The sequence below is a fragment of the Triticum aestivum genome, chromosome 6B (genome assembly GCF_018294505.1).
Source record: "Triticum aestivum cultivar Chinese Spring chromosome 6B, IWGSC CS RefSeq v2.1, whole genome shotgun sequence".
In the NCBI taxonomy this organism is placed as follows: domain Eukaryota; kingdom Viridiplantae; phylum Streptophyta; class Magnoliopsida; order Poales; family Poaceae; genus Triticum; species Triticum aestivum.
The window spans coordinates 397970185-398042273 of NC_057810.1; positions in this window are offsets into that span (position 1 = coordinate 397970185).

The following is a 72089-nucleotide window of genomic DNA, read 5'->3' on the forward strand; positions in this document are numbered from 1 at the left end:
ATACCTTACTCGCCTCCTGTCCATACAGGTGGTTTGAGAGGTAATCATCAGTGAACTGTTTTGGAAAGGCCTGAAAACAAGGATGTGCACAAATATCTTCTCTATATTGGAAATGGGGCAAAGGAATAAAAAAGACAAGGTATGATAGTTAGTACCATCCTGTAGTGAACTGATGTCTTCTTCATTGTGCAGACAAAGATCTTGTTGTTTTTTGTCGCCAATTTCTTTATCCTAACAATCTTTCTGAGTTTCTTGACTTGATTGATATTCATGGACAACTCATTTCCCCATGTGCAAAAAGGGTCGAACAGTGGGTCAAAACCTCTGACAGCAGGACCTACATGTGCAAGACCAAATTGTTAAAAACCTAAGTATTAGAATGGTTCCTGCAATTGCACAATAATGTGCTATTAGACAACATACCATGCACGTGCTAACCTTGATTGTAAACCTCAGTGCTTCCCATTATATTGTTTCCCTACAACACATGTAAGGTAGTTAGTCATCAGGTTAAGTAAGGGTTCACATGCTATAAGTAAAATATGTTGATGAAAAATAAGCACATTGCATACTCATCAGATTAATTCAAGCCACATGGGAAACCCATTTATCCAAACCAAGCATCATTAAGAACTAGGAAATATGGCAATTGTATATGTTTCCCATGTATTAAGTGCAGCCAAATTCGATTGTTCCTCACATGCACAACAATACAAAATTATACCCACGACAATTGGACATTGCATTGCAGAATTGAACCAAGTAGTTATCTAAACACCACAACAAATGAACCAAACATTAACTGAGCACCACATTGCACAACATAACATACTCCTAATAGAAGATCAGACAGTTAACCAAACCAAGCATGCTTAATAACTTAGAAATATAGAAATTGTATTTGTTTCTCATGTATTTAGTATAGCCAAATTCAATTTATTTCTCACATGGTATACAATAACAGAATGCACCCACAACAATTGAACATTGCATTGCAGAATGGAACCAAAAAGTTAACTAAACACCACAACAATGAACTAAATGTTAACTGAGCACCACATTGCACAATGTATAGCATACTAGAAGATCAAACAGTTAACCAAAACCAAGCATGCTTGACAACTTGGAAATATAGCAATTAGATTTGTTTCTCATGTATTTTGTAAAGAAAAAATTGATTTATTTCTCACATGGAAGACAATACAAAATTGCCCCCAGAAGAATTGAACATCACATTTGCAGAATTGAATCAAACAGTTAACTGAACACGACAACTAATTAACCAAATAGTTAATAAGTGAGCACCACATTGCACGACATATAGAACATATACACTAGAGCAATTTGTTAACGAAAGGCAGGAGCGGCACATGCAATGGGTAAACCGAGCATGCTCAACCGGCATAGCTAGCAAATGGCAAGGTGCTCCTCCAAGATCTGGGGATCGACACGAATGACAGCCATCGTGACCTCATCCGCGTGTGCAGCCGCGATTTGCTGCTCCGTTGCCAAATGCTCCTTGAGATCCTGGCTATACTGTGTGCACCATGGCTTAGGGCGGCACTTATTTGGTGGAGGGTCGGTGATTTGTGTGGAAGGTGTCGCGCTCGCGCCGGCGGTCGGGGCATGTGGAATGTGGAAGGAGGAGGATGGGGGTCGGGTGTGTATTACCTGCCTGGATAGGCGAGGCCGAGCAGCCTGAAGGAGGGTCGCCGGCGAGTGGGGCGGCGCTGCAAGCGAGTGAAGGTTTCAACTTGGAAAGGAAGGTAGAAACATGGAAAATGTGGCTTTTGGTAAGCGGAGGGGGCGGGAGGGGGTAGATATTTCCGCGAAAGCGAAAACTTTGGAATCGCTTCAGTGAAAAAACTGGCGCACAAAGTGTCATTAGACATTGCCCTCGGGACGCGAGTCCACGTCCCCATCTTTCACCGACGATGATTGAACTGTGAAATTATATTTTGGAAGCGAGCTAGTGTGCTTGACGCGCCGGTTGTGGACTGTAGCCGAAGAACCTTCTCGTGTAAGCCATAGGTGTACTATACACCGAGGGTGCTCCAGGATATTTTGTACTGTGTCTCATACGGTTGGTGATAATAAACTGTGTGGGATCTACTTGATTTTTCATCTTGATTTGAATTACATAATGGGGTCATAGCTGCAAAGGATGGTGTTTTAATTGCTACAATTTCTATCTGTAGTGAACATGCAACTATAGGTGTGTCGTCAAAAAATTTGGAATTATTCAGGGTTCGTTTGGACATTTTTATACGGTAACTTGGTTTTCTAGGGATTTCAGGTGCACAATTCAAAATCAAACCACATGCACATGCTCCGGTGCACCAAAATGGGTTGTAAAATGATATATGTGTCCATGGGTTGATGCTTACATCCCATTCAAGAAATGGGGATGAATTTCAAACACCATGGCACCGTGGCTCTCCGACAAACGTTGAGGTGTTTGCTTTTGTAATTCTAGTAAATACAAAACTCGTCTAAAATTCATGAACCTTGGCATGCTATCATGGAATGGAATCAAGATGCTAGGGTAAAAAAATATTGTCCCATTTGGGCCAGGTTATGGTATAATCTTCTCGCAAACCAGAGCTTCTCTCACAACAAGCATGATGGTTTCGGTAGGGAATGTGCCACCTTGGGGGATGAAACGATATTTGTTGCATCTTCTTACTTTCAATTTTTTTCTTGTGTCACCATGGAACAACATCAGTGTTTGCTTTTTTGGGGATATTTCGGGGTTCGCGTGGACATTTTTATACATTAATTGAGTTTTCTATGCATTCATGTGCATAATTAAAATTTGAACTAAATGCACATGCTCCAATGCATATAAACGAGTTGAAGAACCAAATGTGTGTCTTTGGTTGCAACCTTAGGTCCCATGCAAGACATGGGAATGAATGTCAAACACCTTTGCCATTGTCGTTCGGCCTCTAACATTGAGATACATGGTTTTAAAATTCTAGCAAATCGAAAACTCGTCTAAAATTCATGAAACTTGACATGCTATCATGGAACGGCAGCAACATGCAGTGGTAAAAATATTGTCCCATTTGGGGCAAGTTGGGGTATAAGCTTCTCACAAACTAGAGATTCTCGCAACAAGCCTCATGGTTATGGTAGGGACCGTTTCTCCTTTCTGGACGAAACGATATCCGTTGCCTCTTCTTGATTTCAATTTTTGCTCTAGTGTCAACATATAGAACAACAAGAGTGTTGCGTTAAATTTTGAAATTTTTTGGGGTTCGTTAGGACATTTTTATGCATTAATTGACCTTTCAAAGCATTTATGTGCATAATTCAAATTTGAACTACATGTGCATGCTCTAATGGATATAAATTGGTTGAAAATTCAAATTTGTCTCCTTGGTTGCATGCTTAGGTCCCATGCAAGAAATGGGAATGAATGTCAAACACCCTGCCACCGTTTCTCGGCCACAAACATTGAGATACCTGATTTTTTAAATTCTAGTAAATCCAAAACTCATCTATAATTCATGAAACATGGCATGCTATCATGGAGCACCATCAACATGCCGTCGTAAATTTTTTATCTGATTTGGGGCAGGTTTGGGTATAAGCTTCTCACAAACCAAAGCTTCTCACAACAAGCCTGAGGATTTCAGTAGGGAACATTTCACCTTTCTGGACGAAATGATAGCCATTGCCTCTTCTTGATTTAATTTCTTTTTCTCTAGTGTCAACATAGAACAACATGAGTGTTGTGTTAAATTTTGGAATTTTTGGGGTTCGTTAGCACATTTCTTATGCATTAATTGAGTTTTCAATGCATTTATGTGCATAATTCTAATTTGAACTACATGCACAAGCTCCATTGCATATAAATTGGTTGAGAAATCAACTATGCGTCCTTGGGTGCATGCTTAGGTCCCATGCAAGAAATGGGACTGAATTTCAAACACCAGCACTATTGACTGCTTGCAAAACATTGAGATACTTTGTTTTTAAATTCTAGTAAATCCAAAACTCGTATGAAATTCATGAAACTTGGCATGCTATCATGGAATGGTACCCGACATGCTGCGGTAATTTTCATGTCCATTTTGAGAGAAGGCACACTCGAATAACAGTCAACAAAGTCATTTTGAAACAACTAGTTGCCACTCTAACATCACAAACGTTTTAGATAGAACACCCATATGTACACTCACAGCTTCCCCAGTAATCCAAGGGAAAATGTGCCGAGCAGGATTTGTTTAGCTCTTCATCGCAAACATTTTAGATAGAACATCTATATGCAAAGTGAGAGCTATGATCTTCCATAGCAAGCCAAGGGAAAATTCGTTGCGCAGGATTTGTGCATCTCTTCAACACAAATGGTTCAGATTGAATAAGGTATGCAAAGCGAGACTTCGGCCCTAAGCCAAGAGAAAATTTGGCAAGCAGGATTTCTACCTCCCTTCAACGCAAGCGGTTTTTTTGGATGACCCGTGTGCAACCACGTACAGACAATTTGGTAAGATTTGCATCTATCATATTGGGTATATTGCCATTTGTTAAACTGGAAAGATTGAAATTTGTTGATCTAGTAACATTGCCATTTGTCAATCCTTGTAACACTGCGATTTGTCAAAATATGCAGCTGAAAATCACTAGCACTATCTAATTTTTGCAACTAAAATCCAGTAATTAAGCATAGATTTCATTCATAGATTGAGCAGTCGTGCTTAATTTATACAAATAGTTCAACTTTACAGATGAACCAGCCAAACTTTCCCCCAATTGTTGCCAACCACATACTGAAATAGCTAGTTCGACTATATATACTAGCTAATTTTAAGCACATTGTACAGTTTCACTACATCTATAGCCAGATGAACTGAACAAAATAGCCCCTAAACTACTGCGGAGGGGCTTTGTACTACTTCCGACAGCCTCTCCTCTGCCGAGCGCGCTCAGTAAGAGGAAGAGGAGGAGGAGGAGGCTACCGACAAACTGGCCAACTGCAATATGGTGCATGCCGCTGCTGCACCTTCAGCGACGCTCACCTCAAACGCCGTCTGCCGCTCTAGACGACCCCTCTGGAAGCGGTGGTTCTCCTCGTAGATCTCTGCGTTGGAGTGTGCCGCAGCCACGACGGCGGAAGGCTCTTTGCGTGCTCGACGAGGCGCTCCTCCTCCTCCCATAGGAACTCGATGTAGCGCGCAAGGTTGCTGCCACACGTGCAGGCCACCACCACCTCCGCCTCCCTCCTGCGGGTGGTGGTGGAGGAGCGGGTGATGATCCCGGCGGTCGATGGTGGGCTAGCAGCCACGGCGGACGATGATGGGGTGCCGGTCACGACGACCACCTCCCACCTTCTGGCTGTGGTGGCCAGCAGTGGGGTGATGGCCACGGTGGCAGAGTGGGTGATGGCCACGGTGGCAGAGTGGGTGATGGCCACGGTGGCAGAGCGGGTGATGGCCCTGTCTTTCGACGGAGGGGAGGCGGCAACGGGGGCCGGCAACAACTACCGATGGGCACCGGCGACCGAGCGTGTGGTGCGTGTTCCGCGCACACCCAACTTGGATGCCGCGTGCACTATACTACGTCGGGGACTGTGCCGCCACCACGGTGTAGCCTCCTAGCTAGAGTTGTGCTCTGATGATGGCGAAGTGGCTGAGCAACGACGATGGTCCGGTGCCATTGCCGATTTTGGGAGAAGCAGACGAGATAAGCTACAGGGAGGGAGGGGAATATGTGACGCAGGACTCGTCGGCCGTGAGGGTTTATATAGTAGGCTGATAAGCATTGGGATTTTGGGGGATTTCACGGAATCAAGCGGGAAGCTTGCGCGGGAACAGGCTCAGCACCGTTTGGCCAAAAGAACTACCCCGCACGCTGCTCAAGCTTATGCTTGAACGTCTGCGGCAGCGGGGTGACAAGATGTGCGAGAGAAGGACGAAAGGACACATACACATGATGAGACGAACAGGGACCACATTAGGGAACCTGTCGGTGATGAATTCATCAATCGCAAATGGTTGTACACTAGCAAGCGTTTTCCCACAACACACACGGCTTATTCCATCACAAACAGGTCGGGTGGATCATTTGTATGCCATGAATGCACATTGTAAAAAAGTAATGCGGTAGACCTTCTTTAACATATGTTAAAAAATAAAATACAAATAAAAAACAAGGACATCGAGGTTAAATTAGCTGAGGGAAATGACCAAAATGACCCATCCTATCAGCTAATTTAACATCAACACAACTTTCCATCCAGTCACCCATCCCATGGCTGCTCCAGCCTGAGCACACTTAACTTGAGAGTTCTCTTAGATGAGCTACTGGTGGAATAGCTAGTCCTTGCTGATGTAGGATGCCTCTTCACATCCTTATGGCATATCCGGATGACCGCCCGTCCCCCAATGGCCAATATATGTTGTGTAGACAGAGCATATCACATACGTCTTATTAGAAGCAATCATCTATGTTATTATCAGTCTTCGCACACATTTCTGATTACAGACCTGTATGTCGCGTATCACACACATCTTGTTATATTGAACCGTTTATGTTCGCTTGTCTCAATACAAACAGTTCATCCGAGTGAGCCGCATGTTGTATATCGCGCACACCTCGTTCTGGCTGACCGTTTCTTTTGTGTTGCCTAATCACAAACAGTTCATCCTAGTGAACCGTATGCTGTGTATCGCACATGCCTTCATCTGGCTGCCCATTTCGTTTGTTACTCCTCATGGCAAACAGGTAATTGAACTGAACCGTATGCCCTACATCGCACATGCAACTAAAATCTGAACTATGTTTGATGCATCCGTCATTGCAAACGTTTTGGACATTTTGGAAGGTTGTCTGAAACCACCGTTTGCGATTATTGCATTGCACACAGTTTCTTGAAGGGTGTCTGATTATAGTGTCGTGTAAGCAGCATCCTGCACTACTGCTTGCATACCACCATAGGGTTTGCTAACCAAGTTGGATGCAGTACTCCTCTGACCATACCGGTTGCCTCAAGTTTCTTAATCTCCTCGACATTGAATTGCTTCCGCTCCAAAGCTTGCTTCTGGACCTTCTGCTTGACCGGTCAGGCATGCAGGCATATAGCAAGGTGGTGGTCGATTACCTCCCTGGGAACACTAGGGATATCAGGTGGTTGCCAGGCAAACACATTGATATTCGCCCACAGGAAGGCAACAAGCACGCTTTCCTATTTGTCATGGAGGGTGGCACTGATAGTGAAGGTACCATCAGCGCCAGCCAGCCCTGCCGGGACCTGTTTCACAGTGGGTGCATCAGCCTTGGGTCTCTTGCTATTGGATCTCTCGGGGAAGTAATCAACAGGCGCAACGTACTCCAAAAGGGTACGCTTCCCGGATTTGTCGCTGACACTCTTGCTATTTCTCCCCTTCTTCTTGTTTTCCTTTGCGGGAATGCTGGCTTCCACGGCCTCGGTTGTGACTGCTTCCCGGTACATCTTGTCCACACAAATGATTGCGTCTTTGTCGTCTGACAGAATGGAAATGATGCCTATCGGCCCTGGCATCTTCTAGGTGTTGTAGGCATAGTGGGATGCTTCCATGAACTTGGCCAAGGCTGGGTGAACAAGGATTCCATTTTACGGCAAGGGGAGGTCAACCACATCAAATACGATCTTCTTAGTGCCATAGTTTAACTCCCCCCGAACGTTACCGGTAGAGTGATCTTCCCCTTAGGACGACTCCTGCCAGGGTTGATCCCTTGAAATGTGCCTGTAACCTCGAGCTCTTCCTCTGCTATCTAAAGTTTGTTGATGACCTTTGGAGATATCAGGTTCAAGCCGGCCCCACCGTCAACCAACATCTTTGTGACTTTGAGGTTGCGGATTGTTGATGAGACCAACAGCGGCAAGCACCCTACCACGGTGGTGCGGTCAGGGTGATCCTCTTTGTCAAAGATGATGGGCGTGCGGGACCACTTGAGTGGCTTCCGAGAATCTGCTGCTAGCTCCACGACATTGACTTCACGCGCCCAATGTTGAAGTTGGCGGTGAGAGGAGTGTAGAGATGCACCCCCCGTCAATGCACAGGGCGTCAGTGGCTTTCTGGAACTCCTGCTCGCTGGTTTCCCCTTGATCTCCCCCATCACTCTCATCATTGCAAACCTCCTCCTTAGGACCTATGGTGGGTTTCCCTTCATTCTGTGGGGCCTTGCTGGGGCGGCTTGCTCTGCTGCCTCGGACCTTCCGTCTAGTGCCAACTTGACCTTTCTCCTCATCACGCTTCTCGTATTCATCCCTATGCTTTTTGACGAGCCGTTCGACCTGATGACACTCGTGGATATCGTGGCCCTTGGTCCGATGAACCTTGCAGTATGGCCCATCACCTTTCCTAGCCTTCTTGGCAGCCACAACTTCCCGGCAATCAGCGCACACGGCAACTTCCTTGCCGGGAACTTTGGTCTTGGCCTTCTTGCCGATACTAGGTGTGCCCGATCCTTCAACAGTCATCACTATCTTATCCTTGCACCTTTTGTTGTGCTTTTTGTTCTTCTTCTTCTGTTTGGTAGCCTCATCGTCCTCGTCTGAGTCGACGTCGATGCCATCCTCGTCACTTGGGAGCCGCCTCCCCTCCTCCACCCAAGCACACTTATCCACTAGAGTGTAAAGCTCTTTGACAGTCTTGGGCAACTGAACGTTCATCTTAGAATGTATCCGACAATTGCGCATGTTGGACTGGAATGCTGCTATCATTGCTGCCGGGTGGATGTGTGGAATGTTTCTATGTACTCTGCTGAATGTCTGCATGTACTGCCGTAGAGTCGCTCCTTCCTTCAGCTGGAGAGCTGCAAGTCATTGGACCGCCCTGGTTCTTGAAGGCGGCCCGTGAAGGCGCCAACAAACTCATGGCATAGGTCAGCCCAGGTCAAAATGGAGTTCTCTAGCAGGTGCATTAGCCAAGACCTCACATTTGGCTTGAGTGCCAAAGGGAATACTACAAAAAATACACTTTTGTTTGTCACAGTAGGTCACGCTTTTTGTCATGCATGTACATCCATGATGATTTTATGACAGAATCAAGATAGTCATACCTACGCTATCGTATAAGTGTTCAATGGCATTACCAAAATTATCATCACGAAAGTGTCCACTTCCATGACGATAAATCGCGCATCATAGAAGTGCTTTCGTCAAGGGTGACCAACACGTGGCATCCACCGTAATGGGTCGCTGTTAAGCTATCAAGTTTCGGTTTGGATCCGATAACTCGTTAACACCCCGGACCAATGGCGATTTTCCACGTGTAAAATTCTCATTCGCCAATGATCCACGTGTCGGCTCAGGGTTGGGATAGATGTCAACCGTCCATTTGACAAGAATCGCTAATGAAATGTTGACACGTGGGATGGCCAAATAGAGGCCCATATAGGTTTAAAAGCCAGCCCAGGAACATGCCTACAAGATTTTGTCAGATCTAATGGGCCAGCCCGTTAACAGCCTAACATTTTGTGGACCAAATTATAGCCCACATCAGATACGAGCCGTTAAATCACTGGAATATTCTAGGCCAATTTACGGCCCATATCAAATCCGGCCCGTTAACAACCTGCAATAGTTTGGGCCAAATTACGTTCCATACCTGATCCAGCCCGTTAACTGACTTTCATTTCTTGGGCCAAATTACGGCCCATAACATATACGACCCTTTAACAACTAGTGTACCATTGTGCCCATTGGGGGCATTATTTGTTCTTCGGCCTCTTAATGGCCCGTTTAACAGTTCGACCCAATATTAGTTTCGGCCTGTCAGCGGCCTTATCTACAAATGGGCCTCTTTCGGCCTAGTTTCAATTTTGCCATTTAAAGGCCCGAGTTGCTCCTGGGCCTAATTATGGTCCGTAGTTACTTTCGGCCTCTTAACGGCCCATAGTCTTTGTGGATACATTCTAGCCCAAACTGCCTATCGACCCGTTAAAGGCCCTTGACAGTGTTGTGTCGGTGGGAAACGACACCTATGGGATCACTGGAATCCCTTCTACTGTTGTAGGGCGCGGGGATCGTGAGAAGAGCAGGACTAACAGGTGACACAAGGATGATTTACCTAGGTTTGGGCCACAAAGATGAGTAAAACCCTACGATCCTGCTTTGGTGGATGTATTAGTGCTCTCGAGCTCTCGAACTAGCTCTGGGTGCTAAGGGGTTCCAAAGAGCCGAATCCCCTCGCCATGCGCCATGGGCCTCCTTTTATAGGCGAAAGGGGCTGCCACAGTGGCACACAGGAGGTGGAAAGTGTTACAGTATTGTGAGTTTATCGCTAGCATTACAGGACAAGACGCATTTAATGCGGGGATTAGGTGTCCCTTCGTTTTATCAGGGACGGGGGCAAGGGTCGTCCCGTCCGTCGCCGCTCCTTCACGCTTCGACACGCGCCCTGGCCAGTGATGCGTGCGGCGCCATGTAGGCAGACAGGAAGCAGAGGTGGCGCGGTGGTGGAGCCTCCACGAAGGATTGCATGCTGCCACGCGGGTGCCTGCCTAGCTGGTTGAGTTGGCAGCTGCATGCGAATGGTGGCGAAGACTTGGTTGGCGTGGGCCTCGCGGTGGCCTTGCCGGTGCGCTTGGCGAGGGCTTCGTCGGGTGGCCCGGCAAGGGTCTTGCCGGGTAGCCCGGCAAGGGTCTTGCCGTGGCGCGCTGGTTTCCCTAGCAAGGGACCTTGCTGGGGGTCTCGTGGGTTTCTTCGGTGAGGATGGTTGCCTTCCTATCCTCATTTGGTCCTGTCTCTTCCTCGTCTTCACAAAGATCTGCATGCCACCACAGAGGTGCCTCCCGAGCCTCGTCCCAACGTGTTTGTTGAATGTTGGTCGGCTCAAGGGTGGCTCACTTAGGCAGGCGTGGGTGAGCTGCCCCGGCAAGGGTCTTGCCGGGGTTGCTGAGGCTGCCCCGGCAAGGGTCCTTGCCGGGGAACCTGCTACGCCCATCCGATCTTTGTGGCCTTGGTCCTTGTCGTTGCCTCGTTTGCTTTGTGGCCTCGGCTTCTCTCCGGCTTCCCCTTCCTGCCGTGTCTGTGCGTGGTCGTGGCGGGAGGCTCTAACTGCCCGTGCACAAGTAAAGGGGTTAAAAGGAGAACCCCTACTTTTGTATACCGATAGGAACCCCCTGGCCTGGGCCATACATAAGCGCAGCACGTTGTTGGGCCAGGCCCAGAACGGTGCGTGGGCAGTTGGGGTGGATTTTTACCGCGGCCACTGTCCCGTCCGCTGCGCTTCCCCACGATCCGCGTTGAACGCACGACGTGGGGGTCGTGCGCGTGCATGACGTGGGCATGCTGGCGTCACCTCGTGGTGGATAGTAAATAGGCAGCTTGCGTGTCTCTTTGAGACCGCAGGGCCGCCTCCCATTTACTGCCCTCGCCTGGGAACCATCGTTCCACGCGTCCTATTGCGCCCGCCCCTTGTTCCACGTTCGCTGCATGCGGAGCGAATGACAGGCGCAAGGGTCATGGGTAGTCGCACGCGGGCGGGTCGATTCCCACGCGCCTTCAGTGGAGTGGGGAGGGCGGTCGATGGCCCCGCTCGATGTCACTTCAAGAGGCCGGATTGGCCGAGAGGGGGCGGCCGAGCCTCGCCCCCGCCCCTTTATAAGGAGGGGAGCACGAGGGATGGCGCCTCTCAACCTTTCGCCATCTACCTCTTCCCATCCCTGCTTCCTTTCTTCTTCTATCATGGCGAGGGGGCGCGGCGATGCTTCATCGGTGGCGGCGAGGGTCTCGGCCCGACAGCGCATCACTCCTCCCCAAGAGCTCATAGCAGCGGAGCCGGCTGCTAGAGGAAGGGGAAGGGGACGAGGTCGAGGCTGTCGTGGTGCCCGAGGGAGAGGAGGACGGGGCGGCAGATCTGCCTTGCCCCCTCCAGCAGCCCTCCCTCCGATGGAGGGCTACGCTGGGGACAACCCCGGCGAATTCTTCGTTAGGCTGCGCCATCTGCCGCGTCGTCGCCTTTGCCTTCCGACACCTTTTGCGCGGGAGATAGAGCTGGATCCGTCGCAGGCGCTACAGCTGCACATGAGGGGCTGTGGGAACAGTGGCACGTGGGATGACGTCGAGTTCCCCGCCCCTCACGTCATGTACCTTCATCGAGGATGGAAGACCTTCGCTCGCCTCCACAGCTTGACGGATGGGCTCGCTCTCCATTTCAAACTAATGGAGGGTGGCCTCCTCTCCGTCAAGATCTTCGGACACTTCGAGACCCGTGTGAGGTGCTGCGTAGAGAGCTCCTCCTATGATGAAGACTCCTCCTCAAGAGAGAGTGGCGAGGAAGACAACGGCAGCGACGACGAGGGTAGGGGGCGGCAGGATGACGAGTCCGACTAGGTGTCGGGCGCCGCTCCGAGCGGCACCGTCGACCCCATCATCCGCGTCGCCAGCTCCTTGAACTTCTCGGGGTCGTCTCCTTGGGCGGCTGGCGTAGGGAGGCTGCGGAGGAGGAAGAGGATGAGCAGCAAGGCCGTCATGTCGGAGTATGCGGGCACCGATGCCTTCGTCGCGTGTTGGCATCCTGCCGCCTCGTCTTCGAGCTCTGCCTCCGGCGCCGCCATCACCATCCAGCCCTTGGACGGCCACTGGGATGTTCTCTTGGTGTCTTCTGCCACTCGTAGCTCGCCTAGGCGCCCCTTTTCCCCTTCTGCTTTCTTGTTCCATTTCCTGAGGAGAGGGACAAGAAAGGGATTATGGGCACTTTATATCTTTTTAGTCTTGTAAGCCTTCGGGCCTTTGTTAGCTTTAGAACTTGTAATCCCCTTGTTCATGTTTTTCATTTCGTATGAACGGTACCTGTACGGGTTGTTTTTTAATGAAAAAGGGATGTTTGCCAGGATTTTCGTTCGCGGGAGGAACCCACGGCAAGGGGCGAACCCTTGTCATCTTTAAGACAAACGTTTTTTCTCTCCTGGCAACAGGCCTTGCCATCTCCCCACCCTGCTCAACCTTTCTCACGCTCTTGGCGGAGGCAGGGATGAGGTGGGCTTAGGCCCCCCGTTCCCCTTCTTCGCTGCTGCGGCTGTGACCAGATCCAGACCCAGGAGACAATCCTGTGGTGCTGGAAAAAGGGGAGCACGGTAGCTTAGAGATAGAACGGGGTTTCACGTATCCCGGTCCATAACGAAATGCATGATAGAGGATGAAGGAATTATCTGGATTCGCAGCCTCCGGCGATTTTGGCTTGCCGCGGAGGGACCCTTGTTCTTGCAGCCCCCGGCAACTCTGGCTTGCCAGGGCCCGAGCGCCGGCCCGTTCCCCCTTTTTCTTCAAAATGGCTCGGAAAGAATACTTACGTGCCCTGTGAACCAAAGAAAGATAGAGAGGAACAGGGAGACGTGCACTCGACCTCTATGCTAGGGGTTAGCCGCAGCTAAGCATTATCAATCCTAACCAAGGAAGAGACTTAACCTAGCATGCATGCTATAACTTACTACGCCAGTGCTTCGTTTATTTATGCTCAGGGTCTGCGCCTGGCTTTGTACAAAGGGTTACACGCCTTGCCGGCAAGGCTTGTACAAAAGGGTGGCTTGCCGGGAGGCCCGGTAGCCGCGCCTTATGGGTAAAACTTGCGAAATGCTCGATGTTCCAGGAATTGCTCACTGGAATGGCGTCTTCGGTCTCCACCCGGACTACGCCGGGCCTGGTGACTCGTGTTACCCGATAAGGGCCTTCCCACTTTGGCGTCAACTTGTTGGAATTCTTGGCCGACCGAACGTGCCGAAGAACAAGGTCGCCTTCCTCAAGCCTCCGGGCATGAACCTTGCGGCTATGGTAGCGGCGCAAGGCTTGCTGGTAGCATGCTGCTCTCACAGCCGCCCGGAGATGATCTTCCTCAAGGAGTGTCGCGTCATCTTGCCGCAATCGCTCTTGCTCAAGCTCATCATAAGCGAGCCCTCGAGGTGACCCGTATATGAGTTATGTGGGGAGAACTGCTTCTGCCCCGTAAACCAGGGCAAAGGGTGTCTGGCCGGTGGCTCGATTTGCCGTCGTTCTGATCGACCAAAGAACCGCCGGCAACTCACCAATCCAGCGCCTTCCACTCTTGCGCAGCCTGTCAAAAGTGTTCGTCCTTAAGCCTCACAAGACTTCAGCATTTGCCCTCTCTACTTGGCCATTGCTCCGTGGGTGTGCCACGGAAGCAAAACATACCCTGTTGCCGAGATCTTCAATGTGTGCCATTGTCGGTGATAATCTTGTTGGGCACCCCGAAGCGGCACACTAGCCCTTTGAAGAACTTGATGGCTGACTGCGCTGTCACCTTCCTCACTGCTTCCACCTCTGGCCACTTTGTGAACTTGTCGATTGCGACGTACAAGTACTCAAAGCTCCCGACGGCACGGGGGAAGGGCCCAGTATGTTGAGCCCCCAGACCGAGAAGGGCCAGGAGAGAGGGATAGTTTGAAGGCTTGAGCTGGTTGATGAAGCTTTTTTTAATGGAACTGGCACGCTTCACACTTGGTGACTACTGTCGTTGCATCCTGGAGGGCGGTGGGCCAGAAGAAGCCTTGACGGAAGGCCTTGCCAGCAAGGGCCCTTGACCCTATGTGGGAGCCACATATGCCTCCATGTATCACTGCCAACAGCTTTAGTCCTTCCTCCCGTGGGATGCACATCAATTTCACCCTATTCGGCCTTCTCTTGTACAATACGTTATCCACGAACTGGTACAGGGCAGACCGGCGGGCTACTCTTTCTGCCTCTTCCTGCTCCTCAGGAAGCTCTCCCTTTTGAAGGAAACTGACGGTGTGCTGCGCCCATGCCGGGGCCTAGGGCTCGACAGCGAGGACCAAGGGCATGTCTTTTGCTGCGGGAGCGGTCGCCTCCACGGCCATGACCTGAGGTCCTGCCGGAGTTGATCGCCCCGCGGCAGGATCGGCATCCACGACAACATCTTCACCAGCGGCTCCTGGGAGCTCGGTGGGCAAGTACTTGCTGGGGCCTAGCTTCCTGCGCTTGTTTTGCCCAGCTGACGGCTCAACGGATGGTTGGGTTAACTGAAGCACAAAGGTACCTGGTTCCACATGTAGCTTGAGGGCAGCACGCTTCGACACGTAGTCGGCAATGTCGTTCTCCACCCGAGGGACATGCTCTGTTTGTATACCGTCAAAGCGCTCCTCCAGTTTCCTCACGTCATCTATGTAAGCTTCCATCAACGAGCTTTGATAATCTTTGTTGACCTGCCTGACGACGAGCTGTGAGTCGCCCCTGACAATGAGCTTCTTAACTCCGAGGTCTGCCACAATCCTGAGACCGGCAAGCAAACCCTCGTACTCGGCGGTATTGTTGGTTGACATCTCCCGGGGAAAGTGCATCTGGATGACATACTTGAGGTGCTCTCCGGGGGGTGCGACAAGCAGCACACCAGCACCGGCACCTTGCAGCGAGAAGGCACCATCAAAGTACATGATCCAGTCGTAGCTCGTTTCCTTGCTGGGGAGAGTGGTCTCCTGTACATCTTCATTGGGCGTCGAGGTCCATTCCGCAACAATCTCCGCCAAGACCCTGCTCTGAATTGTCGAGGTACTTTCAAACTTTAAACCGAAGCTTGACAGCTCCAGGTCCCATTCCACGATCCTCCCTGTTGCATCTGGGTTGTGTAGTATTCGTTGCAACGGGAGGTGGGTAACCACCGTGATCTCGTGTGCTTGGAAGTAGTGGCGCAGCTTCCTCGAGACCATAAGGAGGCCGAAGAGCAGCTTTTGCACGCCTGAGTACCTCGACCTGGCCCCCTGCAAGAGGGAGCTGACGAAGTACAATGGGTGCTGCACCATTTTCTTCTTCTGCGCCTCTTCGCCCGGTTGCGTGGGTCCTGTTGTGCTGCTGTCAGCCCCTGACGGGGACTCGATCTTGCCGGGATTGAGCCCTACCGGAGAGGGTTTCAGCCCGCCATCTATTGGCCCTGCTGCTGTCGCTGCCTTTTCATCGGCCTCTCTCCGTGCCACTAGTGCAGCGCTAACCACCTGGTTCGTTGCCGCTAGATAGAGCAGCAACGGTTCTTGTGGTTTAGGCGCAACCAGCACTGGAGTAGAGGAGAGGTATTTCTTCAAATCCTATAGCGCTGCCTCGGCTTCTGGTGTCCACTCCACTGGCCCTGCTTTCTTCAAGATCTTGAAGAAAGGAAGGGCATGCTCCGCGGACTTGGAGATGAACTGGCTCATGGCAGCAACGCAGCCAGTGAGCCGACACATGTCCTTGACCCTCTTGGGTGCCTCAATCTGCTTGATGGCCTTGATCTTATCTGGGTTTGCTTCAATCCCGCGCTGGGACACAAAAACCCGAGAAGCTTGCCGGATGGGACGCCAAAGACACACTTCTCAGGGTTCAATTTGAGGTTGATCTTGCGCAGGTTCCCGAACGTTTCCTCCAGATCTTGCACAAGGGTTGCCTTGTCCTTGGTTTTGACTACTATGTCATCCATATAAGCTTCCATATTTCTATGGAGCTGGGGCTCAAAACCAATTTGGACTGCTCTTGCAAAGGTCGAGCCAGCACTCTTCAAACCGAAAGGCATCCGTAAAAAAGCAATACATACCACATGGTGTGATGAATGTTGTCTTTTCCTTGTCTTACTTTGTCATGAAGATCTAGTGGTATCCTGAGTAGGCGTCGAGGAACGATAAGAGGTCATACCCAGTCGTGGAGTCAACAATCTGGTCAATGCGTGGCAACGGGAAAGGGTCCTTTGGACAGGCCTTATTGATGTCTGTGTAGTCAATACACAGCCTCCATTTCCCATTTCCCTTGCGCACCACTACCGGATTGGCCAACCACGTCGGATGGAGTACTCCCCTCACCAAGCCTGCTGCCTCTAGCTTTCTGATTTCCTCCGTGATGAACTCTTGCCTCTCTAGAGCTTGCTTCCTGACTTTCTGCTTGACGGGCCGCGCGTGAGGACAGACAGCAAGGTGGTGCTCAATCACCTCCCTGGGAACGTCCAGGATGTCAGAGGCTTGCCATGAAAACACATCGACATTCGCCCGCAGAAAGGTGACAAGCTCGCTTTCTTATTTGCTATCGAGGGTGGAGCTTATGGTAAAAGCTCCTCCCATGCCGTCCTCCTTGACGGGCACCTTCTTGGTCTCTGGTGGTGTAGCCCTGGACTTCTTGCTCTTGCCGGCGGAGCTCTCTGCCATGTTCTCAACGGAAGCGCAACACCCCGAAGAGGTGCGCTTGCCGGAGTGGGTGCGAGGGGTCTCGCCGGTCTTCTTCTGCTCCGTGGCTCCGTCGGCAAGAGCAGGTGCCTTAGCGGTAGCTACTACCATTGCCTCCCGGTAGAGTTGGTCGATGCAGATCAACGCATCATTCTTGTCAGAGGGGACGGTGACGATGTTCATCGGCCCGGGCATCTTCAGCATGTTGTAGGCATAGTGCGAAGCCGCCATGAACTTGGCTAGCGCCGGGCGGCCGAGGATCCCGTTGTAAGGTAAGGGGATCTCGGCTACATTGAAAACAATCCTCTGTGTCCTATGGTTCAGCTCACCTCCGAATGTCACGGGCAGCGTAATCTTTCCCTTTGGGTGACTCCTCCTCGGGTTGACCCATTGGAATGTACCCGTCTCCTCGAGGTCTCCATCAGGGATCTGCAGCCTTCTGACCACAACGGGCGAGATCAAGTTCAGGCCGGCCCCGCCGTCTACCAACATCTTTGTCACCCTGAGGTTGCGGATTGTTGGTGAAACCAACAAAGGCAAGCACCCGACCGCAGTGGTGCGGTCAGGGTGGTCCTCGGTGTCAAAGATGATGGGCGTGCTGGACCATTTTAGCGGCTTCCGCGCGTCAAACGATGGTTCCACCGCTTTGACCTCGCGCGCCCGCTGCTTGAGTTGGTGGTGAGATGTATGTAGTGAGGCGCCACCATCGACGCACATGGCCTCTGTGGCTTTCTGAAACTGATGGTCGCCGAACTCGTCGTCCTCGTCACGATCATCGTCTTCTTGCTTCTTGTTGCGGCCCCGACAGGCCTCTCTTGCTGATTATCCTTGCCGCGGCGGCCTCCTTGGCCGCCACGTTTCTTGTCGGATCCTTCGGCACCATCTCGGCCTTTCCCCTTGTCCCGCTGCTCATACTCAGCTTTCTGCTTCTCGGCGAGCAGCTCTACTTGCTAGCAGTTTTGGAGATCGTGGCCCTTGGTGCAGTGGATCTTGCAGTACTGCTTGTCGGAGCTTATGGCTTGTCGGCAGCCGCCAAGGCCCGGCAAGCGTCACACCCGGCAACCTCCTTGCCAGGGTCGCTCGCCTTGGTCTTCTTGGTGGTACCGGTGTCGTCGGATCCCTCAACGGCAAGCACGGCCTTGCCCTTGCGTTCCTATTACGGAGTCGGCCCTTCTTTGCTAGGGTGGCGGTATCGCCAGTAGAGTTGGTTTCCGCACCGGCATCTTCGTCGGGGTACTTCCTTCCCTCCTCGGCATGAGCGCACCGGTCAGCCAGAACATAGAGCTCGGCCACATCCTTAACCTTGTTCATCGCCAGTTCTTCACGCATCTTGCAATTGCGCACATTCTGATGGAACGCACTGATCACGGCGGCGGATGAACATCGGGGATGTTGTACTGCACCCGGCTGAATCTTCGGATGTACTTGCGTAGGTTTTCTCCTTCCTTCTGGGGGATGATGTGCAAATCACTCTCCTGGCCATGCGCTTGGTGACCTCCGGTAAAGGCGCCAACAAACTCATGGCACAGATCCGCCCAAGAAGAGATGGAGTCTAGCGGCAAGTGCATCAACCATGACATAACATTACACTTAAGTGCCAACGGGAAGTAGTTGGCAAGCACCTTATCATCGCGGGCCCCAGCAGCTTGCATCGCGATGGTGTAGATGCTGAGGAACTCTGACGGGCGAGTCTTGCCGTTGTACTTCTCGCCAACGTCGGGTTTGAACATACGGTGGGAGGGCCACTGGAACTGCCGCAGCTCATGGGTAAAAGTCAGACAACCCACCTCGTAAGGTAGGCTGCCGTAGCCTCCCGACCCTGGGTGGTCCGTGGCAGGCTCTGCCCGCCTGTCTGACTGGTGGCGCGCATCACGTCGGCACTCGATCGTAGTTCGAGCATCCTCATGAGCCCGCTCCCGAAGGACTTGGCGCTGATCGCGGTTGGTCGACGGGTCAGACGATGTGATGGAGATATCATCACGAGCATCGCCATGACGGGTCGACTCTCGGGGCGGTCGGGATGGAGGTGGGGAGTACACCATCGCCGCATCGCCTCCGGTGTGGCCTCAGCTTGCACGTGGCAGCCCGGCGGAGTGATGGCCAACGGGTTCCGCCAGCCACAGCCCGTCATTGTTGGCGATGCTGACGAGGCTCCGGACGGTGGCCCTCCATTCATCGAGCTTCTCCGCAGCGGGAGGAAAATCGAGGAGCAGCTGCGCGTGCGCCAGGGCTTCCGCCGACGTGGGTGGCGGTGAAACCTGGGTGGACCGCGATGCGCCTCGACTCCTAACCACATTAGAAGGAGTTGCATCGCGGCTCCGTGGCTGTTCACCACCTCCATCAGTACCTCGGTGCGCATGCTGGCCCTCTTCTTCATTTGATGGACACACGGGACTCTTCCCAGGGCGACGTGTAGGGTCATCGACAAGGTGACGCTGCTCGTCGCGCACAACCTGAGAGGAGCGCGCAGTGGGCGCTGGTGTTGGTGTCTCGGAGACCGCCCTGCCACCGCCTGGTGGGACGGCGGCACCCCTGGAGGGCCCGCGCCGCCTATGGGTGGCCCGACTCGATCTCTGGAGCCTGCGACTGGTGGCTCTTCGCCCGGCGCACGAACAACGCCGCTCGCCAAGCCCGGACCATCAGGGCGATGTGGATGTTCGTGGGCCGCGCCACGGGTCCTCTCCTTGACCGGCCCGCTGCCGGTCCGCGCCGGTACCAACCCGGTTCCGGACGAATCGATCGCTGTGGTCGCCTTCTTCTTAGGAGTCATGGCGAACCGGACCAGATTCTCACAATAGCGCCCCCTACCTGGCGCGCCAAAGATGTCGGTGGGAAACGACACCTATGGGATCACTGGAATCCCTTCTATGGTTGCAGGGCGCGGGGACTGTGAGAAGAGCAGGACTAACAGGTGACACAAGGAGGATTTACCCAGGTTCGGGCCGCAAAGATGCGTAAAACCCTACGATCCTGCTTTGGTGGATGTATTAGTACTCTCGAGCTCTCGAACTAGCTCTGGGTTCTGAGGGGTTCCAAAGAGCCGAATCCCCTCTCCGTGCACCATGGGCCTCCTTTTATAGGTGAAAGGGGCTGCCACAGTGGCACACAGGAGGTGGAAAGTGCTATAGTATTGTCAGTTTATCGCTAGCATTACAGGACAAGATGCATTTAATGCGGGGCTTAGGTGTCCGTTTGCTTTATCGGGGACGGGGGCGAGGCCCGTCCCGTCCGTCGCCGGTCCTTCACGCTTCGACACACGCCCTGGCCAGCGATGCATGCGGCGCCATGTAGGCAGGCAGGCAGCTGAGGTGGAGCCTCCACGAAGGATTGCATGCTGCCACGCAGGTGCCTGCCCAGCTGGTTGAGTTGGCAGCTGCATGCGAACGGTGGCGAAGACTTGGTTTGCGCGGGCCTGGCGGTGGCCCTGCCGGTGCGCTTGGCGAGGGCTTCATCGGGTGGCCCGGCAAGGGTCTTGCCGGGTAGCTCGGCAAGGGTCTTTCCGTGGCGCGCTGGTTTCCCCGGCAAGGGACCTTGCCGGGGGTCTCGTGGGTTTCTTCGGTGAGGATGGTTGCCTTCCTATCCTCATTTGGTCCTGTCTCTTTCTCGTCTTCACAAAGATCTGCATGCCACCATAGAGGTGCCTCCCGAGCCTCGTCCCAATGTGTTTGTTGAACATTGGTGGGCTCAAGGGTGGCTCACTTCGACAGGCGTGGGTGACCTGCCCCGGCAAGGGTCTTGCCGGGGTTGCTGAGGCTGCCCCGGCAAGGGTCCTTCCGGGGGAACCTGCTACGCCCATCCGATATTTTTGTCCTTGGTCCTTGTCGTTGCCTCGTTTGCTTTGTGGCCTCGGCTTCTCTCCGGCTTCCCCTTCCTGCCGGGTCTGTGCATGGTTGTGTCGGGAGGCTCTGACTGCCCGTGCACAAGTAAAGGGGTCAAAAGGAGAACCCCTACTTTTGTACACCGACATGTTGGCCCTAATTTTAGCCCATTATACATCTGGCCTGCTTCCCGCCTGTCATGTAATTGGGTCAGCCAAGGCCCAAAAACATTTCAGCCTGTTAATAGCCCCTCAGCCGAATGGGCCAATAATGGGCTGATTTATATTACAGCATGTTGTCGTCCCGTGTTTGTTGGCCACAATTAAGGTTGAATCTAGGTTTCAACCTGTTAAAAGCCTATTTAATTTCTGGCCCAATTAAGGCAAGCGGTTTACTTGGCCTTTTAAAGGCCCAAAACTAATAGTGGCCAGATTAAGACTAGACCTAACTAATGGCCCAAGATGATTGTAGGCCCACGGTTCGGCCCTTACTAGCGATTGGCGACCGACCAGTTTTAGTACAGAAATTATTACTTTATAAACCTATATTGGCTCACTGCGCACCGATCGAAGATTATGACCTTTTCTCAAAGCGACGACAACATAAACAACAAATAAATTACAACATCGTGACGAAGAATAAACCTAGACTATACAACAAAGAAATTACAACATATTACATCCCCTGGGCATCAAATTTCGCCGCCAACGATAATAAAGGGCAACTAGACAGTAGATTCCATTATCTGGGCAGGGCGCCACCAGTGGAAGTAAACAGGCCGATAAAATAATAGACATAACCGACAACACGTCAACACAGTTCAAGAAAGGTAGCCAGGCCCAAGAGCTGCAGCGCAAGAAACTTAGCAACCTGATGAGACTGCGATTCTTTGACGCTTATATCCACCAACGTAAGCTGCATAGCATCAATAGATGTCCTGTACTTATGGTTAATCTTGCATAGAAATTGGAGTTCCCGTCGGATTTGAGCGGAAGCATGTCTTGTTGCTTGAATTTCAGACTGAAGAAGTCCAACAGATTCAGGCGGCGACTTTATTGAGATTGTGTCACTGAGTAAGTTTGACACTACATCAAGATATGACTTTGTGGTTGTATCCCTAACCTCAAGATGTGTTGCCTTCTTCACTGTAATATATGTTAGAGGGCCAAACAATGGGTTCGTCTCACTATCATTGCGGCAGTTCTTCCTAGCAGCACTGCTGTCACCCTATAAGAGAAACAAGTAGGTAAATATCAGGTTTTGCATGTATAAGCATCAGCGCTGTCAATTCATCTCATTTCTTTGTCAGAAGTAAAGAGACACGGTTTAAAATAGCATTAACATAATAGGCATTGTCCATAGTTAAGATGGCAGGGAATGGCATTGTGCAGGAGAGGCCAGCTTCACCACACCACTGGATTACAGATCAAGAACACAAGCATACATGTGGTTCTAAACAACGTATAAGCATGTATGGTGAGTGTACTGTCAATTTATACCATTTCAGATTGGTAAATAAAGAGATACTATTTAGATAACATTAATATAATATGGCATTGTTCATAGTTGAGACATAGCAGGATACGAATTTGTGTTGTTGTTGGTAGTTTCACCACACCACTGTCTCACAGATCAAGAACACAAGCATACACATAGTGCTAAACAAGACAACTTGCTATGTTTAGTTTAATTTACATGGTACGAATAAGGAACTAGGTTGTACAACTAAAGACTAAAATTGAGAAGGACAAACTTATGTTTATGTACTTCTTCTTTATAAACTTTGAACAAGCAATTTGATGTAGATGGCAAAAATAAACAGCATTTGCATTCATAGCTATCCAAATATACACAACAAAGTTTGAAGGCTCAAGGAGGACAAACTTACATTAGTAGTGAAGATAGGCTCTATAAAGCCCTTGTCCATATTAATGGGGGGGGGCAATTCAAGAAGTTTACCGCACACTCTTCTTCAAGAGCATTGCGTTTATTCTACATTTTGTTAAGAGTAAATATAGATGTGAAAATATAGGAACAAATGGCGATTATTTAACTTAAGATGCAGAGTAAAAATGTAAATACAGCATACATGCAAAAGGCACTAACAAGAGCAATGCGGAGCAAAACTTCTTCAGTAACATTGGTTTTATTCAATATTTTGGCAAGAGTAAATGTAGATCTGATGTGTAGAAAATGGAGGGAAGGGAAAATAAGCTGCAAAGTGTACATGAAGAACTAGCTAACAAATATAAGTATAGTTATGAAGGACAGCAGATACTTACAAGAACAATGCAGAGCTAAATTTTTCATAAGCATTGGGTTTATTCTACATTAATTTAAGCATTAATATAGATCTGATAATTTGGAGCACATAGTGGATAAGCAAGCTATAATGCACAATGATGTCACATAATCCACCAGGTATGAATGTAAGGACAATTATAGGACAATAGGTACTCACAAGAGCAAAGCAGTGATCAGCATAGTTGCGATATCCTAAGTTTTGCGGCGCTGGTTCTATTGCTAATATATGTCAGGTGCTATGTGATTTCTCCGGTAGCACCACCTTTTCAAGGACTTTGCTTGTACTTCTTCAGGTTCTGCAATCACCCTCTTCCTTCTGGATGTTTGAACCACAAGAACAACATTTCAATGGAAAAACATGGTATGACGACAAACGGAATAGGTGTTGATAATGGACGGGCATGGCATCTTCACATATATCATGAGTAAACTAAGCATATGGCGGTGCAACGACGCAAAATAAATGCAAGACACCTTATGCAAGATATGTGCAACCAATGGAACCTTGCCAAATTAGAACATGCACCTTATTGGGTGAACATGATAGGCCATTGCCTTTGACTCCTTGAGCTTAGAATAGTCATTAGAATCATGTTCTGAATATGAATCTATAGGTCGGGAGCATGTGGGTTTCATTGCATCCACAACGGACCTCAATCCCTTGATGGCAAGTTTGTTACCCATTTAACTGTTCGCAATATTCTTCTAATGTGCGCATTCTTATATTCATTGTGATTACGTACAATATCTGAAAAGCATGAAACCATTAATAATAGTGAGATTATCTTTGTAATGCAGAGGATATTGTAATATAATAGGGGCTCCCTGTAAACCCTTGTGTGCTATCATTGGATTCTGATGAGAGAGCCCATGTGTGCTGTAATATGGTGAGTAGATTAATATAATCTAGCACAACTACAGAAAAAATAGGATCCCTGTTGGGAACTCTAGGTGTAAGGATAGTTGGCAGATGATAGGTTCATAATATACTGTATAGAAAGTTTATTACCAAACCATGATAACGAGAGCACAGAGCCAGTAAGCAGATCGTAGTGTAGATAATAGGGGTACACCATAAGCACCATAAATAAATCGGGAAAGCGGAACTGGCTGGAAAATACAGGTTTTGCATCTATTAATATGCAGCCTATCGATCACCTACGGGCCAACTCTATTCATCTGAAGGCGCACAACTGTTACTATCAGTCTAGTCAATCGAAGACCGCGCGACTCCCATCATTTCCGGGATATTATGGCAGATCAACTCGAAGTGTGAAATCATGTAGAAGAACCGGCCCAATAGAGCTGTCGACTGCAGATGTCCCTTCTCCACTTCCTGACAAGGAACATACTGTACTTAGTAAAGAAGAACAAAAGAGGAACATGTTAAAGAATAGAAGAGGAAGCATATTATTGAGATTCCCCTTCTTTCTATACAATCTTGGTTGCCCACCCATGATGAATCAGAGCGCCCAAAGAAATGCAATTCCATGGAGTCTCTCTATATGTGGCCACATTCATTTGGAAACTCAAGTGGGAGCATTAGCTAAACAATTAAATGTGTGTCTGTTAGCTATTGTCAGGATCATATCACATTCGTATTTGAAGAACCTTAGGATGTATGATTGGTGTGTCCTTTAGCTTCAGAGGGTGGACAACTGTTAGTAGGACACAAAGAACCTATGCAGATCGTAGTGTAGATATAATGGGAAAACCCTAAGCATCAGGAGTAAAATCAGGAAAGTGGAACTTGTTGGAATATATGTGCTAGTATTGACGGTACGGCTAGAAAGGCTTCCAATACCAGCTCTCTACAACTGAAGGCGCAGTACTGTTACTATCAGTCTAACTCTCAAAGGCGACAGGTATGATCGAATACGAAGAGTTGAAAGCATCCATGCCAATTGACATGAAGACCAACACGAAGAGTTGAAAGCGTCCATGATAAGCGACCGAATAGACCTGTACACTGCAAATGTGACTGCTCCTCTTCACTACAAAGAACATACCATACAACTATTATGCTCCCTCTATTCCTAAATACAAATCTTTGTACAGATTCCATTATGGATCACATACGGATGTATATAGATACATTTTAGAGTGTAGATTCACTCATTTTGCTCCGTATGTAGTCCATGGAGGAATCTCTACAAAGACCTATATTTAGGTACGGAGAGAGTACTTACAAAGGAAGAACAGAAGAGGAGCATGCTAAAGAAAAGCAAGCAGATTTTGGAAAATAAAATGTTGGTTGGCCACACATGATGAACCAGAGCGCAAAAAGAAAGCAACTCCCTGCTGTCCTTCGATATGTGGCGCATGTGCTTTTCGAAAGTAAAGTAGGAACATTAACTGACCAATTAACATTCCTTGTTTTAGTACATGTCAGCATCATATCAGATTCGTATTTGAGCAACTAAGTTTGCAATTATGAGTGGCATGTTGTTTAGCTTGATGAGTTGAGGAACACTGATTGCACGTACGTCTCGAAGCACCTACGATAATAGTAATGAATATATGGCAATGTCTACATCCAAGTCGCCTGACTTTCGTCATTTGGGTTAGTCGACCATTTCAGGCGGTTCGATGAAGATCCTATGTCCCTAACCCATCTTCTTCCTCGCCTCTTATCCTTCCCCTAAAGACCACCACACGGGTCGTCGGCCGAACCACCGGCCCCCGCCCTCCCCTGAACCGGCCACCACCTCCGATCTTCCACCGCCCCCGGCCATCCCTGTAGCTAACCCCACCACCACCCGCGTCGAGTTTTGCCTCCGGCGAGGCCCCACCATAGCCCGACGATAGCCCCCCACAACCACTGTCCCCCCCGAAACCCTACGAGAGATATTTTGGCAGCCTTCCGGCGAGCCCCTTCCTTCCCTCCGGCGAACTCCCAAAAATGGACTGACCCCAATTTTAAATTCAGTCGACTGTCATTTAACCTAATGTGGAATATAAAAGGGGAAAACCATAAGCATTGCGAGTATAGTGGTGCGCGTGCCACGGCAGATCTGAAGGTGCAAACCAGAATAATGCAACGTAGCAACCAATGTTTGGTTTCAACTAACAAGTAAGATTCTAAGTGATGGACAAGAAATCACAGTAAGGCAATGGCGATCTATTTTCTTGCTGAGATAAATAACTTGAGCAGATACGAAAGAGTACCGCCTCTGGTGTGGCACCGTGTAAGCATTTGCTGAGGCGTTGAGGGTGATGCGGTAGCGATGGCTATTGGCGGTATGGAAGCAGATCTAGGAGGGAAGATGGTGGCATCGAGGGAAATATCCTAGTGCGATGGACAAGACGGTCGTACGAGCGGCCTCGGCAAGGAGGACGACGACGCGGATGAAGCGAGAGGACGCGAATCAAGGATCCTGGTCCAAATACGTGGATGAGAGAGGTCAATCTCTTGTAATGGACGACGGCGTTGGGTTATCAGCTCTGGCATGGTGGAGGAGGACGGCGGTGGATTGGGTGGCGGATGGAGGAGACTGCGGTGGAAAGGGTTTTTTGGCGCCTGCGGGGTACGAATGGGGAAATGGAGGAAGAGAGGAAGGGGGTGTCGGTGTCAAAACAGGCAGATCTCGGGTAGGGGGTCCCTAACTGTGCGTCTAAGGCTAATGGTAACAGGAGGCGGGGGACACAATGTTTACCCAGGTTCAGGCCCTCTTAATGGAGGCAATACCCTACTTCCTACTTGATTTATCTTGATGATATGAGTATTACAAGAGTTGATCTGCCACGAGATCGTAGAGGCTAAACCCTAGAAGCTAGCCTATTATTATGATTGTTGTTGTCCTACGGACCAAACCCTCCGGTTTATATAGACATCGGAGGGGGATAGGGTTACACAGAGTCAGTTACACAAAAAGGAATCTTCATATCCTAACTGCCAAGCTTGCCTTCCACACAAAGGAGAGTCCCATCCGAACACGGGACGAAGTCTTCTATCTTGTATCTTCATAGCCCAATAGTCCGGCATACGCATATAGTCCGGCTGTCCGAGGACCCCTTAATCCAGGACTCCCTCAGTAGCCCCCGAACCAGGATTCAATGACGCTGAGTCCGGCGCACAGATTGTGTTCGACATTGCAAGGCGGGTTCCTTCTCCGAATTCTTCAAAGTACTTGTTGTAAATAGCAGTGCCCGGTTCCCCATTTAATGTTATGCTCATGGGCTTATGCACCTTAACAATCTCAGCCTCCATGTGTCGAGCGAATGCGAGAAGTCGGGGCATTTTTACATTTTCCACCCTAACCATGTAAATAAATTGTCTATTAAAGAGACGGGGATCCTCAGATCCAATCCACGCCATCTTTCCCAAGCGAGGAATCATCAGAGTGTGCCCGAAAAAACCAATCCAACATGGCCGGCGCTCGTAGCTCTTCCTCCCGCTCTCGCAACACCAAGCCGGGCAATTGGGAGAAGTGTACTGTATCCCACGACCGATTAGTGAAGTTGCAGACCCAAGGGTTTCTACCCCCTGCATATCTAGTCCCCGTTCAAGCCGGATTGGCTTCCTTCGATGGTGGGAAGCAAGCGGAGAACTTTCCCAACCCATCCAGGGGGGAGCGAGTATGCCTTGTTTCCTATTTACTGAGGGGTGTCGGATTTCCATTCCATCCGTTCCTCCGCGAGCTTCTGGAGTTCTACGGCCTCCAACAACACAACTTCACACCTGCCTCCATCCTGCACATCGTAGGTTACGCCGCTCTTTGCGAGCTATTTCTGGGCTGCGAAGCCCATTTTTAGCTATGGAAGAAGTTGTTCTACCTCGTCCCCCGTAATCAAGGGGGATCAATATTCCAAGTGGACAGAGCCGAGATATGGCGCATCGCCGGGACCGGATACTTATCCGGCACACCGAAGAAGGCACGCGAAGAGTGGACCTCCGAGTGGTTTTATATTGAGGACATCTCCCTTCCCGACCCAATGCAAATGGGTCTTCCTAAGTTTACAAACGCTCCGTTGAGAAAACGCCTCAACTAGCGTCGCCGGAGCCTCAGAGAGGAAGATAGCATGGAGGTCCTTCAGTTGATGAGCAAGATAAGAACTCTCGCTCAATCCGGATTATCAATAGTCGAAGTTATGGCGATATCCATAATGCGGGGGGTTCAGCCACTCCAATATCGAGGGCATCCCATGTGGCACTTCAATGGAGAAGACGACGCCACCCACTGCGGTCGGAAGGGTCCGGACTCCACCACCGCTCTGGTGGAAATACTGTCCGGTTTATACAAGGGGGAAAGAGAGGAGTTCATCTGCATCAAGCCACGGGATGGATTTTCCATGTACAACCCTCCCAGCTGGGGGAGCTGCCATCCATCACTCTACTCTATTCATTCCCCGAGTCTTTCGTTCATAAATATTTACTCTGCTCATTTATAACAAGTATGGCAGAAAATAACCAAGGAGTTCCATAGCCTGGCACCACAGCCAGAGGACCATAACTGGGCCCTTGACCCCGGATTAGGAGAGGATCCGGATATATTCGTGGAGCTCGTGGAAGGGGTGTTTCACCAGGCGAGCCGTGACAGCACCGAAGTGGCCATCATTGCTGACTATCCCGGCCTCCTCCCTACATCGCGTGTATGTAAACAAGAGACTTATCTTTTCGGAAAGGATTTACTCCCTCCGTCTTACCCACCGCATAATTCTTATGCTCTAAATGGAAAACGATCAGCGCGCCAAACCGAACCCGAGGAGATTCGCCAACAGGGGGCGCCCGTGCTAGGTAGGCCTTCAAAAAGAATAGCAAATAGAAACATGGCGGAGCCTTCATCAAGGAGGTATGGTTTTAAACACGCTCCATGGTTGTCATCTTAAAGTATGACACTATCCATTGTGTTTTAGCAGAAAGAACATCCGCCGGACTATGTTCGGGGATCCTGCCAACCGTGCCTCTACTTGCCGGATTTCGGACCCGGTATTGAGGACAGAGGCCAACCCGGAGGTGACACCGGACTGTCCTCATACAGAGGATTCGAACAGAATGTCCATTACAAATTGCAAAGTGGAGAGCGCCATGAATCATCGGCGCCAGCGGGCCGCACTCCGCGACCATGGATTTTCAGAAGAGGCTTTTATTGCCTTCAACTCGGGTGATGCATACATCCGAGCTGCTTAGGATGGGCTTGCTAGAGCCATGGACCAGTATTTGAAAGATATACGAGTAAGTGTAAAAATCTGATAATTATGTATATTAGTAGCCCCTGAGACTTGAAGCAGTTGGTACAACTGATTTAAGAATCATTGTACTAATAGGTCCTCTCGGAAAAGAACAACTTGTTGTCTCAAGAGCTGGAAGAGTGCCGAACCCAGCTAACAGCCGCTATGGCCAAGCTGTCAAGATCCAAAGAGGCATCCACTGGTGTGTATTCCCAAATTGAGAAAAAACAATATTGTGTGTATAAACCAGTAACGCTAACAATATCTGATGACCAAAATCCTCACATAATCCGGAACAGAGTCCGGGAATCCCACAAGAGGTTTAACAAGGGGCGCAAAGGCAAGTAGCCACTGGCGAGCGTGAACTTACACGGGTCATACAGAAGAAAAACAAGCTTTAAGATGCTAATACCCAGCTGGGTGAAGAATTAAAAGATGTTCGGGTCCAGCTGGCTGACTCTGTGAAGGAAAATAAGAGGCTTCAACACGGCATTTTTAGTATGTTCTCAAACGAACAGTTATATAGTTCGACAAAGATAGGAATTAATAGAGTTATGTCTGTAGGTATGCTGACTGGCCGTCCCGAAGAGGAGATGCCCGGATCCTCAGGCGATCTTCTACAAGAGCTTTCGCAACTACACAAGCAAGTTTGGCAGGTCATGCAGAGTGTCGCCAAGGCCTCATGGCCATCCGCCTCCCTGCCAGGAAGTATGGGGGAGCTTGCACAGCTTTTCAAGGGAGCGCGACAGCATTTCCGACTATGGCAGATATCTGCCTGTTGAGAAGGTGCGAGGGATGCTTGGGCCATGGTGAAAACACGGTATACCAAGCTTGATCCGAATCATATGGCCCGGGTCGGAACTGTAGGGTCAGATGGGAAAGAAATTCCCGTTAGACTGTGATACGTCTCCAACGTATCTACTTTTCCAAACACTTTTGCCCTTGTTTTGGACTCTAACTTGCATGATTTGAATGAAACTAACCCAGACAGACACTATTTTCAGCAGAACTGCCATGATGTTGTTTTATCTGTAGAAAAGAAAAGTTCTCGGCATGTCCTGAAAATCCACGGAGGTACTTTTGGAAAATATACAAAATATTGGCAAAATATTCAAGACCAGGGGGCCCACACCCTGTCCACGAGATAGGGGGGCATGCCCCCTATCTCGTGGGCCCCCTGGACCTCCACCGACCTCAACTCCAACTCCATATATTCACGTTCGGGGAGAAAAAACTCAAAGAGAAAGTTTCATTGTGTTTTACGACACGGAGCCGCCGCCAAGCCCTAATTTCTCTCAGGAGGGCTGATCTGGAGTCCGTTCGGGGCTCCAGAGAGGGGGATTCGTCGCCATCGTCATCATCAACCATCCTCCATCACCAATTTCATGATGCTCATCGCCGTGCGTGAGTAATTCCATCGTAGGCTTGCTCGACGGTGATGGGTTGGATGAGATTTACCATGTAATCAAGTTAGTTTTGTTATGGTTTGATCCCTAGTATCCACTATGTTCTGAGATTGATGTTGCTATGACTTTGCTATGCTTAATGCTTGTCACTAGGGCCCGAGTGCCATGATTTCATATCTGAACCTATTATGTTTTCATGAATATATGTGTGTTCTTGATCCTATCTTGCAAGTCTATAGTCACCTATTATGTGTTATGACCCGACAACCCCGAAGTGACAATAATCAGGATACTTCTCGGTGATGAACGTAGTTTGAGGAGTTCATGTATTCACTATGTGCTAATGCTTTGTTCCGGTTCTCTATTAAAAGGAGGCCTTAATATCCCTTAGTTTCCACTAGGACCCCGCTGCCACAGGAGGGTAGAACAAAAGATGTCATGCAAGTTCTTTTCCATAAGCATGTATGACTATTTACAGAATACATGCCTACACTACATTGATGAACTGGAGCTAGTTCTGTGTCACCCTATGTTATAGCTATTACATGAGGAATCGCATCCGACATAATTATCCATCACTGATCCATTGCCTACGAGCTTTTCACATATTGTTCTTTGCTTATTTACTTTTCCGTTGCTACTGTTACAACTACTACAAAAACCCAAAAACTATTATCTTTACTTTTGCCACCGTTACCTTTATTATCATACTACTTTGCTACTAAATACTTTGCTGCAGATACTAAGTTATCCAGGTGTGGTTGAATTAACAACTCAACTGATAATACTCAAGAATATTCTTTGGCTCCCCTTGTGTCGAATCAATAAATTTGGGTTGAATACTTTACCCTCGAAAGCTGTTGCGATCCCCTACACTTGTGGGTTATCAAGACTAATTTCTGGCGCCATTGCCGGGGAGCATAGCTCTATTCTTTGAGTCACTTGGGATATATATCTGTTGATCACTACGAAGAACTTGAAAGACGACAAAACCAAGATTTTGCCCTCAACTACGAGGGGAGGTAAGGACCTGCCATCTAGCTCTGCACTAGATTCTCCTTCCATTATTAGTAAGCTTGTGGCACCTAAACCTGCTACTGCTATGAATTCTGATATGTCGCATGTTATTGATGATGCCACTTCTGCTTTGCATGATACTTATGATGAAACTACTTATGTGTGTGATACTACTTTGCCATTAGGTGAATTTCTTGATGAACAACTTGCTAGAGTTAGGGGGAATGAAATTATTGAAGATGCCATTATTGATGATAGTGATGATGAAAATTCTCCCAATGATTATGAATTGCCTGTTGTTCCTAAGGGTTATGTTATGAATGAAGAAGCTGCTAGAGCTATCTTTGCTTGCAATGATAGATATGATGTTAAGAAATTATTAGCTAAATGGAAGCAGCAGTCTCTTAATGCTAGAATGAAACCTGACCCCGCTTTTGCTACTTCACCTATCTGTGTTACTGATAAGGATTATGAATTCTCTTTTGATCCTGAGATTATTACTTTAGTAGAATCTGATCCTTTTTATGGCATTGAATCTGAAACTGTTATGGCACATCTTACCAAGTTGAATGATATAGCTACCCTCTTTACTCATGATGATAGATCTCGCTATTTTTATATCCTTAAGATATTCCCGTTCTCATTAAAGGGTGATGCTAATACTTGGTATAATTCTCTTGCTCCTGGTTGTGTGCGTAGTCCCCAGGATATGATTTATTACTTCTCTGCTAAATATTTCCCTGCTCATAAGAAACAAGCTGCCTTGCGGGAAATATATAATTTTGTGCAAGTCAAAGAAGAGAGTCTCCCACAAGCTTGGGGGAGGCTTCTCCAATTACTTAATGCTTTGCCTGATCATCCTCTCAAGAAAAATGAAATACTTGATATCTTTTATAATGGACTAACCGATGCTTCCAAGGACTACTTGAATAGTTGTGTTGGTTGTGTTTTCAAGGAAAGAACAGTCGACGAAGCTGAATTGCTATTGAATAATATGTTGACTAATGAAAATAATTGGACTCTTCCTGCGCCAATTCCTGAGGAAATTCCTGAACCAATTAAGCCAACTCCTGAGCCTATTCCTAAACCCACTCCGAAGAAGAGAGGTGTTTTATTTCTCAGTCCTGAAGATATGCAGGAGGCAAAGAAATCAATGAAAGAAAAAGGTATTAAAGCTGAAGATGTTAAGAATTTACCTCCTATTGAAGAAATACATGGTCTTAATATATCGCCTGTTGAAGAACCATATTGTCTTGATAACCCGACACAGGTAGTAAAGGTAAATTCTCTCTATAGATATGATAAAGTTGAAATCCCCTCTACTAAATTTCATAGCCCATGCTTAGATGAATTTGATGACTTTATGGCTAGACAAGAAAGTTCTAATTCTTATGTTGGTAGAGAGTTAAAGAATAATGCTTTCGAGGTAGGACGCGTGAGCGATAATATGGCTAGAGTTAAAGGTGAACTCAAACTCATTAGCAAATATGCTTCTATGGTTGCTACTCAAGCTGAGCAAGTACTTAAATCTCAAAATGATTTGCTTGATGAATTAAATAATAAAAATGACTTTGTTGTTAGAGTGGCTACTAGAACTGGTAGAATGACTCAGGAACCTTTGTATCCTGAAGGCCACCCTAAGAGAATCGAGCAAGATTCTCAGAGAAATAATTTAGATGCACCTAGTTCTTCTAAAAGAAGAAAAAGAAAAACGATAGAACTTTGCATGCTTCTAGTGAACCTACTTTAGACACACCTGAGAATCCCAATGATATTTCTATTTCTGATGTTGAAACACAATCAGGTGATGAACATGAACCTAGTGATAATGTTAATGATAATGTTCATGTTGATACTCAACCTAGCAAAAACAATGAAGTAGAGATTGAACCTGCTGTTGATCTTGATAACCCACAATCAAAGAATCAACGTTATGATAAGAGAGATTTTGTTGCTAGGAAGCACGGTAGAGAAAGAGAACCATGGGTTCAGAAACCCATGCCCTTTCCTCCTAAACCATCCAAGACAAAGGATGATGAGGATTTTGAGTGCTTTGCTGAAATGATTAGACCTATCTTCTTACATATGCGCTTAACTTATATGCTTAAAGTAAATACTTATGCTAAGTATATGAAGGATATCATCACAAACAAAAGAAAGATACCAGAAGCTGAAATTTCCACCATGCTTGCTAATTACACTTTTAAGGGTGGAATACCAAAGAAACTTGGAGATCTGGGGGTACCAACTATACCATGCTCCATTAAAAGAAATTATGTTAGAACTGCTTTATGTGATCTTGGAGCCGGTGTTAGTGTTATGCCTCTCTCTTTATATCGTAGACTTGAATTGAATAAGTTGACACCTACTGAAATATCTTTGCAAATGGCTGATAAATCAACTGCTATACCTGTCGGTATTTGTGAGGATGTGCCTGTTGTGGTTGCAAATGTCACTATCTTAACGGACTTTGTTATTCTTGATATTCCCGAGGACGATAGTATGTCGATTATCCTTGGTAGACCTTTTTTGAATACTGCAGGGGCTGTTATTGATTGCAACAAAGGCAATGTCACTTTTCATGTTAATGGTAATGAGCATACGGTACACTTTCCGAGGAAACAATCTCAAGTTCATAGCATCAATTCTATTGGAAAAGTTCCAACTATTATTATTGGAGGTTTTGAATTTCCTCTCCCTACTGTCAAGAAAAAGTATGATATTCTTATTGTTGGGGATTTTCATATCCCCGTTGAGGTAACTTAGTGTTATTCGAAATTTCTCCGGTTCCGTGTTATTTGGGATGAGTTTGTTAACAAGACTTGATCAACCTTGTTAGTGGATTCATTTTGATGATCACGAGATGGATGAAACTAGAAGGCACAACCTTTTGTATCCTCTTTTTACTTTCTGTTATTTAGAATAAATAAAGCAAAAATAGTATTATCTGTCTGTTTTCTGAATTATCCGTGCATTAAAAAAATATCCCAAAAATAAAAGTGCTCCAAATGCCCTACAAATTTAGTATGATTTTTTATGGAATATTTGAGGATTTTAGGCACTGAAAACACTGCAGGAGGGGCAAGCACTAGGCCACGAGAGTGGAGGGCCCCACCCCACCAGGGCGTGCCCCCTGTCTCGTGGGCCCCTGGTGGCCCCCCTCCACTTATGCCAGCACCCACACACTTCATCTTATACCCAAAAAATCCCCATCCAGCTCAAGCACGAGTTCTAGCTCATTTTGCTGCGATTTTCGATCTCCTTGCTCAAAGCTCCATTCACAAAACTGCTTTGGGAGATTGTTGCTTGGTATGTGACTCCTCCATTGGTCCAATTAGTTTTTGTTCTAGTGCTTTATTCATTGCAAATTTTTGCTGCATAGGTGACCATGTTCTTGAGCTTGCATGTTAAATTTATGAGGTTCCAAGCAATTCTGATGCATGATATAGGCTCTAGGCACTTGTAGGAGTAGTTGCTACCAATCTTGTTTAGTTTTATTCACTTCTATTTTGAAGTTACTAAAATTTCAGAAATTTTTAGAAAATGTTAAGGAAATTTTTGAGGGGAAGTTCTAGCCAAGGCTCTCAGGAAAAACAAGCCAAAGAGAAGGAAAAAGCCAAGTATAATCTTCCTCGCTTAGCGGAAGTACGGTCGTGTGAATGGCCATGCGAGGTTTTCTCGAAAGAAGCTGGAATTCATGAATATTTTTATTCTTTGATCGAGAATGCAGGCCTCATCGGTTTCATCAACGACCGGATCGACCAGTATCTATTACTCACCAATACTTTCATGCCAAATTTTTATTATTATCTTAAGAAGTCACCGCATGTAGTATCATTTCATTTATATGATGAATTCAGAGAAATGTCTTTACTTAATTTTTGCGCAGTGTCTAGGATACCTTATGAGGGAGAATTAGAGGAACCCCATCGTAAAGATGTGGATGGCTTTGTTAATACTATCGCTGTAGAGGAGCCAAAGAAGGGTTCCGAGGAAAAAATCTCTAGCATACATTTTCCTGTTTTACGCTACTTTGCCTTATTTGCTAGTGGATGCTTGATTGCTCGTGGAAATAGTGGAAACTTTAGTTTTCCTGATATTATCATTCTTCAACATGCCTTGCTTGGAGACAATAGTTTTAGTATGGGTGTCGTTGTTGCTAAACGGCTAGCCCTGAATCGTACTAAAGGCCCCATATTTGGAGGTATCTATGCTGCATGTCTTGCTAGACATTTTTCAGATACCCATTAGGCACCATGAGAAAGAGGAGACAAAATTGCCTCCTCGCATTTCAGATTACAAGAGCATGGCAGCACACAAATTTATTGTTGACAATGAAGAGAAGATGCTCTTGTATAAACTTAGATTTAATAAGAAAGACATTGAGATTATTATTTTGCCTGCGCCTTTGTTGTTTGATTTGCTTGCAGAAAATTTTCTTAACACGCCGGAAGCGATGTACAATCATCGAGCCCAAGCTTTCACTTCAGAACCTGAACCTTAGCCAGAACCTGAACTGGACCCTTATCGTGCATCGTCTGTCAAGTGGGATCCGGAGATGACCAGCCAGTGGTATCCTGATTACACCTCCCAGTACACAGGGGAGAGTAGCGACGGTTCTTGGTACTAGACCAACTTAGGCCAAAAGCATAAGCTTGGGGGAGTACGTATTTCTCACCGATTTTACATTCATGTTCACACACTAGTCGTCGGTGCTCTTACTCTTTCATTGTATTATCCATGCTAGTTTAAATTTCTTTTTCTAGCTTTCTTCTTGTGTGTTTGGTAAACCTTAAGAAAAAACCAAAAAAATTAGTTAGTTTAACTTCCATGCTTGTAGTAGAAATTAAAATGAAAATCCAAAAAGATTTCTAGTTCTTCTTCTTACTTGTTGGGAGCTTTCCCGTGTAAATAGTTTTATTTTCTTTTCTTTCCTTTGGGGGGTCGAGAAGACCATATTGAAAATGTTTAGTGGCTCTCATATGCATGATTGTTTATTTAACTTAGAGCCCGTATTACTTGTCTTCTCTCTTGAGTTGAATGCTTGCAGATTCCAGCTTAGTCCAATGCACGTGCACTCTTATTATTATACACATCGTTCGGTCGTGCAAGTGAAAGGCAATAATGACGATATATGATGGACTTATTGGGATGAGAAAAGCTGGTATGAACTCGACCTCTCTTGTTTTTGTAAATATGATGAGTTCATCATTTCTGAGTCAGCTTATTATGAAGTAAACATATTTGCAATGACATTTAGAGATTATAGTTGCTTGTGTCATGCTTGATTAGCTATGAGTTATAATGGTTTACCTTGCGTGCCAACATGCTATTAGAATGATTATGATGTGGTATGATGGGATGGTATCCTCCTTTGAATGAATTGAGTGACTCGACTTGGCACATGTTCACGCATGTAGTTGAAACAAATCAACATAGCCTTCATGATATTTATGTTCATGGTAGATTATATCCTACTCATGCTTGTACTCGGTGTGAATTAATTTTAATGCATGTTTATGACTGTTGTCGCTCTCTCAGTTGGTCGCTTCCCAGTCTTTTGCTAGCCTTCACCTGTACTAAGCGGGAATACTGCTTGTGCATCCAAACTCCTTAAACCCCAAAGTTGTTCCATATGAGTCCACTATACCTTCCTATATGCGGTATTTACCTGCCGTTCCAAGTAAATTTGTATGTGCCAAACTCCAAACCTTCAAATGAAATTCTGTTTTGTATGCTCGAGCAGCTCATGTTTCAACTAGGGCTGCCTATATCTTCCATGCTAGGTGGGTTATTCTCAAGAGGAGTGGACTCCGCTCCTCATTCACGAGAAAGGGCCGGTAACCGGGATGCCCAGTCCCATGATCCAAAAAGATCAAAGCAAATCAAAATAATTAAACAAAACTCCCCCAGGGCTGTTGTTAGTTGGAGGCACTCGTTGTTTCGAGCAAGCCATGGATTGATGCTTGTTGGTGGTTGGGGGAGTATAAACCTTTACCATTCTGTTTGGGAACTGCCTATAATGCATGTAGTATGGAAGATACAGCCATCTCATAGTTGTTGCGTTGACAGCAAAAGTATGCCGCTCAAAATGTTATTCAATCTCTATTTTAAAATCGAGCTCTGGCACCTCTACAAATCCCTGCTTCCCTCTGCGAAGGGCCTATCTATTTACTTTTATGTTGAGTCATCACCCTTCTTATTAAAAAGCACCCGCTGGAGAGCACACTGTCATTTGCATTCATTACTATTGGTTTATATTGGGTATGACTTGACTGGATCTCTTTTACCATGAATTACAATGTTTAGTCAGTCCTTGATCTTTAAAGGTGCTCTGCATTTATGTTTTGCGGTCTCAGAAAGGGCTAGCGAGATACCATTTTGTTATATCATGTTATGATTGTTTTGAGAAAGTGTTGTCATCCGAGTTTTATTATTATGGCTCGCTAGCTGATTATGCTATTGATATGAGTAATTGTGAGACCTAAGTGTTATTGTGAGTATGGTTAGTTCATAATATTTGCTGAAACTTGAATGCTGGCTTTTCATGTTTACAACAACAAGAGCAAACAGAGTTTGTAAAAGTTTTTCTTTATCACTTTCAGTTTATCAACTGAATTGCTTGAGGACAAGCAAAGGTTTAAGCTTGGGGGAGTTGATACGTCTCCAACGTATCTACTTTTCCAAACACTTTTGCCCTTGTTTTGGACTCTAACTTGCATGATTTGAATGAAACTAACCCGGACTGACGCTGTTTTCAGCAGAACTGCCATGATTTGTTTTATGTGTAGAAAAGAAAGTTCTCGGAATGTCCTGAAAATCCACGGAGGCACTTTTTGGAAAATATAAAAAATATTGGCGAAAGAATCAAGACCAGGGGGCCCACACCCTATCCACAAGACAGGGGGGCCGCCCCCTCCCCTGGGCGCGCCCCCCTATCTCGTGGGCCCCCTGGACCTCCACCGACCTCAACTCCAACTCCATATATTCACGTTCGGGGAGAAAAAAATCAGAGAGAAAGTTTCATCGCGTTTTACGACACGGAGCCGCCGCCAAGCCCTAATCTCTCTCGGAGGGCTGATCTGGAGTCCGTTCGGGGCTCCGGAGAGGGGGATTCGTCGCCGTCGTCATCATCAACCATCCTCCATCACCAATTTCATGATGCTCACCGCCGTGCGTGAGTAATTCCATCGTAGGCTTGCTGGACGGTGATGGGTTGGATGAGATTTACCATGTAATCAAGTTAGTTTTGTTAGGGTTTGATCCCTAGTATCCACTATGTTCTGAGATTGATGTTGCTATGACTTTGCTATGCTTAATGCTTGTCACTAGGGCCCGAGTGCCATGATTTCAGATCTGAACCTATTATGTTTTCATGAATATATGTGTGTTCTTGATCCTATCTTGCAAGTCTATAGTCACCTATTATGTGTTATGATCCGACAACCCCGAAGTGACAATAATCGGGATACTTCTCGGTGATGACCGTAGTTTGAGGAGTTCATGTATTCACTATGTGCTAATGCTTTGTTCCGGTTCTCTATTAAAAGGAGGCCTTAATATCCCTTAGTTTCCGCTAGGACCCCGCTGCCACGGGAGGGTAGGACAAAAGATGTCATGCAAGTTCTTTTCCATAAGCATGTATGACTATTTACGGAATACATGCCTACATTACATTGATGAACTGGAGCTAGTTCTGTGTCACCCTATGTTATGGCTATTACATGAGGAATCGCATCCGGCATAATTATCCATCACTGATCCATTGCCTACGAGCTTTTCACATATTGTTCTTCGCTTATTTACTTTTCCGTTGCTACTGTTACAACTACTACAAAAACCCCAAAACTATTATCTTTACTTTTGCCACCATTACCTTTATTATCATACTACTTTGCTACTAAATACTTTGCTGTAGATACTAAGTTATCCAGGTATGGTTGAATTGACAACTCAACTGCTAATACTCAAGAATATTCTTTGGCTCCCCTTGTGTCGAATCAATAAATTTGGGTTGAATACTTTACCCTCGAAAGCTGTTGCGATCCCCTACACTTGTGGGTTATCAGTCTGGTATATGACCAGGTTTGGATTAGCCGCAAAATATTCCCAACAGGATTGTAAGCTAGACAACCTGTTGAATGGTATAGAAGAAGAAGCATTTGAGTCTATATGACTTTGTACTTCAATGGGTGTATTTGTCCCTAGCCGGATTGTAGAACATTTGTCATGGCGAACCTTTTCGCTTCAGCCTCTAGACCCGACAGTCCGGAGTGTTTCCAAATACCCGCTCAGTAATGTGAACCTGGGTACGCGTGGAAACTAGGTGTAGGGGTCATAATTGCTTGAACAGACAAGTACCCAACTAGCTATGTTATATTACATGGATAGTAAGAAACATCTTCTAGAGAGAATAGTTCCGTTAAGGGTTCCTTTCCCTAGGTATGCTTGCATTAACGTGCATGTCCGAACTGCGATCAAAAAGCATAGTATATGTAACATCTGGGGTTTTATATTGTGATAGGTAAAAACATCTTTAGTCCACCGACCAAATATTCCCTTAAGAACGCTAGCTTTTGGCTTCACCCAGTCTGAGGTACATGTCCGGAGTACCCGGCAGTAACAATCACAGAGGTGCTCCATTTATGCCCTAGCCGAACTAACGGGAACGTAAGGCATAAGCACAGGAGCCAGGCAACCCAGCTTGGCCAGAACTTAAGTCATAACGATGCATATAATGGCGAAGAAAAGGTACATATGGAAAAAAGGAGACATATGCAGTGGAATTGATGCCCGGAAGATAATTATCTTAAGCTTTTGTATAGGAAGCCCGCAGGTATAATGAGCGCACATACTTGAGGATTAGTGCATCATGAGTGTGTAGTCTAGCCACACTAAATCTGTAGAGCTTTTCAAAAGAAAAGGCAAGAAAAGAGCTAAAAAGTAAATGAAAAGCAACGGAGGGAAGGAGACGAACAGGGAGTTCGGTGCTAGGCGTAGAATCTTTGGAGACTGGACGCGTTCCATGGGTTCGGCTCGAGGTAATTATCGGATGCATCCCGCAGTCAGTATGCTCCTCTGGCGAGAACTTTATCAATGATGAAGGGACCCTCCCACTTGGGCTTGAGTTTGTCCTTTCTTTTCTCCGGTAGACGTAGATCGAGTTCGCCAATATTATAAGTCTTGGCATGTACTTCTCTGCTTTGATACCTGCGAGCCTGTTGTTGATAGAATGTGGAACAGGCTTCTGCGACATCACCCTCCTTTTCCAGGGCATCTAAACTATCCTGCCGATCGAGCTCGGCCTCTCTCTCTTCGTACATGCGCACTCGAGGTGAGTCATGAATAATATTGTAGGGCAGCACATCCTCTATGCCGTACACCATGAAGAAGGGTGTGTATCAGGTAGTGCGATTTGGCGTCGTCCGCAGCCCCCAAAGTATGGAGTCAAGCTCCTCAACCCAATACGTGTCCGATTCTTTTAAGGATCGGACTAGTCTAGGTTTAATGCCGCTCATAATAAGACCATTGGCTCGTTCGACTTGACCGTTTGTTTGAGGGTGATAGACGGAGGCGTAATCGAGCTTAATGCCCATGATACCGCACCAAGTTTTCACCTCATCGGCTGTGAAATTGGAGCCATTGTCTTTGATGATGCTGTGGGGAACACCATAACGGTGTACAACACCCGATATGAAGTCTATCACGGGTCCGGATTCGGCCGTTTTAATTGGTTTGGCTTCTATCCATTTGGTGAATTTATCCACCATGACCAACAGGTACTTTTTCTTATGGCTTCATCCTTTAAGGGGTCCGACCGTATCAAGCCCCCAGACGGCGAAAGGCCAAGTTATGGGGATTGTTTGTAGGGTGGTGGGTGGCATATGGCTTTGGTTGGTGAAAAGCTGGCATCAGACGCAATGTTGGACAAGGTCTTGTGCGTCTGCTCGGGTCGTCGGCCAGTAGAAACCTATAGGGAAGGCCTTGCTTACAAGCGCCCGAGCTGCGGCGTTGTGACCGCCGAGGCCGGCATGAATTTCAGCCAAGAGTTGCCGCCCTTCCTCCTCGGAGATACATCTTTGAAGTACCCCGGTAGCGCTTTTCTTATAAATCTCTCCCTCATGGACTTTGTAGGCTTTCGAGCGCTGCACAATGCAGCGTGCATCATTTTGATCCTCAGAGTTCGTGCCTGTTAAGGTAGGCCAAGAAGGGTTCGGTGCATGGGGCGATAACAGCCATGATGAGATGGGCCGAATGTGTTATTTTGGTGGTAGAAACCCCGATTATGTCAGTGTGTTCGGATTCTGGGGTTGTGGTCGGATCCGGACTGATGTTGCCGGTCTCCCCTTGCCACACCATGGATGGCTTGAAAAGCCTTTCCAGAAACATATTAGGTGGGACGGGGTCGCGCTTAGCACTGATGCGGGCGAGGACATCCGCAGCTTGATAGTTTTCTCGAACCACATGATGAAATTTGAGCCCCTCGAACCGAGCTGACATCTTAAGGACGAAATTAAAATATGCCGCCATTTTCGGATCTTTCGCATCAAAGTCTCCATTTATTTGAGATATTGCGAGGTTTGAATCCCCACACACTTCTAGGCGCTGAATGCCCATGGAGACAGCCATCCGAAGACCATGCAACAGAGCCTCGTATTTGGCTGCATTGTTGGAGTCTATGTATAATATTTAGGGTACGTATTGGACTGTATCTCCAGTGGGGGATGTGAGGACGACGCCTGCTCCCAGACCTGCCAGCATTTTAGAGCCGTCGAAGTGCATGATCCAGTTGGAGTATGTGCCATACTCTTTAGGGAGTTCGGCCTCTATCCATTCAGCGACGAAGTCCGCCAGTACTTGGGATTTAATGGCTCGTCATGGTTTATATGTGATGTCGAATGGGAGGACCTCTATGGCCCACTTGGCAATCCGGCCCGTGGCATCGCGGTTGTTTATTATGTCATTAAGTGGTACTTCGGAGGCCACCGTGATTGAAAACTCTTGAAAGTAGTGTTGTAGTTTCCGGGATGCCATGAAGACTGTGTATGCTATATTTTGGTAATGTGGGTACCGGGATTTGCATGGTGTGAGGATAGTAGATACATAGTATACCGGCTTCTGAACCAGTAATTTGTGTCCGTCCTCCTCTCGTTCGACGATGAGCACCGCACTCACAACTTGGTGTGTTGCGGCTATGTATAACAACATGGGTTCGCCAATGTTCGGCCGGCCAGGATTGGGTTGCTTGCTAAAAGGGCCTTTATTTCCTCCAGTCCGGCCATCGCCACGTCCGTCCACTCGAAGTTTTCGGTTCGTCGAAGAAGGCGATAAAGTGGCAATGCCTTTTCTCCCAATATGAAGATGAAGCGGCTTAAAGCTGCCACGCATCCAGTTAGTTTCTGGATTTGTTTGAGATCTGTTGGGGTAGCCAACTATGACAGAGGCTTCAATTCCTCCATTGGAAACGATGAAGCCTAGCAGCTTTCCAGCGGGAACGCCAAAAACACATTTTTCCAGATTGAGCTTAATGTCATATGATCGGAGGTTATCGAACGTGAGCCTTAGATCATCTATTAAAGACTCGGTATGTCTGGTCTTGATGACTATGTCATCGACGTATGCTTCAACTATTTTGCCGATTTGTTTCTCTAGGCATGTTTGAATCATGCGTTGGTAGGTGGCACTAGCGTTTTTTAGCTCAAAAGGCATAGTGTTGAAGCAGAAAGGCTCGTATGGGGTGATAATGCCGTTGCGGCTTGATCGGACTCCGCCATCTTGATTTGATGGTATCCGGAGTATGCATCAAGGAAACACAATGAGTCGTGTCCCGCGGTAGCATCGATAATCTGATCGATGCACGGGAGAGAGAAGGGATCCTTAGGGCAAGCCTTGTTGAGGTCTTTGAAATCGACACATAGGCGCCAGGATTTATCCTTCTTTGGTACCATCACCAGGTTTGCTAGCCAATCCGGTTGTTTTATTTCTCTGATGAATCCGGCCTCGAGTAACTTGGCTAGTTCCTCTCCCATAGCTTGTCGTTTGGGTGCTAAAAGCGCCATAGTGTTTGATTGACCGGCTTGTATCCCTTTAGTATGTTAAGGCTGTGTTCGGCCAGCCTGCGTGGGATCCCCGGCATATCAGAAGGGTGCCAGGCGAAGATATCCCAATTCTCGCGTAGAAATGCCCGCAGTGCCGCGTCGATTGTGGAGTCCAGCTGTGCCCCGATGGATGCTGTCTTCGAGGAGTCCGTTGGGTGGACTTGGAATTTGACTATTTCGTCCGCTGGTTTGAAGGAGGTGGACTTGGATCGCTTATCAAGTATCACGTCGTCCCTATCCACTATGGAGTGTAATGCAGTTAATTCTTCGGCCGCGAGGGCTTCAGACAATGCTTCGAGGGCCAAGGCGGCCGTTTTGTTTTCGGCGCGGAGTGCTGTCTCTAGATCACTGGCAAGAGTGATAATTACATTGGGCCCAGGCATCTTGAGCTTCATGTACCAGTAATGGGGTATGGCTTGGAAGCTTGCAAACACATCCTGCCCTAGCAAGGCGTGATATCCACTAGTGAAAGGGGCCACCTGAAAGGGTATCTCTTCAGACCGATAATTCTCCGGCGTGCCGAATACCACATCGAGTGTGATTTTTCCCACACATCGTGCCTCCTGGTTGGGAATAATTCCTCTAAAGGTTGTGCTGCTTTGCTCAATGTGGCTCCTGTCTATTTCCATTTTGTTGAGAGTTTCCTCGTAAATGAGGTTTAGTCCGCTATCGCCGTCCATGAGCACTTTGGTAAGCTGGAAGCCGTCCATGATTGGACTGAGGACCAAAGTGGCTGGTGCCCGGACTGTTTTGAATTGCGGTTCGTCGCTGGCACTGAAAGTTATGGCCGTGTCGTTCCAGGGGTTTATTGCTGTGACTTGGCAGACGTCAGCGAGGCCGTGCAGTGCTATCTTGCGCTTGTTACCTAAGGCGAAAGTCTTGAAGACTGTCAATACTATAGTGTTATGTTCTATGGGATGTTGCTCTGTGGTGTTTTTTATGAGGAGATCCTCACCGCTCTTGGCCACCTGCCGAAGTATCCAACATGCTCTAAGGCTATGTGTTGGTATGGTATCCGGTGTGGTGTGTATTTTGCATGGTCTATCGAGCCACCCCTCCAAAACAATTGCACGCCCTTCGGTGGGCTTCGATTTCTTCCTGATTGGATTGGGCAACCTATGAGGGTACACCCTTTTTGCTCGGACAAGGGGTTTAGCGAGAGCCAGTGGATCCCAAAAGGCTGCCTGAGTTTTCCAGGCGCTTTCCATCACACAATACTTCTGTACTATGATCACCAAGTCATCGAAGCGTGATATGTGATGGTGATTGATGGCGTTAAGGAGTCCCTTGTCCGTGCAATTTTTGTAGAATAATGAGATTGCATCTTCATCGCAGCAGTCTTTGACCATGTCTTTGACAATGAGGAATCTGGCCCAAAAGTGATGTACCATCTCTTGGGACTGTTGTCTGATGCGGGAAGATAGCTTGAGTCTGGGTGGGTGGGTGGATTTAAGTCTGAACCCAGATCCGATTCGTGACCCAGAGCTTGAGGAGTTCCGAGCTTAATAGTTTGGACTCCGGGATGTAAACCAATTTTTCTGGTCCACAGTGCGATTCTAAGTTTGGAGTTTCGGGCATGTCTTCCCGCGAGCAGGTATCCGGCTCGGTGAGCTCGGAAATCCGGACATATTTCGTCCTCAATATAGGGGAAGAGTTGTTGCATTGCTACTCCACCACAGCTATCTGATGGGTGATCGGTGGAGATTCAATCTCCCTCTGATCAGGTTTAAGCCCAATCCGATCGTAGTCCAAATCGAGTCAGCGGCTATGCGATCTAGGAGCTCATTTAAAGACGATAACTCCGTTGGATCCATCTGTTCGGCATATTCCGAGCTGATGTGGAGACGATTTTTGATGACCCAAGAAGTCATTGTCGGCTCGAGGGCCGAAGGGGCGATCATGACGAAGCCGCCCAGCCGGAGGGTTTGGCTTGAGGCCAGGGCTCCCCCGGAGGTGATATTGTCCTTGATAACAAGGCGAGCCATCAACCCTACCTTCGGCGTAATAGTGGAACTCTCAATGAAAGCACCAATGTCGGTGTAAAAACCGGCGGATCTCGGGTAGGGGGTCCCGAACTGCGCGTCTAAGGCTAATGGTAACAGGAGGCGGGGGACATAATGTTTACCCAGGTTCGGGCCCTCTCGATGGAGGTAATACCCCACTTCCTGCTTGATTGATCTTGATGATATGAGTATTACAAGAGTTGATCTACCACGAGATCATATAGGCTAAACCCTAGAAGCTAGCCTATGATTATGATTGTTGTTGTCCTACGGACCAAACCCTCCGGTTTATAAAGACACTGGAGGGGGCTAGGGCTACACAAAGTCGGTTACAGAGAAAGTAATCTTCATATCCTAACTGCCAAGCTTGCCCTCCACGCAATGGAGAGTCCCATCCGTACACGGGGCGAAGTCTTCTATCTTGTATCTTCATAGCCCAATAGTCCGGCATATGCATATAGTCCGGCTGTCTGAGAACCCCTTAATCTAGGACTCCCTCAGGGGGGAACCATGTCTTCAGGGCGTGCTTGTCTCAAATGCGAGTAAATTTACAAACTTAGCCCCCTTTCAAAATTTCCTACATCACAACAATAATAGTCGGTTGGGGATAGGACGGTAATCTCGCATACACCAAATATTTGCCGATGTAGAGTTCGGCCGACGAGAGATTCTTTTGGCGCCCACCGTGTATGAATCTGGGAGGGAGGTCAGAGGCAATTTCGGCCGAGGAGAAACTGTGTTTTGGCGCCCACCGTGTATGAATCTGGGGAGGTGAGAGGTGGAGGCTGTTATGTCACGTTTGGGTGAAATTACAAGCCTACCCCTATCAAAACCTATAGAAATCGAGGCGATAGACTTTGCGTGTTAGGGATAGGCAGTAATTTCCATCTCGTAGATTTTGGTTTCGGGTGGTTACTGCGACTTTCCCCGCTTCGTTCAAGATTTTGCAGAGAAAGAGTGCACGTTTACCGTGCCAACTCAATTCGAATCCAGTTTATATTTTTTTCGGGCAGGATCCATTTTGGATTCAAATACAAATCTATATACATCATTTTTGATATGTATTTTCAAAAGAACAACACCCTTTATACATAAATATGGTTTACAGATGGCATGATCTCAGATTCATAAGGCTGGATCCATCTTAATTTGGATTTTCAAATATTTCAAACCACTTTATGTTGAAATCCAATGTATGCATTCCTCACTAACTGTCTCCAATTAAAGTGTGTTTCATGCGGGTTTTTTACTTCTCAAACATGTATAATGTGTTTCACACACGCAACATATAATGTAATCTTGTTTAGACATTAATTGCATACAAACCGTGCATTGTCTCTAATTAAAGAATCTATGGATCACTAAAATTGATAAACTATATAACATTACATGTGTCCCCAAATTCAAATGAATATGCATGTATGATAAACCAATTTCCGTTACGATATTATCGATGTCGTGGTCTCTAGTTTAAATATTTGTGTCACATCCCTAGTTCTGGCCTGACCTATGCTAGTTTCCATGTGAGCATCATGTTTATATTCAAATGAAACTTGAATTGAGGAATTTTCAAAAGCCTCAGAAGTCCTCTAAAAATAACCAACATTTAAATCTCATCAAATGAGTCCAAGAAAATGTTCATGTTATTCTGCAAAAATATTGGCATGAGGTAAAATTCAAACCAATATTTTTGGAATCACAGAAATATTTATTTTGGGCCTTTGACTTAAACCAATGACATATTTGAGTTGAATTTATTTCTATTATATAAGAAATAAAGTTCAAATATTTTTGTAAGTTTCTTGTGACCTTGGACTAGTTCCTGAGCTCACATACAATTTACAGAAAGTTAAAAAAATGATTTGATGTTTTAAATCAAATCAAAACCAATTGCAGAAAATAGAAAACATTAATAAATAGAAAAACCAGAGAGAGAGAGAGAGAGAGAGAGCTTACCTGGGGCACTTACCTGGCGCCACCAACCGGCCCAGCACTGCAGCTGGCCGGCCCAGCCCACCACCGCCTCCTCCCTATCGCTTTCCTCCCCAGGCCAGTAGGCAGAGCGCGTGCTCGCCACGCGTGCACACGCGCCCGAGCCACCTCCTGCCTGGCTGCCTGCGTCCCCAACACCCTGGACGCCTCCATGCGTCGCAACGCATCACCCCGGACCCTCTCGCCCACTTCCTCGTCCTCATCCCCTCCTCTCTCTCGCTCTGCACCTCGTGCCGAGCGCCATCATCGCCACCAACGCGGTTCACCGCGGCCACCGGCCACCCCTCGCCCTGCCGCTGAGCTCAGGAGCTCCGCCTCGACCCCCTCTTCCTCCCCACCGATCCACGCCCCTCCGGAAGCCCTGCAGCGTCGTCCTCAAGCTCATCTTCAACCTTCGGCCGCCGTCAACCTCATCGTCGATTCGCCGCCGTTCGTGCTTCCCCGAGCCCGCTGAGCTTCTCCCCCGACCCCTTGTGAGCTCCTTCACCTTCCCCTATGCTTGCCCCCCCTCTGTTTCTCTCCGCTAGCCCGATTCCGCCAGAGCCAAGAGCTCATCGCCGCCGGCCATGATGCCGCCGTCGTTTTAGCCACCACAGCTCGCGCCTGAGCGCGTCAACGCATTCAGTTCCTTTCCAGGAGCACGCCGCTCCCACCAGCTCCTCCTCCCGAGCACCCTAACGCCGAGCTCAAACTAACCCGAACTCCGGCCGCCGCCGAGGTCGAGGCCGTGCTCAATTCCGGCCACCTCGTGCCCTCCCACTGCCACCAATAGATGCGCGCGAGCTCCAGCTAGCCGTAGAGACCAACCGCGGCTCGAACCGCAGCCTGTAGGCGAAACCCGAGCCTCGCTGCCGCCTCTGCTCATCGTCGGCGGCTAAACGCCGGCCTAACAACTAGTTAGTAGTAAGCTAATGACCACAGACTCACAGACATGTGGGCCCATCTGCTTAATTAACTCTAGTTTAGCTTTTGTTTAGATTAAACTAACCACACGGGCCCCACAGGTCAGTTTGACCCGGCCACGTCACACGTTGACCGATCCCACACGTCAGTGCTGACTTGCTGACGTGGCCGTTGACCAGGCCCCACTTGTCATTGACACTGAACAGCACTGTGTCACTGACCAGTGGACCCCACTGGTCAGGTTTGACCGGGTCAGCCACAGTTGACCAGCTGACGTCACAGTGATGCAGAGCTGACGCAATAAGTCATTTTCTGGATTTAATTTAATTCAGGAAAATCCAAAAAATTGCCTAAACTTCTAAAAATCATAGAAAATCAACTGTAACTCCTAATGAGATAAATTATATATGAAAAATGATCAGAAAAATCCAATCTATCCATCTATACCATTTCCATGCATGCTAGAACAACTTAAAGCTGCTGTATACAACAATTTGAATTAATGGCATTTGAAATGTCATATATGGAGTTTGAATTTGAATCTTCGATTCAAACCAACTCCATTTAATCTGCTGCTAGTTGCATTAGCCCAAAACACATTCTTATTGCCATGTCATAGCATGCATCATATTGTGCATTGCATTGATTGTGTTTCTTCTTTGTTTGTCGGTGCTTGTCCCCTCTCAGTAAGACGTGTACCGACGATGTGATCGATGACACCAATGAAGAAATATACTATCTTCAGAAGTGCCAGGCAAGCAAAACCCCCTTGTTCATTCCAATACAATCCCACTCTCTCGCTCCTGCTCTCTTTTACTGCATTAGGACAATAACGATTCATCTGTTACTTGCTGCGGTAGTTGAACCCTTTATCCTCTGCATGACCTGTCATTGCCACAGTAAATAGATGAAACCCACTAGCATGAGTAGGAGTTGTTTGAGCCCTGTTGTGCCTACTCATTCATGCTTGTTTGTCATGCCTGCTACTGCTTAGAGTTGAGTTAGGTCTGATTCATCGGGGATGAATCAGAGGTGTGTGAACATGTCCTACTGTGTATAAGCTAAGTGTGTGAACATGGTGGGTTGTCTCATTGAAGCCGTCCTTAGGATCTGAGTTCTGTGTTTGTGATCCATGATTCAGCTACTACCATGCATTGGGCCCTGAAATATGACCCTGCTCGACTTCTTAATCACCCGTGTCCTCTGTCCAGGAGTTGCAAGTAGTTTCTGGTGTTTGTAGTATGCTGGAGGCCGTGGGCAGCGCTGACCCGAGGGGTGGGCTGTGGTGCGGTAGGCATGTGGCACGGTGTACCGGGCGCCCATTTGGTGTCTTGGGAACCCTGCACACATCGTTTGGGGCTGTGAGCGAAACTCCGGCCGGATCTCCTCGTGGATGGAACCCGAATAGGCGATAAACCTGGACTAGAGACTTGAGTGTTTAGGTAGGTCGTGGTCTACGCCCACGTCGGCTTTCGCTTGAAGTCTGCCGAGCACATGTCGTGTGCAGACGCTAAGTGGTGGAAACATGTATGAAGAAGTACACCCCTGAAGGGTTAACATCATCTATTCGAATAGCCGTGTCCACGGAAAAGGACTTCTGGGTTGCCTGTACAGTTCATAGACAAGTGAAAGTGGATACTCTAAAATGCGCAAGATAAGCGTGAGTGCTATGGATGGCGTTCTCGTAGGGAGACCGGAGCGGATCCATAGTGGTGTATTGATATGGTGAATATGTGGACTCGTGTGCGCCACCTCAAAATAGTTACTTGCAGTCGTAGTTCAGGATAGCCACCGAGTCAAAGTTGGCTTGCTGCAGTTAAACTCCACCATCCCCTTTGTTGATAATAATGCATATGTAGATAGTTCCGATGTAAGTCTTGTTGGGTACATTTGTACTCACATTTGCCTATTTTATGTTTTGCAGACAGACTTTAGTCTCACTAGTAGTTCCGCTTGGACTTCGATGTTTAGCTTGTTACCTCAGCTACGATCTTGTGCCCCCGGCAGGATCTAGTAGATAGTCAGGCTTCTCAGCCTTTTTCATTTGTAGATGTCTGTACTCAGACATGTTAAGCTTCCGCATGTGTTTGACTTGTATGCTCTGAATGTTGGGTCGTGAGACCCATGTTTGTAATATCTCGCTCCTCGAAGCCTATTGAATAAAATACTTGAGTTGTAGAGTCATGTTGTGATGCCATGTTGTATTTGCACATATCGAGCATATTGTGTGTATGCTATTGAAATGCTTGGTATGTGTGGGATCTGACTATCTAGTTGTTTATCCTTAGTAGCCTCTCTTACCGGGAAATGTCTCCTAGTGCTTCCACTGAGCCATGGTAGCCTGCTACTGCTCCGGAACACTTAGGCTGGCCGGCATGTGTCCTTCCTCGTTCCTGTGTCTGTCCCTTCGGGGAAATGTCACACGATGAGTACCGGAGTCCTATTAGCCCGCTACAGCCCGGTTTATCGGAGTCCTGTTAGCCCAGTTGCTACAGCCCGGATTCACTCGCTGATGACCGACACGTTCGTTGTTGGGTCATGTATGCCTGTCCCTGTAAGTTAGTGCCACTTTGGGTTCACGACTAGCCATGTCAGCCCGGGTTCTTTGTCATATGGATGCTAGCGGCACTATCATATACGTGAGCCAAAAGGCGCAAACGGTCCCGGGCCAGGTAAGGTGGCACCCGTGGGAATACCGTGCGTGAGGCCGCAAAGTGATATGAAGTGTTACATGCTAGATCGGTGTGACTTAGGATCGGGGTCCTGACAGCTTTGGTATCAGAGCCTGACTGCCTGTAGGATTACCAAGCCAAACTGGTCGAAGTTGAGTCTAGAAATTCTTTAGTTATATAAGGGAATTGATTGTGGGATGGAACGTAAGGCTCTTTTTACTCCTTATACCTCATGGCCTTCTGATCTGAGTCAACCTCTTCTCTTCTACGGGGATTAAGAACTAGGCCTTCTCATCTATCTATCAGGATGACGTGTTACTAATCTATAGACTTTTAAGATTGTTGGTTTTAAGCCTCAGTTCAGTCTCTACTACTTCCGTGTGTTAACTATTGATCTCAAAACCTTGATATTGTGCTTCTGAGTGGTTACGCCACCATTTTTGTAGCATGTCTCAAATCCTTTTGAGCATTTACAGCCGTTATGCTGTCCGAGTCATCCCAGGTTTCTAAACAGTCTGATGCATTTGCAAATCCATTCTTCCCGTTCCCGATGTCCCTTTGGTCAGATTAATCACACAAATCAGTGAGTTGAGGTACTTTATTGCCTCGACATATATGTTGGAGTTAATATTATGACCCTAGGTGTTTTAGGGGATCATCTAGTAATCTAGCCATGATTTATGTCCTAGTGTGATGACTCTGGCCATCATTCTCGAAAGCATTCCGTGATGCCACTTAGTATGTAGGTATTCCACTTCTGGGCTTTGAACCCGAGATTCACCCTACTTACCTCATGTTGATAGTGTTTCTAGTTCCTTTAGAATATTAGTAACCTTTGCATTAGTCCTCGAGGTCCGTGGTATTTCCTTCTTCCAAATACTATGAACCACTTACGGCAGATGTTTTTTGGATCAAAAGATCACGACAGGAGTGCTCTCGATGGGTTCTCCATTCTATATTGTGAATATGCCAGTTCTACCTTTCCGCATGGGTTATCCGGAAGAAATGTTGAGCTTCGCTCGACATACCAATCTATGCATCCACAGCTCAGAAAATCGTATGTTCTTTTGGGTTGTCCCTCTTTAGTTGTCTTCTGACCCTCGTCTATCAATTGATAGTCAAGAGTATGCATGCATTCATTCATCGATGCCTGTTACTCTTATGGTCCGTCAAGCCATTCTAGTTCAGAATGACTAGGAGAAACAAACTCCAGTACCTCATCCATTTCTAGGATTGGGTCAAAGCAGTTGTCTTCCGCAGATCAAATGCAATCCAGCTTTTGATTCTGTTCTACCCTGGAGTATCACTCCCTTTATGTCAGGATTTTCATGAGAATTGCTCCAGCTCTTGTGAATTCTTGACGTAGTGATACTTCTCGCCATCGCTGTTCATTCCTTGGTCCCCGTGTTGTTGCAACCGGAATGCCGACAAGTGAATCGTGATGTGTGAAATCAATACTCATAGCAACCTTGTTGCTTGGTAGTTAAAGGACAATAATTTCATCCTTAGCATGTTGATTATTGAATCGTCACCCTAAGGTTGATTGTGCTACCTAGTCCCTATTTCCGGTGCACTCTTCGGTCGTTGAGTTAGGATTTTGTCAATCCTTGCTTATTTGATCATATCGTCTTGCCCTGAAAAGCAAGATTGTTCTCGAGCTTAGTAACATATCGGTGGTTCGTGATTTTTCGAATATCTTCTCGGAAGTGTTACCAGGTTGTCACCTGGCCGCTATGTTGAGTTCGTGATCAAGTTGGTTTCTTGTAAACCACCCCTTCTCCAAGAGTCTGTGTTGGGTACCCCTGAGCTAGTTGGCTAAGCTGAACAACAACTTGGAGAGTTGGAAGATGGAAGCTTGTCCGATTTAGTTCATCTTAAGGGATATCTTGTATGTGTGTTGAAGAAAGACGATATCTTCATCGATTGATCCTTGTGACCAGTTGTTGGACCTATTGTCTTGCCAAAACTTTGATTTGAGTGTGGGCTATCCTCAAATCAAATCAGAACCAACGATGTTCTTAATGTTGTCTTACTCGTGGTTGATCCCTCGAGCATACACCATTATATCCTTTGGTCTGACCAATACTATCACTTGTTCACATAATTCTGGAATTTCACTTATGTGGAAACCTGGATGAATTGTTGTTCAGCCCATCGACACCATTTTGTCTCCTCCATGACTCGTGTTGAACATCAAGCTAGTATTGGAAACTTTTGAAAGCATTTCTTCATGCTAGTTTATGAAGCATGTGTTGGATGAAAGAAGTGACTTCTTCTGATTCACCTGCATTTGATGTAAGTTGCCGCCGTGAATCCGATAAAGTCAATGTTGCTTCCTTTGGAATCATCCCAAATCAGTCATGCATACGTGCGAAGTATTCTGTGGTTCGGAGACTTGCAACCTTCATTCTATATGTATCCCTAGCACACCAAGCCACTGATTGATTTGTTCAAGGAGAAGAAGTTCCTTCTTAAGAGTATACCTTATGCAAGGACTTCGATATCCTCGATGATGGATTCCCCATTTGAACTCGGTAGTGTTTTGTTGTAAGACTACCATGTGATCCTGTTTGTCTGGGACAACGTGCTCACATGTTTGTAGCAGAACCAGCTCGTGTTTTGGACCTTACTACTGTAGTCCATTTCCCGAGAATCTCGCAATGTCGTCTCGTCGAGTTGTGTTGCAAACTTTCATTTTTCTTTCTAGACTTGATGAGTCTGGACTATTCTAACACCAACAAGATCTGAATCTCAGGCAGATATGGTGGTTGGAACGTGTCCCAAGAATTATAATATTGGTCTCTCTGTACCCGGTAACGTGGATGTCGTGGCCAACACACCTAGCCGGAAGGCCTGTTATTGTAGTATCTTGGTTGAAGAAGTTGACCACCTCCCCATAGGGATTTCGTAGGATTTATTCCCTAGTTGTTCCTTATGGATATTATGTTTTCGAAGTCCGACCTTTTACTTGTTGTTCTAGACATCAAACCATATCTACGAATGGGATACGCTAGTACATCAAGGAGAACATTATAAGCGGAGTGCTAAATGTCTCTCGGTTGATCGTCCAGATTTGCCCCTTGGCCTCACTAAGGTGAAATCTGAGAAAGTGTTATCTTCCTTTGCATCTGCATCGTCCATCGCTATTCATCATGGTAGTATGTTGTGTTGTTAGCACCCTTGACACGGATGTTGGTAAAACCTTGATGATTATGGAGATGCTCAAGTTCTTGAGAGCACGCGTAAGTGCTAGGTTTTATCGTCGGCATTAATTACATAGTGCTCTCAGTTTCCTCGGTTATGCTATAACCCTTTCAAACAGTGGATTCACTCTCTACTGATGGGGTTCCTCTCCAGTTACCAGAATCATTCCCAGCATTTGTCTTTTGTTCCCAGCTTGCACCATCATTGTGCCATCCTATCTTGGGTCCCATCCATTTACGATGATAGGAAAAATCATCCCTTGTGTTGTCTTCAACAAGGTAATCCACATCATCCATTCTGGCCCAAGAATGTCATTCTTTCGGACTCCTTCAAATGATCGATTGTGATTTGCCTTAGGCTGGTATAAAGAGTTTCAATGATCTCAGAATCAAAGGTAATTCTTTTGCCACTTAAGGGGATATATCTACGAGTCACCATCCCTAAGGTGTCTTGTTGTGGTATCATGGCAACTCAACTCCTTGCTGCGTTGACAACCGATTACCACCTTCTTAAGTGCAGAAATGTTGTCTACCTAGTGAACCTTCGACATCTGTTCCACTCCATCTCTTTGGATGAATGCTTCATATCTCAGCTCGAGAGATGTTCTTACCTCTCACTCCATGAGTTGATATTGAATACACGATCTTCGAGGAGATCGTTTTCTAGAGAGTCTCCTTCTGTCGTCATCGTGTTGGATGAAGACCTCGCAAGCAAAGACGTCAAGATCGATTGAGTCAACAAATCAACACCCTCGAGAAGACAGTTGGATCATGAAGTTTGTGATACTTAGTGTCCCCTTTGTCTTCTTACCTCACGTCTTGAATCTCGGGACGAGATTCTTGTTTAGTGGGGGTGATCTGTCACATCCCTAGTTCTGGCCTGACCTATGCTAGTTTCCATGTGAGCATCATGTTTATATTCAAATGAAACTTGAATTGAGGAATTTTCAAAAGCCTCAGAAGTCCTCTAAAAATAACCAACATTTAAATATCATCAAATGAGTCCAAGAAAATGTTCATGTTATTCTGCAAAAATATTGGCATGAGGTAAAATTCAAACCAATATTTTTGGAATCACAGAAATATTTATTTTGGGCCTTTGACTTAAACTAATGACATATTTGAGTTGAATTTATTTCTGTTATATAAGAAATAAAGTTCAAATATTTTTGTAAGTTTCCTGTGACCTTGGACTAGTTCCTGAGCTCACATACAATTTACAGAAAGTTAAAAAAATGATTTGATGTTTTAAATCAAATCAAAACCAATTGCAGAAAATAGAAAACATTAATAAATAGAAAAACCACAGAGAGAGAGAGCTTACCTGGGGCACTTACCTGGCGCCACCAACCGGCCCAGCACTGCAGCTGGCCGGCCCAGCCCACCACCGCCTCCTCCCTATCGCCTTCCTCCCCAGGCCAGTAGGCAGAGCGTGTGCTCGCTACGCGTGCACACGCGCCCGAGCCACCTCATGCCTGGCTGCCTGCGTCCCCAACGCCCTGGACGCCTCCATGCGTCGCCACGCATCACCCCGGACCCTCTCGCCCACTTCCTCGTCCTCATCCCCTCCTCTCTCTCGCTCTGCACCTCGTGCCAAGCGCCACCATCGCCACCGACGCCATTCGCCGCGGCCAGCGGCCACCCCTCGCCCTGCCGCTGAGCTCAGGAGCTCCGCCTCGACCCCCTCTTCCTCCCCACCGATCCACGCCCCTCCGGAAGCCCTGCAATGTCGTCCTCAAGCTCATCTTCAACCTTCGGCCGCCGTCAACCTCATCGTCGATTCGCCGCCGTTCGTGCTTCCCCGAGCCCGCTGAGCTTCTCCCCCGACCCCTTGTGAGCTCCTTCACCTTCCCCTATGCTCGCCCCCCTCCGTTTCTCTCCGCTAGCACGATTCCGCCACAGCCGAGAGCTCATCGCCGCCGGCCATGATGCCACCGTCGTTTTAGCCACCACAGCTCGTGCCTGAGCGCGTCAACGCGTTCAGTTCCTTCCCAGGAGCACGCCGCTCCAACCAGCTCCTCCTCCCGAGCACCCTAACACCGAGCTCAAACTAACCCGAACTCCGGCCGCCGCCGAGGTCGACGCCGTGCTCAACTCCGGCCACCTCGCGCCCACCCATTGCCACCGATAGATGCGCGCGAGCTCCAGCTAGCCGTAGAGACCAACAGCGGCTCGAACCGCAGCCTGTAGGCGAAACCCGAGCCTCGCCGCCGCCTCTGCTCGTCGCCGGCGGCTAAACGCCGGCCTAACAACTAGTTAGTATTAAGCTAATGACCACAGACTCACAGACATGTGGGCCCCGCTGCTTAATTAACTCTGGTTTAGCTTTTATTTAGATTAAACTAACCACACGGGCCCCACAGGTCAGTTTGACCCGGCCACATCACACGTTGACCGACCCCACACGTCAGTGCTGACTTGCTGACTTGGCCGTTGACCAGGCCCCACCTGTCATTGACACTGAACAACACTGTGTCACTGACCAGTGGACCCCACTGGTCAGGTTTGACCGGGTCAGCTGCAGTTGACCAGCTGACGTCACAGTGACGCAGAGCTGACGCAATAAGTCATTTTCTGGATTTAGATACCAAAGCTGTCAGGACACCGATCCTAAGTCACACCGATCTAGCATGTAACACATCGTATCACTTTGCGGCCTGACGCAAGGTATTCCCATGGGTGCCACCTTACCTGGCCCGGGACCGTTTGTGCCTTTTGGCTCACGTATATGATAGTGCCGCTAGCATCCATATGACAAAGAACCCGGGCTGACATGGCTAGTCGTGAACCCAAAGTGGCACTAACTTACAGGGACATGCATACATGACCCAACAACGAACGTGTCGGTCATCAGCAAGTGAATCCAGCCTGTAGCACTGGGCTAGCAGGACTCCGGTGAACCGGGCTGTAGCGGGCTAACGGGACTCTGGAATTCATCGCGTGACATTTCCCCGAGGGGACAGACACAGGAACGAAGAAGGACACATGCCGGCCAGCCTAAGTGTTTCGGAGCAGTAGCAAGTTACCATGGCTCAGTGGAAACACTAGGAGACATTTCCCGGTAAGAGAGGCTACTAAGGATAAACAACTAGATAGTCAGATCCCACACATACCAAGCATTTCATTAACATACAAACAATATGCTCGATATGTGCAATACAACATGGCATCACAACATGACTCTACAACTCAAGTATTTATTCAATAGGCTCCGAGGAGCGAGATATTACAAACATGGGTCTCATGACCCAACAATCAGAGCATACAAGTCAAAGCACAAGCGGAAGCTTAACATGTCTGAGTACAGACATCTACAAATGAGAAAGGCTGAGAAGCCTGTCTATCTACCAGATCCTGCCGAGGGCACAAGATCGTAGCTGAGGTAACAAGCTAAACGTCGAAGTCCATGCGGTACTACTAGCGAGACTGAAGTCTCTCTGCAAAAACATAAATTAAGCAACGTGAGTACAAATGTACCCAGCAAGACTTACATCAGATCTAACTACATATGCATCATTATCAACAAGGGGATGGTGGGGTTTAACTGCAGCAAGCCAGCTTTGACTCAGTGGCTATCCTGAACTACGACTGCAAGTAACTCTTTGAGGTGGCGCACACGAGTCCACATATTCACCATATCAATACACCACTATGGATCCGCTCCCGTCTCCCTACGAGAACGCCATCCATAGCACTGACGCTTATCTTGCGTATTTTAGAGTATCCACTTCCACTTGTCTATGAACTGTACAGGCAACCCAGAAGTCCTTTACCGCAGACACGGCTATTCGAATAGATCATATTAACCCTGCAGGGGTGTACTTCTTCACACACTACTGCTCCGGAACACTTAGGCTGGCCGGCATGTGTCCTTCTTCGTTCTTGTGTCTGTCCCTTCGGGGAAATGTCACGCGATGGATGCCGGAGTCCTGTTAGCCCGCTACAGCCCGGTTTACCGCAGTCCTGCTAGCCTAGTGCTACAGCCCGGATTCACTTGCTGATGACCGACACGTTCAATGCTGGGTCATGGATGCCTATCCCTGTAAGTCTGTGCCACTTTGGGTTTACGACTAGCCATGTCAGCCCGGGCTCTTTACCATATGGATGCTAGCGACACTATCATATACGTGTGCCAAAAGGCGCAAACGGTCAGGACCCCAATCCTAAGTCACACCGATCTAGCATGTAACACATCATATCACTTTGCGGCCTCACGCACGGTATTCCCACGGGTGCCACCTTACCTGGCCCGGGACCGTTTGCGCCTTTTGGCTCACGTATATGATAGTGCCGCTAGCATCCATATGACAAAGAACCCGGGCTAACATCGCTAGTCGTGAACCCAAAGTGGCACTAACTCACAGGGACAGGCATACATGACCCAACAACGAACGTGTCGGTCATCAGCGAGTGAATCCAGGCTGTAGCACTGGGCTAGCAGGACTCCGGTGAACCGGGCTGTAGCGGGCTAACAGGACTCTGGAATTCATTGCGTGACATTTCCCCGAGGGGACAGACACAGGAACGAAGAAGGACACATGCCGGCCAGCCTAAGTGTTCCGGAGCAGTAGCAAGCTACCATGGCTCAGTGAAAACACTAGGAGACATTTCCTGGTAAGAGAGGCTACTAAGGATAAACAACTAGATAGTCAGATCCCACACATACCAAGCATTTCAATAACATACACACAATATGCTCGATATGTGCAAATACAACATGGCATCACAACATGACTCTACGACTCAAGTATTTTATTCAATAGGCTCCGAGGAGCAAGATATTACAATCATGGGTCTCATGACCCAACATCAAAGCATACAAGTCAAAGCACATGCGGAAGCTTAACATGTCTGGGTACAGACATCTACAAAAGAAAAAGGCTAAGAAGCCTGACTGTCTATCAGATCCTGCCGAGGGCACAAGATCGTAGCTGAGGTAACAAGCTAAACGTCGAAGTCCACGTGGAACTAGTAGCGAGACTGAAGTCTCTCTGCAAAAACATAAATTAAGCAACATGAGTACAAATGTACCCAGTAAGACTTACATCAGAACTAACTACATATGCATCATTATCAACAAAGGGGATGGTGGGGTTTAACTACAGAAAGCTAGCTTTGACTCGGTGGCTATCCTGAACTATGACTGCAAGTAACTCTTTTGAGGTGGCGCACACGAGTCCACATATTCACCATATCAATACACCACTATGGATCCGCTCCCGTCTCCCTACGAGAATGCCATCCATAGCACTCACGCTTATATTGCGTATTTTAGAGTATCCACTTCAAGTTATCTATGAACTGTACAGGCAACCCAGAAGTCCTTTACCACGGACACGGCTATTCGAATAGATCATATTAACCCTGCAGGGGTGTACTTCTTCACACACGCTCTCACCACTTACCGCCGTTTACACGACATGTACTCGGCAACCTTCAAGCAGAAGCCCAGCGAGGGTGTCGGCCACGACCTGACTAACCACACAAGTCTCTCGTCCAGGTTTATCGCCTATTCGGGTTCCATCCGCAAGGAGATCCGGCCGGGGTGTCGCTCACGGACCCAAATGATGTGAGCAGGGTTCCCAAGCCCACCATCCGGGTGCCACTTGGTACACCGTGCCACTGTGCCTAGTCTATCCCAAGCCCACCTGTACCGGGTGCCACTTGGTAGACTACTAACACTACCTACAAACACCAGAAACTAATTGCGACTCCTGGACAGAGATCAAGCTGGTTAATAAGTCAAGAGGGGTCGAGTTACCGGAACCCAATGTGTGGTAGTAACTGTTCATGGATCACAAACACATAACTCAGTTCCTGAGGACGGCTGCAATGAGACAACCCACCATGTACTCCTACATGGCCTCTCACCGCTACCTTTACCAAATCGTGTTCACACACTTAGCTCTCAACAGTAGGACATGTTCACCACATTCCAATTCATCTCCGATGAATCAGACCCGACACAACTCTAAGCAATAGCAGGCATGACAACAAGCATGAATGAGTAGGCACATCAGGGCTCAAACAACTCCTACTCATGCTAGTGGGTTTCATCTATTTACTGTGGCAATGACGGGTCATGTAGAGGATAAGGGGGTTCAACTACCGCAGCAAGTAACAGTTGAATCATTGTTGTCCTAATGCAGTAAAAGAGAGCAGGAGCGAGAGAGTGGGATTGTATCGGAATGAACAAGGGGGGTTTGCTTACCTGGCACTTCTGAAGATAATATAGTGCTTCATTGGTGTCATCGAACTCATCGTCGAAACCACGTCTATCGAGAGGGGACAAACACCAGCAAACAAGGAAGAACACAATCAATGCAATGCACAATATGATGCATGATCATGACATGGCAATATGCTGTTATTTGAGCTAATGCAACTAGCAGCAAGTTAAATGAGTTGGTTTGAACCCTAGGTTCAAATTCAAACTCCACATGTGATTATTTAAATGCCATTCATATGATTTGTCCTAAACAGCAGCTATAAGTTGTTCTAACATGCATGAAAATGGTACATATGGATAGATTGGATTTTTCTGATCATTTTTCATATATAATTTATCTCATTTGGAGTTATAGTTGAATTTCTATGATTTTTAGAAGTTTTGGATATATTCTGGAATTTCCTGGATTATCTTTATTCCAGAAAGGATTAATTGCGTCAGCATGACGTAGATGTGACGTCAGTAGGTCAACGGGCGTCGACCAGGTCAAACCTGACTAGTGGGACCCACTGGTCAATGACCCAGTCAACTAACTAAGTCACATCCCTAGTTCTGGCCTGACCTATGCTAGTTTCCATGTGAGCATCATGTTTATATTCAAATGAAACTTGAATTGAGGAATTTTCAAAAGCCTCAGAAGTCCTCTAAAAATAACCAACATTTAAATCTCATCAAATGAGTCCAAGAAAATGTTCATGTTATTCTGCAAAAATATTGGCATGAGGTAAAATTCAAACCAATATTTTTGGAATCATAGAAATATTTATTTTGGGCCTTTGACTTAAACCAATGACATATTTGAGTTGAATTTATTTCTGTTATATAAGAAATAAAGTTCAAATATTTTTGTAAGTTTCCTGTGACCTTGGACTAGTTCCTGAGCTCACATACAATTTAAAGAAAGTTAAAAAAATGATTTGATGTTTTAAATCAAATCAAAATCAATTGCAGAAAATAGAAAACATTAATAAATAGAAAAACCAGAGAGAGAGAGAGAGCTTACCTGGGGCACTTACCTGGCGCCACCAACCGGACCAGCACTGCAGCTGGCCGGCCCAGCCCACCACCGCCTCCTCCCTGTCGCCTTCCTCCCCAGGCCAGTAGGCAGAGCGCGTGCTCGCCGCGCGTGCACACGCGCCCGAGACACCTCCTGCCTGGCTGCCTGCGTCGCCACGCATCACCCCGGACCCTCTCGCCCACTTCCTCGTCCTCATCCCCTCCTCTCTCTCGCTCTGCACCTCATGCCGAGCACCACCATCGCCACCGACGCCGTTCGCCATGGCCACCGGCCACCCCTCGCCCTGCCGCTGAGCTCAGGAGCTCCGCCTCGACCCCCTCTTCCTCCCCACCGATCCACGCCCCTCCGGAAGCCCTGCAGCGTCGTCCTCAAGCTCATCTTCAACCTTCGGCCGTCGTCAACCTGATCGTCGATTCGCCGCCGTTCGTCCTTCTCCGAGCCCGCTGAGCTTCTCCCCCGACCCCTTGTGAGCTCCTTCACCTTCCCCTATGCTCGCCCCCCCCTCCGTTTCTCTCCGCTAGCCCGATTCCGCAAGAGCCGAGAGCTCATCGCTGCCGGCCATGATGCCGCCATCGTTTTAGACACCACAGCTCGCGCCTGAGCGCGTCAATGCGTTCAGTTCCTTCCTAGGAGCACGCTGCTCCCACCAGCTCCTCCTCCCGAGCACCCTAACGCCGAGGTCAAACTAACCCGAACTTCGGCCGCCGCCGAGGTCGACGCGGTGCTCAACTCCGGCCACCTCGCGCCCTCCCACTGCCACCGATAGATGCGCGCGAGCTCCAGCTAGCTGTAGAGACCAACCGAGGCTTGAACCACAGCCTGTAGGCGAAACCCGAGCCTCGCCGCCGCCTCTACTCATCGCCGGCGGCTAAACGCCGGCCTAACAACTAGTTAGTATTAAGCTAATGACCACAGACTCACAGACATGTGGGCCCCGCTGCTTAATTAACTCTGGTTTAGCTTTTGTTTAGATTAAACTAACCACATGGGCCCCACAGGTCAGTTTGACCCGGCCACGTCACACGTGGACCGACCCCACACGTCGGTGCTGACTTGCTCACGTGGCCGTTGACCAGGCCCCACCTATCATTGACACTGAACAACACTGTGTCATTGACCAGTGGACCCCACTGGTCAGGTTTGACCGGGTCAGCCGCAATTGACCAGCTGACGTCACAGTGATGCAGAGCTGACGCAATAAGTCATTTTCTGGATTTAATTTAATTCAGGAAAATCTAGAAAATTGCCTAAACTTCTAAAAATCATAGAAAATCAACCGTAACTCCAAATGAGATAAATTATATATGAAAAATGATCAGAAAAATCCAATCTATCCATATGTACCATTTTCATGCATGTTAGAACAACTTAAAGCTGCTGTATACAACAATTTGAATTAATGGCATTTGAAATGTCATATATGGAGTTTGAATTTGAATCTTGGATTCAAACCAACTCCATTTAATCTGCTGCCAGTTGCATTAGCCCAAAACACATTCTTATTGCCATGTCATAGCATGCATCATATTGTGCATTGCATTGATTGTGTTTCTTCTTTGTTTGTGGGTGCTTGTCCCCTCTCAGTAAGATGTGTACCGACGATGTGATCGTTGACACCAATGAAGAAATATACTATCTTCAGAAGTGCCAGGCAAGCAAAACCCCCTTGTTCATTCCGATACAATCCCACTCTCTCGCTCCTACTCTCTTTTACTGCATTAGGACAATAACGATTCATCTGTTACTTACTGCGGTAGCTGAACCCTTTATCCTCTGCATGACCTGTCATTGCCACAGTAAATAGATGAAACCCACTAGCATGAGTAGGAGTTGTTTGAGCCCTGTTGTGCCTACTCATTCATGCTTGTTTGTCATGCCTGCTACTACTTAGAGTTGAGTCAGGTCTGATTCATCGGGGATGAATCAGAGGTGTGTGAACATGTCCTACTGTGTATGAGCTAAGTGTGTGAACACGATTTGGTAAAGGTAGCGGTGAGAGGCCATGTAGGAGTACATGGTGGGTTGTCTCATTGAAGCCGTCCTTAGGATCTAAGTTCTGTGTTTTTGATCCATGATTCAACTACTACCATGCATTGGGCCCTGAAATATGACCCCGCTCGACTTCTTAATCACCTGTGTCCTCTGTCCAGGAGTTGCAAGTAGTTTCTGGTGTTTGTAGTATGCTGGAGGCCGTGGGCAGCGCTGACCCGAGGGGTGGGCTGTGATGTGGTAGGCACGTGGCACGGTGTACTGGGCGCCCGTTTGGTGTCTCGGGAACCCTGCACACATCGTTTGGGGCTGTGAGCGAAACTCCGGCCGGATCTCCTCGCGGATGGAACCCGAATAGGCGATAAACCTGGACTAGAGACTCGAGTGTTTAGGTAGGTCGTGGTCTACTCCCACATCGGCTTTCGCTAGAAGTCTGCCGAGCACATGTCGTGTGCAGACGCTAAGTGGTGGAAACATGTATGAAGAAGTACACCCCTGCAGGGTTAACATCATCTATTCGAATAGCCTTGTCTGCGGAAAAGGACTTCTGGGTTGCCTGTACAGTTCATAGACAAGTGAAAGTGGATACTCTAAAATGCGCAAGATAAGCGTGAGTGCTATGGATGGCGTTCTCGTAGGGAGACGGGAGCGGATCCATAGTGGTGTATTGATATGGTGAATATGTGGACTCGTGTGCGCCACCTCAAAAGAGTTACTTGCAGTCGTAGTTCAGGATAGCCACCGAGTCAAAGCTGGCTTGCTGCAGTTAAACTCCACCATCCCCTTTGTTGATAATAATGCATATGTAGATAGTTCCGATGTAAGTCTTGCTGGGTACATTTGTACTCACGTTTGCCTATTTTATGTTTTGCAGAGAGACTTCAGTCTCACTAGTAGTTCCGCTTGGACTTCGACGTTTAGCTTGTTACCTCAGCTACGATCTTGTGCCCCCGGCAGGATCTGGTAGATAGTCAGGCTTCTCAGCCTTTTTCATTTGTAGATGTCTGTACTCAGACATGTTAAGCTTCCGCATGTGTTTGACTTGTATGCTCTGAATGTTGGGTCGTGAGACCCATGTTTGTAATATCTCGCTCCTCGGAGCCTATTGAATAAAATACTTGAGTTGTAGAGTCATGTTGTGATGCCATGTTGTATTTGCACATATCGAGCATATTGTGTGTATGCTATTGAAATGCTTGGTATGTGTGGGATCTTACTATCTAGTTGTTTATCCTTAGTAGCCTCTCTTACCGGGAAATGTCTCCTAGTGCTTCCACTGAGCCATGGTAGCTTGCTACTGCTCCGGAACACTTAGGCTGGCCGGCATGTGTCCTTCCTCGTTCCTGTGTCTGTCCCTTTGGGGAAATGTCACGCAATGAGTACCGGAGTCTTGTTAGCCCGCTATAGCCCGGTTTACCGGAGTCCTGTTAGCCCAGTTGCTACAGCCCGGATTCACTCGCTGATGACCGACACGTTCGTTGTTGGGTCATGTATGCCTGTCCCTATAAGTTAGTGCCACTTTGGGTTCACGACTAGCCATGTCAGCCCGGGTTCTTTGTCATATGGATGCTAGCGGCACTATCATATACGTGAGCCAAAAGGCGCAAACGGTCCCGGGCCAGGTAAGGTGGCACCCGTGGGAATACCGTGCGTGAGGCCGCAAAGTGATGTGAAGTGTTACATGCTAGATCGGTGTGACTTAGGATCGGGGTCCTGACAATTTGAATCCCCTTTAATCCAGATATTCATCTCATATAGCTATCACTCATGTGTATATCTCTCTCTAGACCTATACGCCTTCATCGTCTCTCAGGTATCTCTCATGGCACTTGTATGTCGACAATGATCTTTTATCTTCGTAACACACTGACAATAATCTCTCCCTCGACCTTCACTCTATCTTTTTATAAGTATACCTCGCTCCCTGATATGTGTCTCTAACTATGAATCTCCCTATGAAATCTCTTTCTCTCACACAAACACAAACTTTGTCTCCCGGTGTCTCATTTCTCTCTACTATTCCCATGTGTGCCACTCGCATAGCCCCTCTCAAACAGAGATGTCTTGCGCTCCTTAGGTATGAGAAGGTACGACTCTGCTTCCTCTTAATTATATCTTTCTCACACACAAATACAAACTTTGTCTCCCGGGGTCTCTTATCTCTCCAGATTCTCTTGTATGTCGCTCACACACACTCTCTCTCCCTAGAGATATCTCGCGTCCCCTGATATGTCTCTCTAGCTATTACTCTGGTTGTGAAATATATTTCTCTCTAGCAAACACAAAATTCCGTTTGACGAGATCTCATTTCTCTCTCATATTTGTTTGTATGTGACTCACATGCACCCTCTCTCTATCTCTCTCACACCCACACACATAACTCAGCCTTCTGATACACTCGACTCTTATCTCTAACACACACTAGCTAGTATCTTTATCTTTCTATTTATCTGTTTCTCCATCAACCTTCTTTCTCTCCCTCACTCTTTCTTCCTATCACGCACACTATATATGTTTCTCTTTACATGCAGTCATGCGCCCTCTTTTTATCTTTCTCTCTCACACACATAACTTCACCCTCTGAACCACTCGGCAGACATCTCTAACACATAAACTAGCCGATGTCCCTCTAGCTAGCATCTCTAGCTCTCTATCTATCTGTAGTTTCTCCATCAACATTTCTTTCTCGCACGCACTCTTGCTTCCTATCATGCATGCTATATCTGTCTCTCCATACATGCATCTATAGGTCGATCTATTTTGCACAATCGTTGTGTCTCGCTCCCTATGATTGCCATAGATGCATGCTCCAGCCCACGCCATTATATCTTGAAGACAAAAACACATGCTCAATTATCAGGCCTTCTTCCATCCACTCTCACATGCATCCATATTGTCATACCGATCCGTCTGTCCCATGTCGTTGATCTTATGACTTATGTCTTCTTTCTTTTATCTCGATCATGCACGTGCGCACACACACACATCCCACGTATACATGTATACCTCTCGCACATGCACGTTTACGGTCTCCTATGTATCCATACATAGTTAATTACCCTCAGCCCTAACCCCACATCGAATCGTTCTCTTCTTGGGTGCACATAACTTCCGCCTGGATGGGTAAAACACACACTCACACTGAACAATCTCCTTCTAGCTACCCCCCTCTCACTCTTCCCCTATATCCCCAAAACCAATAAGACCATCCCTTCATTTATTTCCCACCTACATGCACCATCGATATATAGTAGTCTTCCTTGATGTCTCTCCAACAAACACATTCTCTCGATGTCGACTCCTCTCACGCGCATACGCCTTCTCTTCCCTTTCTATGGGCATCTTCTCTCTCGCACCCCCTCATTGGTGGCCTCTGCCATACACATCACCTCTCTACGATGAAGCCACACACAGTTAAATTACTTTCACCACCGAAGACTCCATTTCATACACACACACATGCACGCACGCACACGCACACACACACACGCACACGCACGCACCCCCCCCCCCCCGCACACACAAAGACTCCATCTCACACACACAACACACATGCTCTAGGCGGAGCACTTGTTCCTACCACCCTTCCTCCAATATTACCCATATGATAAACAAACACATTAATTTACTTCTATAACATGGACAAATTCCACTTTACTTTAGTAGTTACCAAACTTCTCAAAATTATATAACGCAAATCACGAGCAGGAAGTGACAATTTTTTTTACACAACCACGCTAACATGGCCACATAAATCACTAGCTAAAGTGTAATACCATTATACTTATATCCCGATGCAACTACATGTCCGAAGAGTAGAGTCGCACACACGCACTCTGTTTCTTAGAATCTCACACACATACAAGTTATGTGGCGCCCCGTAAGCAGAACTGTCTATTACAATTTGTGCACCTGCGGGTACACATGAAGGTGCGCATTTATTTAATCCGGACCGCGAACCCAAATAGTATCTGCATTCATTCCCTTCCCGCCGCCTCTTCTTTGGTCTCTGTCGCCCGATAGCCATGGCCCGACCGAAGGTAATGACATACGCTATACTCCCGCCAGAGCGGCGCTTTAATCTGGAGGTGGCATGAAATCCGTATCACAGCCGGCCTGCCTCTAGAGTCTGGACTAGCCGGAGCCGGATGAGGAGGCATTGGAGGTGAAGCAGCACGCGGAGCCGGAGGAGGAGAAAGGTAACGCGGAGCCGGAACAGGAGGACGACGACGCGGGCAGAGCAAAGCCAGAGGAGGATGATGATTTCCATTATACTCAGACTTAAAGGGCTTTGAGTTTCACGCCACATTTATTTCATAAAGACAAGAGAAACAAAATTTTAGTGGTCATGCATGCATATTTTTGTGCTAGCACTCCTATTTAAGGGTTGACTGGTCGCTCCTAGCTAACATGCGCGGGTGGTGGAAGAGGAAGGAGAAGGGAAGCGGGCTGTGGAGTATGCCAGTTGCAGCACGAGCACCAAGGAACGTTAGTGCCAAACAATGCATAGTTGTACAGTATAGTACAACGGAGTATGAATTGGCCTTTAGGTTGCGTGTGGATGACATGGCTGCAACATGCATGCTGTAGTTCGATAGCCTACCGCTCCGCTTCGCACGGTTTGGTCATGCAAGATTTGCATGCATGCATGTCACGGACGTACTTGTCGAAGGCGTGCTCAAAAAAGGGCGACCAGGTCCGCTAGTCCGCGTTGGTCCATGCGCCTAAAAAACAACTAATCCCAGTCGCTATAAATGCCGTGCATGCTTTAATTCCGGGGTAGTGGATGGACGCGAACGTGCCGTACAACAAATTGCCCGCTAGCTCCTTAATCTCTATCTCTACTCTTCTTCTACTACTTCAAAAATAGAGTTGGTGATGATGGTGTGCCTGCCATCCTACAATATAGGCCGTCTGATTTATATCTGACGGATAGGAAGGAAAATATGGCAATTTTGCAAAGAGATACTCACACCCCTCTCCACATTTGCAGATAAGGCCTCCCCTCGTTCATCCTTTTCTCTCACAAGATAAACTAATCATACAAATGCATCTCGATGTTACGTGCAATGCACGAGGATGTTTCCTTGGGGGTCTCTCTAGTGCGACGTGGCCGTAGTTGCAAGTTAACGCCCCTTGAGATGCCGATGTTGAGGGGCACCCAAATTTTATCCGATGAGCAGGTAATGATGAGTTTGATCACATAGTAAATGCATTCTAAAGACTACTTCCGTGTCCATTTCCTAATTCCCCCGCTGCCCACTATTTCACAGGTTAGGCTTGATGCCACTGGAGATTGGCTTATGAATGTACGGGAGGGTACCAACATCAATTTCCACAACGTTTACAACAGTGACACTATTCCTATAGAACCATTGTCCAACATTGGGATCAGCCATGCAACGGGCCATTGCCTGAATTGGTACGATGGAACCACGATGAGACTGAAGCAGATAGCAATCCCGGAAGCCCTGATAAGGTCGTCCGCCAACCAAACTTACACTCTCATCGTGGTGTTCCACATCGCGATTGCTTTCACGGACCCTGCACATGGCGGTCAAAGGTGGACCATGCTGTCTGCGGCCGATTCGTTGCCATACGAGTATGAAGATGTTGTGCTCCTTTCTAACCGCATCTTCGCAGTGACAAACCAGGGGACTTGTTTCTTATGGGATGTCCTACAGTATACTCCCTCTCTTCCAGTTCATTTGTTTTGAAATTTTTTGTTTTATAAGTTTCAAATTCAAATTTAGAGCTCGCGATCCCATGTTGAGATTACAATGTCCATTAAATCATTGCATGCATGTACTAGTTATTTATTAGTCATTTATATTGGTCTCCCAAGACCTTCCAACTAGACATGTCTTTCTCTCCGGGTCACACTTTGTATCGTTCATACCACTAGTACTACATGTGGTCTCTGACCTAGAAGTGGAAGAAGTGGAGACGCTCTACCACGCTGTTCATGTCCCACTCCTTTCACTGACGTGTAGGACATCCAGCACGTGCCATGTTTAGCACTCCTTCGTTGTAAGAGTTGAAACGCTAGCTTTCATCAAAAATAAAAATAAAAATATATAAATCAGTAGTGATACTATACCACGCGGTTTCCTTGCTCCTCGATACCGGAAAGAATACTTCCGTTCGCCTACATGTAGGACGTCGACCATCCTGGTCAACTGCCATGCACGCAGAACTCCAAGGGCGAGTCACCCCGGTCGTCGCGCCACAGTAATAATTACTAATGAGCCATCAAATCACTGGCCCAACCTTTGCCACTGTGAAGTTGCTTGGACTTTATTTAATTCCGCTTCTTGAAGAAAACTACTGTACCAGCAGTACTGCTAGCTACAGTAGTATTGTACTCCAGCAGAGGCTTCCTTTGGTTCATAGGATAGGAATTTTATAGGAATATGAAAATCATAGGAAGTGATATGACATGGATCTCAATTTCTATAGAGAAAGAGATGCCATTTGATGCATAGGATAGGAATTTTTCCATTGAGTATAGGCTAATGTACTGGTAATTTCCTCTAAAAACTACAGTAGGAACTAGTACTGGTACATGCTTGTAATTAATTGAACAAACGTATGGGCGAGACAGACACACACACTACTACTAGTACTACTACTTCCCACATGCTAGTCAGACACCGTCATTCTCCTTCCCGGCTTTGTTGGCGACACCCCACCATGCTTGGATCTCTGTCGAGCTCTCCGCAGCAGCGCGTGCATCCTCTTCTTTCTTGCAGCGGCAGGCCTCTCTTTTCTTGAGTGCTTTCTGCCCTTTTCCGCTCCCTCTGTGCGGCTTTGGACGCCTCTTGCTCTACCGCCCATTCAGCCACTACAAGAAATATGTCAACTAGTGACCTTCTTTCAATGACCCTGGAAGAATTGGTCATAGATCTATGACCATTTGAGACCAATTGGTCAAAAGCTATTCGGGGGGCTCCAAACCCTAAACCATTGCGACTATTTTGTCAGAAAGGTCATAATTTCCTTACACGAAATGGTCATAAAGCAAACAGTGCTGGTCCGCTGCCTTATTTCTAGTTGTTAACGACCAATATAGATGGTCATAGCCTCGTAGATTGTGGTGGGTTGTGATGACTAGGCGCCATCTCATCAGTTTTGCTTATGTGTCATGTCCATGTGTCAATTTTTGCCCTAGGTTGTGAAGCAACCTATATTTCTGTTATTCCAAAAATTCCCAAAAAATTCTCATAAATTGTTTGGATCATATCTTCATCAAATATGTCAAATACCTTCCTTGCCTAGTTCAAAAATAACTCAACAATATTCATTTTCCTATTCTGTTCAGAGCAACACTTTGTGAAGGAAGTGTTATTTATATATTCTTGATTTCCCTAAAAATTTGTGAATACATTCTTTTTAGTATATGATCATACTCAGCCAAAACTCACGCCCATTCGCCATGTGCATTTCTCATACCGCTAATCAAACACTTGGCTGCTAATTCATGTTTGAGCATAGTTCGGTCATCTCATGAGAATCTTATGTTATAATTTTCTTCCTAGCACCTACCTGGGGAGTGCCCAACCCACTAGACATGTCTAGGTCGCCCAGAACGCATGGCAATGCCACCGTCACGCGGTGACCATGCGGCGGGCATGCGAGCTTATGCGCTCTAGAGTTGGGGCCTCGGCCACCGTCCAAACCTCGATGTCTCGCCATCAAACCATGTATTTCTGATTAAATAGATAATTATTTACCTAGAAATGATTTTTTGGAAAAAATAAAGAGCAAACTATGAGGCACCTGCAATTCAAATTTGACCCGCTTCCAGCTGAATCGACGTGAATTTGTCTTTCTCACCAGAGGTGGATCCAAACTTTTGACACCCAACCATTTTGTCAATTGTGCATTAAATATGGCCTAGTATTTTATAAAATTGATTAGGTCCAATTTTGCAACAAATATATGGTAGGTCCTTCACAAAAAAAATCATCTCGGGCACTCAGAAAATGGAAAATGTATTTTCCGTGAAAAGAAAATGAAAACTCCCTTAGGCAACATTGTTTGGAATTCCAAGATGCACCCTTGTGCACAATATGAGATCATTTGAACAAACTATGCCATGAATGTGGCCACAAGATTGATCAT